The sequence below is a fragment of the Agrilus planipennis genome, unplaced genomic scaffold, assembly GCF_000699045.2.
Source record: "Agrilus planipennis isolate EAB-ADULT unplaced genomic scaffold, Apla_2.0 scaffold23, whole genome shotgun sequence".
Classification (NCBI taxonomy): domain Eukaryota; kingdom Metazoa; phylum Arthropoda; class Insecta; order Coleoptera; family Buprestidae; genus Agrilus; species Agrilus planipennis.
In genome coordinates, this window is record NW_020439044.1 from 1,133,941 (window position 1) to 1,192,197 (window position 58,257).

Sequence of the window (58,257 nt, forward strand, 5' to 3'; positions counted from 1 at the left end):
TTTTTTTTTCCTAGGAGTACATATTTTGAATTTCTTGGAACTATTAAGCAGATTAAAAAAATTAATAAGGAAAATAGTAATTAACAAAAAAACAGAGTGTGTATGTAATCTACACTATGTCTTTACAGTCTATGTATAATAACGCATTAAGGATTTATAAAAAATTATAATGTGAATATATTCTTATTTCTATGTGTCTATGTATAAATATTAATGTAAAATACATGTTTTTTTTTTGTATTTAAATACTCTGGCGTTTTGGTGTTAATCATTTTTTTTTCTATACTTCAGAACTTCTAAGACTAAAAGAACGCTGTTCCTTTCGAAAGAAACGACAGTTTTATTACTTTATAAAAAATACGATGCAATTATTTACAGAAATATTATCTGAACTTTTTTGCGTGTGTGCAAAAACAGTAAGAAATGAAACGTACACTAACTACGGGATTGTTTTGAATATTTGATTGTTACTGTTATAAGAGCAGTATTGAAAACTTTATAAATATTAATATGTAATATAATGTAATAGCTAAGCATAGGGTTTTAGTAGGCCTTTAAAGCAATTCTGTGCATGTATTTGTCGAAAGAAAGATTTTCTCACATCAGTAAAAAATATTCTAACTGAAAATGTTGAAATTAACTGTAAAAAAATTTTTTTGAAGACTCAATTCAAAGAAAAGTGTAACATGATTTTATATACTTAAGATTATCGTTATCAATGTATGAATAATTATAGCATTAGTGTGTAAACGATTAAGTACATTTTTTAGAAATGTTTAAATTAGATATAAATTATAACAATGAGCAAAAAATCATATATCTACGTGTATAAATTTGTGAAGTGTGTTTTTAGAACGTTTGAAGTAAATGCATTTTTTTTTACGTGTACTGTTTGCATAAATAGTAACTTTTGTGCTAAATTAAAAAATAGTGTGTTAATTAATTAATCTGTTACTATCATTGAAATTTATGTGGTTATATTTATCGAATACATTCATATATTTCCGTTTGTCATCTTTCTAATCCTGTAAGTTAATTTTGTTGAATGGCAATTTGAAGTAATTGAATTCGTTTAGTCGAACTATGTACAGGGTAAATAATTAATATTATTACCTATGCTATGCAAAGTCAATGTACAATTATAATTCAGCGTATTTTGTATTACTAAAGTAGTAATAATAGTGTTAGATATTATATTAAGGAAATAATTATCAATACATAGGTACATGTAACCTTACCATTATAATTTAAAGAATAAAATTTTTAATCGTACAACAGCTATATACAAGGAGGGACTTTTTACGATTTAATTTTAAAAATATATCTGTAACATGAAAATAATCGTTTCTGCAGGTACGTCATAGTCATCAAAACGAAACATCAAACAATCCATTTCTTCATTATTTATAATTGACGCCATTAACACCAACAAAAAGTACACAAGAAACTCTGTTCAGCAAATAAATATGCGTACAGGGTGTTTCAAAAACTTGTGGGGAATTCAAAGAAAACTATAATAGTTTTATTAGCTCGAAATGTTACGTAAATTTTTTTTTTGGTTTCATATCTATGTACAGGAAATACTGATACGGTAAAGCTGACGATCAAAGACCTCAATAATTGCGCCAATGTATCAGGGCAAGTAACTGTTCAGTTCAATAAATTGTATGACAAATAGGTTTGTTAAATTTCTAATTTAATATGTAAAATAATTCAACAATAGGTGATAAGATATTCTAGTATATCAAGTTACGGTAATATACCGTCATCTATTGAATTTGCTGCTAACTGAAGCATATCAAATGTTAAACAAGGGCATTAAGGTAGGTATCTACCATACTCGTAAAGTATTTGAGTAGAAGTATTTAAAATACTCTACAGTTAAAGTTCCTTATTCGCGGGGTATACGTTCCATAAATACGCCGCGAATACAGAAACCGTGGATATGGAATGATAATTAGCATGTAATCACAGGGGATACGTTCTAAGGTTCCGAAATGAAACCAATATGTATCAAAATAAAATCAATGTATTGATAAATTCGCAATTAAAATTAATAGTTATAGTCAGCTTTGGGCAAAAATTTAGTGATAAAAACATGCTTATCGGTTCTAGATATCATGAGTTTAATGTTTGGAATAGAGGTTTAAAATTTTGTAGTAAGATAGATAATGCTTTGTTTTAAAGCCTGTCGAAGACAATTTTTTAATTTCTTAATTTCTATTAAAAATACGTGTCTTACAAGAAGCATCAACTTTAAGTACTTTTAAAAGCGTTTAATGACCATATTATTGAAAACTAAAAACGTGCCGAGTTAGTCTTAACCTTTGTTTGTTATCATACATAAAATTAGATATTTATCTCGCAACGTTAAATCACAATATTTAGAATAGAAACACCTATATTTTTGGAAAAATTCACAGTAGGTACGAGCGGTATATTGCGGTCTGTCCCCTTAATAAATGACACCGAACTTTTCTGTTTACCGATTGCATCCGCGAATAATCAAATTTTTAGCCGCGAATACAGGAATTGGATTGCAATTTTTTTTCACCCGCGAATAATGCAAACGCGAATAAGAAAACCGTAAATAAGGAACTTTTACTGTATATATTATGCAAAGTATTTTATTGATATTCTTAAACATAATAAGTCATTCACATCTTTTGTCATGCTCCCTTATCTTTGACCACCACAACCACGTTATTGTTTGTTTGGACAGAGTTTGTTAAAGTAGATTTTTTTGACTAGCTTCGCAGAATCTCTGCTAATTGCTTGAAAATTTCTTTTAATGCGACAAACCGTACCAGCGTAGCAGTTTTCACAACAAAATTTGATTCCCATCACACTATATTCAGGTTTTGGACTGCTTAATGTCTGCTGTTTTAAGACCTTCGTTATTTTAATGGTTAAGCTTTATTTCCGGTTTTTGTTTTTTCATTGTCGTTCNAGTATATACTTGCTTAAAAATATTTATCTAAATGTCGTCTCTTTAGTGTAGCTGGCTGTGTATTTACCAAAAAGAGAAGATTGACTGATGATAATTTTGAAGAAGTTTTATTACCTATATAAATATAACAATAAATTTATACAATCGTATTTTTTTAAATTTATTGTTAATGTACAAATTATTTAAAAGAAAACATTACTATATTTGCGTTTTATACTTGAAAGTTTTCTATTTATATTTTGAAAACCTTATACATGCTTGCATTTGTCTATAAATACTTTTAAACAGTTATTTTTTACAAGTATATACTTGCTTTAAATCATTTTTACGAAAAAAAAACTTAAAAGTATTTGTATTTAAATACCTGTAAAATACCAAGTGTTTGTATTATATATATATGTAAACTCAACTTATAAGAAGAGTATAGGTTTCCGGTTAATGATTTATCGGAACTAACAGACGTAGATGGCAATTTCGATCTTATTACATCTTACCAGTACACCATGACGATAAATTATTGACGAAGAACCTACACTATTCTTATTAATTGGGTTTATGTTCTTGTCAAATTGTGTCGTCGATTCTATGGGAAAAGTAGATACCTTGGTAATGGCCTTGTCTAACATTTGAAATATTTTAGTTAGCAGCAAATGTTTGTACATGGCAATATATTATGGTAACTCGATGGAATATCTCCGGTTTGGTCGGTGCGTGCTAATGAGATCTAATAAGACGGAAACGCAATCCACGTCCGGTTTTGATAAATTATTGACCAAGAATCTATTGATATTGTTCGTATTCTATGTCTACTTTAATATTAAACACTAAAGTGAAATTAACTTTGTACTCTCTATAGATTACCTCAAATTAATGAAAATAGAAAGTTAATTTTACTTTAAAGTTTAATATTGAATATTAACCTTTTTGAGAATATTTCGTACCAATCTATTTTAGGTTGTTTTTTCTGTTCTTTTATGTATGTACTTACTTACAAATACATACATTCTAGTGTTTTTTTTTACGTTTTCGGTTTTGGAGTTAAAATACCTTTGCCTAACATAAAATCAATTGAGTGTAATTGTTTAAGGAGGACTACATTATCTATATAAGAAGGTGATAAACGGTGGTATAAGGATAAAAAGGGGTCTGTCTATACATAAAAGATCATATGACATAACACAGGGATACCAATTTTTTAATTTTGCCCATTATAACTGTCCAGCTCCGACATCAACACAAAACTATGTTATTTTGAGTATCTATTGACTCTGATATCACACAATATGACAAGTTATTTGTAGCACCCTGTACCGAGAAAAGAAACAGACACCCTTTTGTGCACACTTGCTTCCTTTATTAGAAGAACATTAGTTTTTTTTATTGAGCACCACTTTTTATTACTGTAAACTTGCAATACACAAACAAAATAACATTCTACAAAATATGGAACGAGAACAATTAACTTAACTGCAAGATTTTTAACTTTAAAAAACACTTTCTTATGATCTAATAATAGCTATTTAGTTATTATTTAGTAATAGAACCTTATTAGCTAATCTACTTTGATATGTATCAGCAGATCCTACACTATAATTTAGGAGAAGTTGAAAGAAAGGAATTAGTGCAATGTTGTGGTCATCAAAATTGTACCACCTTTATTTATTGCACTACTAGTTATTTATTTACAAAATAATTCTGCTCATTTTTTTTTGTCCAGAGAACGAAATTGACCTTATAAGGGTGCTCTTTATTTACTTGTTGTGGAAGTACTACTTCACATGCCTTTTTAATAATAAAAGTAAGTAATTAAAATTTTTTGATTTTAGTATTCGTGTTTACCATACTTGTATTAGATTTTATAAGGAAGACCTTAAAAATTTAGAAATATTAGAGTAGAAACAGTATTTTAAGGAAAAATAATTATACATTTCTTTTTTAACTTAATAAAGCCCGTGTGAAAATTAAAAATATTTAGAACTGAATGCAGCTTCTATTTATATTTGGATTTAGAATTCAGTGCGAGATAGATACATGTTAAGCTATACTGATGAAATTTGTTTCTTCTATTTGAACTATCGTTTATAAGTCATTATTAGACTGTTAATGTAGTTTGTGTATTGCCGCTAGTTTGTAATTTTCTAAGAAATCTATGAGTAAAATTTAGTTTCAAAGATGTGGCAGTGAAAATATTTTAAGTAACGAAAAAGTATTTTTCGAAATTTTAGGAATTATTAAAAATTGTAAAACGAAATTAAAACGCAACATTTTAAGTTTAAGCAACTGCAACCTTCCAAATGCAGTCAGTTAGCTATTCATTCACAAGTTTGTCTTTTGCAGCATTAAAAAAACTGTATACCTATTGACTATATAGAACATTGTTCGTTCTGCATTTTCCTCAATTTTTTCGTTTATTAAATTTAGTAAGATCTTATTTCCTCAATTAATATAATCATAATAGAAATTTATTAATTATTAAGTAGCTTAAAATGTTACGTTAAGTAAGGTAATTTCTTAACTATTTATTAATTTTCCTTTTTATAAAATGTATTATGTTTATAATAAACTATAACCCATTAGTTTAGAAACTATTAAGTATATACATATCTATTCTACCAATAATTCACCTTGCATATGTATAGTAAAGGTAAATTATCTTGTTCTAATGAACTAACATATAAATCGAACAAAATTTTGCAATTAAGTTATCTTCTGTGTAGAAATTAACGTAGACTAGTTTTTTCTTTTTAATTACAGAAAACCTGTGGTAGTTTAAAAGTTATTCCTTCGAGATAATTAATTATTTAACTATTTTGTTTATTTCGCCTTCGTTTCTAGCCAACTACCTTTTTTTTCTGGCAATTAGTAAACGACCACAGGTTCATTTTAATTATTTTAACTATTACGTTACAATCACAGTTTTTGTATCATTTGACCAGAATTCGTCAGGTCGTACAATCTAAACATCTCACTTTTTTGTCAAACCGTGCATTACTGCCAATGCATGGAATTACGGATAACTGTTTTTTTTTTTTTAAGTTAACAATAACTCAATCGAGAAGAATAGTTTGCTTAAATGTATACAATGTATAATAGTGTTTATTTTGCTTTTTATCCTTTAATCTGGAGAAATTATTAATTGATAAAGGAAGAACAATTTTTGAGTGTATAATACAATCAGACACTAATTGGAGTGTTGATGACTTATTTTAAAAATTATTTAATTTCCTTTGTTGTTATAATTATTAAGAGCTATTTTTTAACGAGCTTAGGTCCACAGCGTTCCAATGATTCGACAGATCTAGAAAACGAATTGCTGATTCCAAATTACTGTTTTCACGTAGAAAATATAGGCAGTTCTCACTCTACGTCAAATAATTATTATTGAATTAATTTGTACAAAAATTACACCTATATTAATATAAGTCGAGCAAGATTAAGTCCTGGGTAAAACTTTTATATCTGATATTGACACACCTGTCAAAAGCGTCGCGGTCAGTTTGAAATTGTCATCATCATCGTCGTCAGTCCTAAAACTGGTTGGACACGCACCTCCACTATTTTCCTATCCTGAGCTAATCTTCGCATTTTCCTAAAACTAGACTTTAAAAAAAAAACTTTTTGGGTGTTTCATTCCCACCAGCCAGAATGCTGGTGGACTGTCAGTCCCTCCGGAAGGTAGGGCGTAAGGCCCTCTTCAGCCTGCTTTCAGGAATCGTGGGAATGGGTGGATGGTGGTTCGGGTGAGAAAGTTGAGACGGATGAAATGAAGACAGAAAAGAATAAAAGATTATCTGTGGAATGTTACTACCTCAGCATTTGCCTAAGTGATCCAAGGAAACCACAGAAATACTTGGACCAAGGCAAACGGACGCGGAATCGAACCGGCGTCCTCCCGAATACTAAGCAATGGTCTAAACCTCTAGGCCATGCCGCTCGGTAAAACTAGAACAACCCTCACCCTTAACTATTTGCGAACAGTAATATAATTTAGATCTACCTCTACCCTCCTAACTTCCGTTTCTGCCTCTAATATGTCTCTGACTAAACCTTCATGCTTGAGAAGGTGTCCTACCAACCTATCTCATCTATCTCTTATTGACTTCCATAGAGTCCCCTGTTCTCCTATTCTTTCTAATATTTCTTCATTTCTAACCTTCTCAATAGTCCAAAAAAGTTTACAAATAGAGGTGAAAAATGACTTGATCACTACAAGGTGTAGGTTTCGCAAACGTCATTAGACAAACCCCAAAACACATTCTAATATTAAATTTAAAATGAAGGCAACGTGGAAGTACAATAACTTAATTATTTAATCCTTTTTTAATAAAAAATAAAAAAAATTTCTCTCCTTTTCATGTTATGCGCCCTTTGAAGGTTAAATTATGGTTGACCAAATTGCCTTAATTTGAAATTTATTTTTATAATGTATTTCGGTGCTTTTCAAAAAGTATTCATCAAATCTATACTTGTTCTACTGGCTTGTAAGCATGGTAAGCGTTGAGAGCCCCTAGTGGAACATAAACCATAAGGAATTACTAAGTTCATTTGCTGTATGATTACATAAAGTTTCTATTTTTTTATTCGTTCAATGATTGGGGCTTATCCTGTTAATGTTTCGAGGCTTTCAAATTAATGTGAAAATTAATTTTTTAATTTAATCACTAAATAAATCACCACAAACTCCCTCAAATTAATAAAGGATTATGAATTCCATGCGTTTTACTAATTCAAAACGAATTAAACTGGCATATTTTTATTGGGCGTGAGTTAGCTTTGCGTGTGGACATCAACAAGTTTATTATTCTCTATTTAATTGGTATTGTTTGGTACAAAACAAAAATGCAGGATAATTATTGAACCATATTTATTTATTACAACTGTATGTGTAAACAGTGAACAGCACTCTTATTAAAAGAATAAGAAAAACAGGTACATACGAAGAATTAACAATTGCAAGTCAAATTAGCGATATACTGAACAAAAGTCCATACACCATTATATACTGAAGATACACAAGAATTCTTTTACAATGGAATGCTTAAAATGCCATTACTACTGTTATCATCATTATCATCAACCCTAAACCATAAAACGAAACATTATTTAATAAGTATAATGAGATTAGTCACGTTAGCATTAAGTAACAATTTATAATTTACGATATAAGGTAGTAAATAATTACAATATTAATTATTTCTTCAATAGAAAATTAATGTGAATCTAATATTTATACAATTACTTATGTACAAATAAACTTTTAAGTACTGATCTAAAACTGAATTTAATAACAACCGCAATAGAATATACTTTACAAAATTTATAAAAGACGTTTATTATATAGTAGGCACTCGAATCTCTAAAGTTATAACTCAGTTCTAAATAGTGGTATTGCAAGGATTCAAAAGAAAAAATCTGCTTCAGATTCAGGCGGAAATTATTCCTATCTCTTTCATACAATCTATCATAGGTACCTACATTATTTTCAACAGCTTGTTTTGAAATTTTTNCTTTTTGTCCAGCAATGAGTTTATATAAACTCATTTATGGAATACACCGAGTATTTTTTCGGTTAAATATTTATTTTACTTTTAATTTTTAATCTAGACATCGAAGACGCGATCAACATCATTACAGATAGTATAACTGTAGAGATAGATATAGAGGGGCAGAAGATTATGCTTAGACTTGCAGATGATATAGAAGTATTAGCATCTAGCACAGAGGAGTTAGAGATAACTTTAAATTAAAAATACTAGTATGCAAGAAAAGAAAAAGTACGGAAAGAGCGAATATATGGATAGAAGACGAAAAATTGGAAGAAGTAAGTAGCTGATTTTAAGTATCTAGGAAGCCAGGATGGAAGGAGCAGTAGGGATATAAAGCAGGGGATAGCGCAGGATCGAGTCGCCTTCAAATAAACAGAAATCACTTCTATGCTAGCGAACGATTAATTTAGAAATTCAAAAAAGATTTAGAAAATACTACAAATGGCGCAGTAAACGCCATCTGTAGGACGATGCTACATTTTAGGATTACGTATGCTTCAACAAGGTCCACTTGTGTGGATATCTACTTGCTGAAAACGAATCCCGGCCTCAACGTGATAGGCACGTTACCTTAATCGAATAAAATAATTCGAAGTGGTCTATATTATGTCGAAACTGCCAGACGCGGATCGCGATTTCGATCTTCTTGGATCTCATCAGCGCGTCGCAGGCAGCTCCGCGTTTTAGATAATACTACAAATGGCGCAGTAAACGCCATCTGTAGGACAGCAGGTAAAAGTTGGCCTGTGTTCTGTTGATCGAAATCGCGATCCGCGTCTGGCAGTTTCGACAGAATATAGACCACTTCGAATTATTTTATTCGAAAAAGATTGTTAAAGTTGTATGTTTGGAGCGCGGCGCTGTAGATTAGATTACTGGTCGCAAATAGTTAAGGTTGTGGGATGTTCTAGTTTTAGGGAAATGCGAAGATTAGCTCAGGATAGGAAGGAGTGGAGGTGCGTGTCCAACTAGTCTTAGGACTGACGAGCTTATGATGATGATGATTTATTTAATTAAAATGTTCCATCAAGAGCCAACAAACAGCTAAATCAATCTCGTTTAATAAAAAAATGTGTTTCGATTTACGTAGTTTCGTTTTACGCCATTCGTTTTTACCGCGACATTACCGCAACAGCGAGGACTGCCTATATTAAAATAAAAATAAGTAATTACTATGCTTTCAGCTAAACTAACTTTCAAAATCTTTTCGAAAAAGAGCATTTCTTGGTCTATATTTAACAATAGATACTTATTAGTTTCTACATAGTCATTTCATACCTGTTATTTTGAGCGATGATGGAATTGACTCCTGGAGATAGTAACTTTTGGTGGACATCCTGAGACAGGCCTGCTTGCTTCTCTCTTTCTGCTCGTTCTCTCTGTAATCTATGATGTGGAAAAAATTAATTAAAAATAAAAACTTTCTGTTTTCAACTACGATATAAAAAGGAAAATGATATGAAAAGTTTACATTATAGTAAATCATGTACTTGCTTAATCAGTGGCGTAGCTTCACAAGGTAAGATTTCCTACTACATTCGATTCCGGCGCCACTTCCGTAAACTTCAAATTTAGACTCCTGCTTATAACGAGATTAAAATTAAATGAATACAATTTTATTAATATTATTTGTAATTTATGTTTTTATTAAATACCCACTTCTGCAATCGCGGAATTTTAAAGCACATAGCTACGCCACTGCTTTTCGGTTTGACGAAAAATTAGTTCTATATTTAAATAAATTTAAATATTGATTTCTTTTTTGTAGAGGTTGAAAAAATGTCACAAAGTCGCCAATTGGTGTGCCAATAAAATTACCAATATATTTTTATAAAATCAAAACTATAATACTCAAAGATAAAGAGAATCTGTCGCTATTGGTGCAAGATCCCCTGAGGGTGGAGTACAAATACTGAATTCACAATTACAATTCCTCTTGAGCTTCGCCGTGGACTCAAATCGACAAGTTGATGTCCTTACGGACCTTGTCGAACATTTATGAATTTTACAAACTATAGCATTCTTCAGATGGTTTTCATTACACTGTTTTAATTCATAAGACGATGTTTAAATGCAGCAGGTAGAGTTAGTCTGTGTTTTGTTGGAATTGTCTACGACGTTCTAGCGAGAACCGATAAGGTCAAAATCACGATCCATGTCAGGCAGTTTTGGCAGAATGCTGTTGTGTTGACTACTATTTGAATTTTTGGTTTTGTTTGGTTACGTGTCAACTACATAGGGGTTTTTACGCAGTGGACTAAGACCTGTCAAACATTACGTCATCGTGTATAACGACGACGAAGGAACCACTGGAATTTCGACGTTATATCCGGAAGTAGTTACAGGCAAAGGTATAGAGATGCAGACACGTGTATACAGTTTTCGTCATTATTCAATTTTCAAACGATTTCCCCCTTTTTTTAACAGTAAATGTGTATGTAAGAGTCATACTTATTCAAAAGATTGCTAAGCAGTTGCTACTCAGAATATCACTTTGTAACTGAACTGTTTTAACGTATAACATCTATAAACAAACGATAAAGGTCATCGTACTTGCTGATCATCTATGTGGATTTAAATAAGAAAGCTCTTTGCGTTTTTGGTGGCTGACTCCGGTCACTATATCTGCATGAGATTAGTAGGGATTTGTTACATACGATTTAACGTCGCTATAGCAAAACGGTCGCTACAACCAAGGTCGTAATAAATGAAATCTACTGTATAGAAAATTATAGATGGTGTTGATTACGCTGTTTGTTGTAATTTATTTTGAGCATGTTTTACACCAAGGGCGAAATGTGATTGACGTTAGCGACTACAAAAATTTATTTACCCCCAATTGGCATTGATTTCCAATGCAATATCTACGATAAAAGGGGAAGAAATGATATTCACGAATAGGTTATGTACCTTTTCCTCAATTTAGTTTAAATCACTAATGAAAGATTATTGAAAAAATAAATCGAATTAATCAAAGTTGTAATTATCATTTTTTACTCTTTATTTACAGTTTTTGGAATGCCAATGAAAAATTATTGACACATTACCAATTATCCTACAAATCAAAAACTGAACACATTGTTTTCAGTATATATAACAGTACACATATATAATAATGTTAACTTACCACAGTCCCTAACTTATCACTCCATACGCTAATTAAGCAGCAAAAAAAGATAAGAAGTATTTTACTATATTGAATATCCTTAATAACAAAAACCAAAATGTTTATACCCACAAAAAATATAATAAGAGATCGAATGCGAAGAACCAAAGTCAATGAGGGTTGAAAAGCCGTTTATTCTTAAAAAACTTACCCTCCAATATTTCGCGTTTAGAGGACTTCATCAAGGCTACAAGTATATTATAAAGTTATGCTAATTTATAATGTATGATAATATTTACATTTGCTGAGTTTTTTGTCGGTAGATTGTGTTACTAAGACGAGTAGATATAAGATGTCTCTAGATAAATGACATTGAAAGAGAGAAAGAGTTGTGTAGATTAAAAACTAGTGAATATAATTAATTAACGAATTAAAAGACATATATTATTTGGAAACAGGTTTTTAATTTATCATATAAATTAGTGTTTTATCTATACGATAGTTTGTGTCCTTTAATGTTATTGCATAATATCAATACGTGTCTACCTGAGGTTCTTATTATCTTACAATTAGTAACATAATGTACTGACCCAAAACCTAATAGGTAAGTATAAATAGCGGCATGTATTACATCATAAATTAATAAAATAACCTTATTCTATTCTTGTAAATATATGCCGAAACGCCGGTTGGTGGTTTTGTAAAAACTTTTCACCGAATATTGGTTTTGTCGTTTCGCATTCGTAGAACAAGAGAAAGAAATGATAATTGTAATAAGAGATCTGTAAATAATATATCATATCTAATCAGACAAAGTAGGGAAAGGCGAATATAAAGATAGGAGACGAAAAATTAGAAGAAGTGTCTGATTTTAAATATCCAGGAAGTCACATAAGTCAGGACGGACCCGAGATAAAAATGTTCAGTCTCTCAGAGTCTCTGAAAGCGAGACTCGAGTCTCTCTGGTGTCGCTGAGAGAGACTATCGAGAGACTGTCAAAAAAAATTTTTAGCGTCTCTGAACGAGACTCGAGTCGCTCATTGAGAGGTCCTCATTTCGTATCCAGTCTCTGAACGAGAGACTCGAGTCTCCCAATTTTTCTGTTTTATTCATTCAGTCTTTCTGCGAGAGACTCGAGTCTCTGAATTAACAATTTTATTGTTCGAGTCTCTCATACAGAGACTGTGAGAAATCCATAAAAACACCTACGCAATAACTGAGAGACTGTGAAAGACTGTGAGAGACGTTCTCAGAGACGCTGAAAGACTCTGAGAGACTGGAGAGAGACTGAAAATTTTTGTCTAGGGGAAGGAGTAGTAGGGATTTAAAGCAGAGGATAGTGCAGGGTCGTGTCGCCTTTAATAAAAAGAAGTAACTTCTATGCTCGCGAACGGTTAATTTATAAATTCGAAAAAAGTTGTTTAAGGTGTATGTTTGGAGTTCAGCACTTTACGGGTGCGAAACATAGACAGTGGGTGCGGCGGAAAAGAAAAGGTTAGAAGCGTTCGAAATGTGGTGTTGTAGGCGAATGATGAGGATAACATGGATAGAGTAGGTAAATGAAGAGGTATTAGAAATAATAGGAGAACAGAGGACTCTACGGAAGTCAACAAAAAATAGGCGAGATAGGTTGGTAGGGTACTTTCTCAGGAATGAAGATCTAGTGAGAGACAGAAACAGGAGTTAGAAGGGGTAGAGGTAGACCTAGATTAGATTATTGTCCGCAAATAGTTAAGGATGTGGGTTGTTCTAGTTTTAGGGAAATGCAAAGATTATCTCAGGATAAGAAAGAGTGGAGGTACGTGTTCAACCAGTCTTAGGACTGACGACCTTATGATGATAATAAATCAGAAACTTACTTATTTTTTGATTGCCTCATAAATTGCTGAATTTTTCTAGCGGCTTGATTTTGACGTCGTTGAGAATAGGTTCTTCTGAAACAAGAAATCGTCGAAGATAATTATGTAACTTAAAACAGATTATGGATTAATAAATTGAGAATGTATTTATGATAAAAACTAAAGTCCGTATCACGTATATTTTGTTATTTGGTCAGTAAGCACATTCCTGTCCTTCTTTTCGCTATGACAACCTCAAAATCATTTAAAACCTTTATTGTTTTTTTGAGTTGTTAAGATATACTATCGACTTACTTTATTCCTGAAGCTGGCGTATTGTCTTTATTCGTTTTCCCCTCGTTCTCTTTGAAATTACGATAATAATTATGAAGACTTTCTTGACTCCTCTTGAACCTCTTGTGCTCGCAATACGACCGAAATCCATTTTGTATTACCATTGCGGCATGTGTCATTTGTTTAAAGTATGCGTATTGCTTGTACCTTCTATAATAGTTTTGTATAATGACAGCAGCCGCTCTCTCTTTGTCCTGTTCTTGTTGTTGTCGTCCTTTGTAAGAACGGTAGGCCTTTTGGATTATTTTGGCCGCTTCGTAAAGTTCTCGCTGTTCTTGATCTGCATAAAAAAGGAAAAGACGTTAGAAGCGTTAGAAGTGGTTTGATTTCATTCTGTTTACAATTAAAAAAAATTCAAAGTGAGATAATGATAAATGTAATTCATTTGGTTACCAGAAAGTGTGAGATTGGAAAAATCCTTTTCGAAGACACTTCCTGACGCTTGTAAAAATTCACAGAAGTCAGCAGTGGTTGGAGGAGGTGACGGTGAATCTAACGTAAATGATCTTGGAGACTGTAAACAGCTTGACGATGCAGGACTTAGACTTGAACAGGGTGTACTAACATCGTAGTACCTATAAATGAATTATTCGATGAACCATCAAACGCAAATCATTATTATTTTAGCATCTGATCTTTGACGATAAATATATCGATGGAGCCATCTTGTTTAGTATCAGACGATGATTTATATTATGATATACGCATGTATAAGCGTCATACAATTACGGCATTTAGTTTAATGATTTTTCTGTAAAATCAGTCTGTATGAGGTATGGATGACTTACGTTCCGTTGATATGTATAAAAAGACTATTTACCTAAATTCCGTGCATTGATATATGCATCTCAAAATGCTGTTAAAAGGGTTTCAAAAGCATTCAAATGTAGAGTAAAACTTAAATATTTGTGCTAAAGCCAGAGAAGTCATTAAGCTCGAGTACTATTCCCGCCGTTGATGCGCTGCCATCTCTACAACTATTGAACTTTAGCTTTGGAACGAATATTTGAGTTTTACTCTACATTCAAATGCATTTTAAACCCATTTAACAGCGTATGCATGCACGGACTTTAGGTAAGGTTTTAAAGTTTCCAAATCTGTTTTAAAAATTAGAATCTGTCCCAAAATAATTGAATTGGTAATCGTTGAAAAACTATAAATCCGATACGATCGAATCTTCATAAAAATGAAAGGCGCTCGGCAGAGCAGCCAAGACCAATATTAAGTCGTCTATAACTTTTTCCCTGAGCAATTTAGGCATATACGAATGATAAAAAAAAGATAGCCCCCGAAATAACACACTCTTTTCTTCTTTTATTCTTTTTTGTACTATGAAAGATCACTTCTCAAAGTTGCCTACTGTTTTTTATATCGTTTTATTGCAAACGTTTTTTTTTTTATTTAATTTTCAATGTATCTACTCATTTTTTATTATAGAACACTTATTATAAATTATTACTAATTTTCCGCCTTGAGGAGTGTATATGTTTGAAATTCCCGCTGTACTCAGTCTTTTGATACATGTAAAAGTATTCAAAATTCTACTTATATTTCGACAATATGGACACATTTAAACACGGGTTCTCAAAATGGAAACTTAGTTTATTTGTTCAGAAAATATGTGCTTCCTATTTTGTAAGGAATGCGTCGGAATTAGGTAGAAATATCTGAAGAAGACATCGATAAAGATATTGACAACGATGTCGATATAGCAATTTAAAGCGTAAATGTTTAAGAATGTTTAAGTGGAAAAGAAAAGTTTAAGGCGTTCGAAATGTGGTGTTACATGCGAATGATGAGGATATCGTGGATATAGGTTAGAAAGGAGGAGATAAGATAATTCGAAGTAGTCTGTATTTTGTCGAGACTGTCAGACGCGGATCGCGATTTCGATCTTTTTGGATCTCATCAGCGCGTCGCAGGCAGCTCCGACAGAATACAGAGCAACTTTTACCTGCTGTCTTAACAGTGCGTTTTAGAAAATACTACAAATGGCGCAGTAAACGCCATCTGTAGCACGATGCTACATTTTTGGATTACGTATGCTCCAACAAGGTCCACTTGTGTGGATATCTACTTGCTGAAAACGAATCCCGGCGNCTATATCTTTTTGTCCAGCAATGAGTTTATATAAACTCATTTATGGAATACACCGAGTATTTTTTCGGTTAAATATTTATTTTACTTTTAATTTTTAATCTAGACATCGAAGACGCGATCAACATCATTACAGATAGTATAACTGTAGAGATAGATATAGAGGGGCAGAAGATTATGCTTAGACTTGCAGATGATATAGAAGTATTAGCATCTAGCACAGAGGAGTTAGAGATAACTTTAAATTAAAAATACTAGTATGCAAGAAAAGAAAAAGTACGGAAAGAGCGAATATATGGATAGAAGACGAAAAATTGGAAGAAGTAAGTAGCTGATTTTAAGTATCTAGGAAGCCAGGATGGAAGGAGCAGTAGGGATATAAAGCAGGGGATAGCGCAGGATCGAGTCGCCTTCAAATAAACAGAAATCACTTCTATGCTAGCGAACGATTAATTTAGAAATTCAAAAAAGATTTAGAAAATACTACAAATGGCGCAGTAAACGCCATCTGTAGCACGATGCTACATTTTTGGATTACGTATGCTCCAACAAGGTCCACTTGTGTGGATATCTACTTGCTGAAAACGAATCCCGGCGTAACCAAACTCAATGTGATATACACGTCAGCTTAATCGAATAAAATAATTCGAAGTGGTCTGTATTCTGATATTAGGAAGATTGAGAGAACTATGGAAGTCAATATGAAGTAGGCTATAAGGGTTGGTATGATAGCTTTTCAAGCATGAACTAAATACATTAGAAGCAGAAACAGGTGTTAAGAGGAGTAGAGGTAGACCTAGATTATATTACAATTCACAAACAGTTAAGGATGTAGGTAGCTCTAGTATTAGAGAAATGCGAAGATTAGCTCAGGAAAAGAAAACTTGGAGGTGCGTTTTCAACCAGTTTTAGGACTTACGATTAAAAAAATGAGTAGATCCATCGAAAATTGAAAAATAAAACATGTTTGCAATAAAACAGGGTAAATTATGATAAGAAGTAGACAACGTTGAATATTGATATGTCGAATAACAAAAGAAAATGTGTTTTTCTTTAAGGGCTATCTTTTCTTTAAACATTTATAAATTGTCCAAAAAAAGAAAACTTATTTTGAAATTTTCTAGTTCGTTTACTGTGATTCGATACTAAACTCATTTTTGATAAAATTAGAGCAAGGCCCTTTAAGGATTTAACCCCACCTTCAGTCGTTCTCATGCTTTTCGATCTTACAATTGGAGAAGCACGAACTTCTTTAAAAAATTCATAAAAATGATGATACTTTTTTTAGTAATAAGTATTTTACAATTTTCTACATGATAATAATAATGCAGAAATTGCTTACCTGTAGTTGTTATCCGAAAATTCAAAATTAAATTCGGTGGATTCAAAATTTGCATTGGACTGCTCAAGTAGGGGCTCCATAAAAACATCTGACAATGTTTCAGAAGTGGGCATTATTTCAGATGGTCCAGGGCTGCTATCTAACATCATTTCTTCACTATCATTCTGTAAAATTGCCTTTTAGAGAAAATTATTTTAATTCAATAGCAATTTACCTTAATGCGATCTGGCATTGCGGCAATAATTTGCTCAGCTAATGTTAATACTCTTGCGTCTTGCTCCCCTAGATTTCAAATACTTTATTACTTTATTCAAATATTCATGTCATTCTAAAATATAACTGTGAATGCCCAAAATTTTGTGTGATAATAGATACATTTGAATCAATAGAGAATTAATATTTGGTACTTACATATCTATTATAATGGTTAATTCTTTGGGAAATTTTAAGATAAACTGTCTTTTATTTTTTTTTCAGATTTTTATTTGATAAGTAATTTTATTGAGTAAATATTTAAAAAACAACTACTATTTTTATCTATTGTCTGTAACAAAATAACAACAGAAAATCATAATTTCTTAAAAAACTTGCAATCGTTTCCTTGTGCAGTTTATGCAAACTTTTTCTGTAATTTTAGTTCGACATTAAGCGGGAAACACGTTTTTGACGAAAAATCAGAAAATATACTATAACTTCTTCGGATGATGATTTACTTGAAGAAGTTACGTAGTAGCAGTAGTAGTGTTAGGAGGGTGCGTTTTTAAGTTCGCGGAATAGGTAGGTATTAGTGAGGATACATATTCGAGTCATTACGAATTAAGCAACACATTATTGGTATAAATACCAAGTTTAATCGTAATTAGGTCAGTAGTCTTTGAATTATCGTTGACGAAACAAATCAGTCGGGAACTAATTGTGCAATATGGAGAAAATCGAGTACCGCGCTGTTATAAAGTTCCTTAGCAAATAAGGAAAATCAGTTCAAACCATACTGGAAGAGAATGTCATCCGTTTACGGGGACTCTTGTCCAGGTAAAACCATGGTTTACAAGTGGCATAACCGCTTTAAGCAAATCAGGGACACATTTGGAAGACGACCACGGCCAAACCGGCCGATCGAGGTGACTACTTCGGAAATCATTCAAAAAGTCGAAAAATAAATACTGGAAGATGCTAAATTAAGAAGAAGCAGCTCGCAGAAATGGTAGGAGTATCAGATACAATCATCTTTAAAAATCTTCACGATCATCTTGGTATGACTAAAGTCAGCTCGAGATAGGTGCCGAGAATGCTCACTTCGCTTCAAAAACAAGAGCGTGTGGACTGTTCTCGAGCGTTTTTAGACCTCTGTAGTGAAGATAAAGATGGAGTATTGACTCGAATTGTTACTGGGGACTAAACTTGGGTTCATTATTAAGAAGCTGAGTCTAAATAGGACAAGTGGCACAAAAGAGGAACACCACCACCCAAGAAGTTTAAGGTGTCACAGTTGGCTGGGAAAATCTTAGAGCGGTTAAAGAAAGCAGTTAAAAAGAAACGAAGAGGAAAATTGGCTCACCCACCCCATATTCCTGACTAGCAATTATTACCTATTCCTAAACTTGAAAAAAGATCTACGTGGGAAGAAATTTTCAAGCGACGAAGAAGTGAAGGCTGCAGTTTCGGCGTATTTTTCAAAGACAAAACATTTTTTTTCGAAGGAATACTCAAGTTAATTGAAAGATCTTGAAAAAGTCGCAGGTGAATCTATTGAAAAGGAAAAATAAAATCGTAATTTATTTCCACTTCTTACCCCCCATTCCTCAAACTTAAAAAAGCCCCTTCGTAGTAAACAATATTCAGGGTAGAAATATAATCATGGCGGCTGAAGTGTAAGTTTAACCGAAAATCTTTTCAAACAAAACCCGTTCCCTATTTTAATACAAAATCGCCTATATTATATATCGATTTGATTTACTATACGGAGTGTTCGAAAATAGAAAAAAGGTTTCGTTTAAATGACAGCCCTGTGAAATACGAGTCCAATCGGAAAATATTATAGAAAAAAGTTGTTCGGAATATCAAAATATGGGACTATAAAAACCCCTTAACATTTTTCCATTAGATCCATATTTCGCAGAGCTACCATTTAATTGAAATTTCTTTTTATTATATCATCAATTTTAAATCAAATTTAGATGCTACAGACGATATTGTATTAAAATGGGGAACAAGCTTTGTTTGAATAAATAATAAATTCAGTAAATTTGAATTGATTTCTAAAATTGTTTTAAAAATGTCTCCATTGATGATATCTATAATTATTTCAGTTATCATAAAATACCCTATTAGGCGAATTGTATAAGCTAAAATAGGTTAGGTAGGTGGTTAATGATTCAATTATTTTTTACATCAATGGAACCTTTAATCCAGTGATTATTCTAATATTTAACTGACCGAAAAACTAAAGGAAAGTATAAATTAAAATTTCTCAAAGAATCCAGTCATTAATTTTTCATTTAAAACTTTTTGAACACTGTGTACAAAAATAGTACATAAGTACTTTGAAATTTATTCTCCAAGCTCAAATTGTTCTAGTGCTAAAGAAACATAACATCTCGACTTTTATTTTGTATTTTACATTACTACATCTTAACGAAAACAACAGAAAAAGCCAACGCTATGAAGACGTGCAATAAATAAAGCAAACAGTTTTGCAACAATACCTAACATGCACAGTTTTAATGTACCTACAAACAAAGATAGCATTATTCTTTTGTAATTTTCTGGGTCATTTTTAAACAGATGAGGAAATATACCTGTGTTTTTTACGCAGAGTATTGAATGGTTAGTCACCATAATATATAGCATGTATCGAATGTTGTTAATAGCCTACACACGCATAAACAGGGCGATTAAAATGTTTTGACGATCTTATGCATGACTGTGAAGAGCATTAATCGGTTAATTCAACAATTTAATTAAATTAAATCGTCTTTTAACTTAAATATGGGATCTTCCTCTACAAAAGGTTAACATTCCTTAAGGGTGTACCCCAGTTGTTTGTAATGTTTTGTAAATAAGCTATTGGACCGATTCGACGGGACTTGAATCTTGATGAAGCTCCTGTACAAACTAGAGTGGGTGGATCGGGTTACGAGTTTCGATGACAGCCGGACCACAGGTTCAACCATAATGGGGAGGGGGGTTAAAAAGAAACCAGACTAAGAGAAGTCACTGAAAGAGGGCAGCAGTTTTTTCAGTACTTATGGTGGCGGAGATCATGAGGATCAGTATGGCACTCTGATGGACAATACTTTTCTTTTTTTAATGTTTTCATGGGAGAGGGGATATCTTCAAAAGACACCCAGCCGTCCGTACGACTGGGTAATGTCGGATTCCCGAGGAAGAGGTCCTCGCACAATACTGCGACGTGGAAGGCAGTGGGAAATAACTACATTATGATATCCTGAGTACAACATTCTTTTACAACTTTACAACTTAAATGATGGCGTCCTCTAGGGCAAGGACTCCGGATGTAAATAAGTCCTCCATTATCGTCGGCTAAGTTTCTACGATTTTTCGCTTCTTTCACTATAAATAAGATACCGTTACAGTCTAATTTAGTCGAAAATTACATAGGCTCGATCGGATTATTAGAATACGACAAATTATGTACACCAGTATTGTCATAGAAAAAGAAGGAGAAGAAGCGACTTTTATATATTTAGCAATATAGTTACAATGTAATTAATAACCCAATAACCTACCTAACAAGATAATTGGGGAACTATCACAGGGTGAGTGAAAACGGGTAAGCCGTCTTACCACCCTGGATCTTCCTGACCTTGAATTCGACTCGTGATTACCGACTCTCGATTCGACTCCACTATTATTATGAGTTCCGCAAAGTAAATGGCCGCTAATTGACTTACTGACACAGTAGGTAGGTAAGTATGTGTTAGCATACAGTTTTAAATAAACAATTTAGATTTGGCAACTTTGTACCAGTGACTTGAATAAGAATTTGTGGATACTATGTAATAGTTTGGAAAACGTCATCAAGATAATATATATATAAGGTAACGAAATGGGTAACCGGGAAGGGTACACACAGCATTCTCTGTAACAATCTGACCCAACTGAATCTAATCCATTAATAAGCTGCCACATGACAATGCAAACAAATTTCCATCTACCAAAGGGTCTTATTGCTGAATTACGTTTACAATTTTACGAATTTCGAGAAATACTTTTGTGTTCGTATTCTCTGGTGTATATGAATTAAAATTGCCTAATAAAAATCTATGCTCGCGAACGGTTAATTAAGAAATTCGAAGAAGATTCTTAAAGGTGGATGTTTGGAGCGCGGCACTGTACGGGTGCGAAATATGGACGGTGGGCGCGACGGAAAAAAAGGTTAGAATCGTTCAAAATGTGGTTTTACAGACGAATGATGAGGATACCGTGGATAGAGAAAAGTAGATATGAAGAGATATTAGAAAGAATAGGAGAAAAGAGGAGTTTATGGAAGTCAACAAGAAATAGACGAGATAGGTTGGTAGAACACCTTTTCAGGCATGAAGGTCTAGTCGGAGACATATTAGAGGCAGAAACAGGAGTTAGGAGGAGTAGAGGTAGATCTAGATTAGATTACTGTTCACAAATAGTTAAGGATGTGGGATGTTCTAGTTTTAAAGAAATGCAAAGATTAGCTCAGGATAGGAAAGAGTGGAGGTGCATGTCCAACCAGTCTTAGGATTGACGACCTTATGACGATGATGAATAAAAATCGATTTTTTAATGTTATGATAAGGGGGCCCTTTAATTTTTAATAATATTTTTGATCTGAATGGTACATCAATACATTCTAGATCGTAATTTTTGACCCTATAAGTCCAATAGTTTATATAGTATATTTTGTTAAAGAATTCTGCGATCATCAATTAAATTATGGTACATTTTAATCACCCTGTACTCATAAAAACATATTTAAGGGTTAGTGGAGTTATAAAGATAATGTAAACAAGAAAACACCAATAATAACATCGACAACAGTTTGAGTAATCAGAGTAGTAGTGGAGCAACACCGACAAACAACAGTTAGATAAGTATTAGTGACAATTAGTTAGACATCACACTGACCTACGGCACTATTTCGGGTGTCCGAGTCATCATCAGACACTGCTTCCACGTCAATTAGGGGACTATTGCTTCGGGGTTCACTACCCGCTTCGCCTGTATCACCATACCAAAAAAATTAAGTCATATGCGCTTACTATTCGTATCGATCTTTTCAAATGTTCAAAAGAAATTTTACACTAGATTTAAGAAATATTATGTGGTATTCATGAAAGCTGTTATAATTAAAAAATATATTTACAGGTTTTTTGTAATTAAATAACTCATTTTGTTATTTAAGCAAGTATCCAATGGGTACAAAAAATTTACACTTGTAATAATTAATACTTAAAAATATATAATATATTTTACGAAATTATTACTTAGAATTGTCATTGTGTTGGATATGTTCAACTTGTTAACTTTCATAAATACCAAAACGCATTTTCTATAGACTCTCATTAAAATTAAATTTAACATTTTACAGATTTTACTGTTTTTTTAACTTACTTTAGTATCCTATCTTTGAAACTTTTAAAAAATTATTATTAAATAATTTATAATGGTGAACAAATTGGTAATGACATACTTGCACCTGGAAGAATATGGAAATTGGCTGTGGTGACCTCATAGTAATGGAAATCAAAATTTGACTTTCAGTAATGAGAAGTTCTCAACATTCTCAATATGTTATTTTATAAATAAATTTACATCTGTTTTATATACGGTGTTACTAAAATATTACTGGAAAAGTAGTTTACTCGATTCTTTGCGATGTTTTGATTCTTTGAATAATTATGGAATAACTAATGTTAAAAATTAAAACAATTAAAAAACCAAACCTATTATTGAAAACGTATGATGCACGTACTGGCACTATTCAAGTAAGTTTCGCTATTTTCTTCTCCTTGCACTAAGAATAAGGCAATCTAACTAGTTAATTAGTTTGCTTAATAATTAATCATAAGTGGTTTTTCAATTTCTGCAAAGAACGGAATAACATACTATTTTGGTACATTTTTGCAACACTGTGTATATATCAAATAAAAAGACAATTCAAAATAAATACATGCATTTAAAATTATTGAAAAAAATAATTATTATGACTAAAACTTCTTTGATCCTACCTGCAATACTTTGAATTTTAAGATAAAGAAAATTTGAAACTTACACAAAGCAAAATCCATTTTACGTGATTTAGAAGTTTCTAGGGTTTCGTTGTCATAAGACCCATCCTGGCTAGATAAAGGTGAACAAATTGGTAATGACATACTTCTATCAAATCTATAATCAACATACACAGTAATTTATTGTACAATTTATACAAATATTATTATTAGTAATAATTTACCTGGTTAACTTTAAACACTCTTTGCTTCTGGTACTTTTTGGTCGAAGTAATGGAGAATTATCGGAAGAAGTCATGTTGATTCCACTATCAATGGAAGGGCGTTTGACTAACCCTCCGCCAATCGAATTTCGGCTTTGAAGGTTCGAGTCAGACATTAGTGAACTTAAAATGAAAGAACATGCATCAATGATTGATTAAATATCCTTCTAACTGAAATGATAATTACCTTGTCATTATTCCAGGTTTCAAAAAGACTCCATCGTGCGATTTACTATTAGAAACTGCAGAAGCTATGGAAGTTATCGAACTGGCAGGAGAAATAGTTGGAGGACTCGGGTTGTCTGCTGATGCGATACTTGAATGCAAAATCAAATTTGCTTTTTCCCTTCTAGCTTCCAATTTTTCTAACTCTTTCACAAGCGCTATATGACGATTTGATTTTGCAACTTCAAGTGGCGTTTGCAATGACGAATTTTTAATATTAAGAGCCGTATGATTCCATCTGTAAAGCATTACAGCTGTTTCCGTGTGACCTTTACTGCATGCCCACATCTGGAAGAAAAGAAAATACAATGGGCATTGAAGTACTTGAACTTTTCGTATAAAATTACGCAGAGCTTAAAAGATCATAAGTATTTACCAGAGGTGTGTTTCCATCTTCGTCCTGACTTAGAGCATCAACTTCTGTTTCTAACAACAATGATGAGTTTTCTGCCCTCCAGTGGAGTAGGGCACAAACGAGCCTAGAATAGCCTAAAGAAGCTGCCAAATGCAGCAACGTCATACCTCGGTGACTTGCGAACCATGAGACACTAAGTTCTTCTCCATATTGCCATACCCGTGAAGTCATCGTTTGGCAGTATGATACTAATCGATCTTCAAAATTAGGCTGCATAAAAAGCACAGTATCTTCAACCTAAATTGGATAAGAAAAATTGGAGTACATGAAAAACTTTTTATAAAATCTTATTTAAGAGCATTACATGGTCAGATCCATCAGTGGGTTCCTGTTTTATGTGAAGTCGATCATCCATTGCCTCTAGTCTCTGTAGTAACGTGAATTTAAGCAAATTGTCGTTCGATTTCTCAACTTTGGGCTCTAACAACGTTACTTGTTCTTCGCGAGATGGTAATTTGTATTCAAATATCACAGAGTTTGATATCACACAGCCATTACAAGCTACCTGGAGCGTTGCTAAACCCACTTCGTGTGCTAAAATTCAGAAAGTTAGTGCAGTGGACGTAGAATAGAAAATGTGTTGGTATTATATAATGCAACAGATTACAGTATGTGTGCATTTAACATCTACCTGAATAATTCAGTCAATGAACCATTAATTCAACAAGCAAATTAGACAGAATTTAACCTTAAAATTGGTACCTAGTTTCTTTCATCCGAAGTGAAATTGCAATAATTCCTATGAATATCACAGGAAGTAAAACAATGATCAAGAATTGTTAATATTTAGTGCTTTTTAAATAATTTTTATATTTTATAATTGAATAAATATTCAAGCGTACCGGGACAATAGCAACGAAGTACTCCATCTTGTACAAGAGTAGTGGGTACGGGAAAATTATCGAAAAGTACTGTGTATGGTCCAGAAGAGTGCCAGGGACCCGTCACCAGTACTTTTACCCCTCCTTCCGGATATGCCCATTCTGGAGAATAATCCGTTATCTTAGCTGAGCTTTCCCCTCGGGAGTTTTGCTGGGATTGAGAGGATTCGTTTTGTTTTGAATGCTCTTGTCTTCCCTCTTCAGGATTATTGACTTCAAATAATCCGTTATGGCCGGAATCTAACGCATCAAACTCTGGAAACTCTCCTAACATATCAAAAGCGTCCAAATTGACAAACACGTCGTCGTCTACCACATGAGTGGGACTTACAACGTCGCAATTATCAATGAAATCCATAGGATTGATATCTGTTGCAAGGGACTGGTCGTGGTGGTGGTGGTGTTGTTGCGATTGCTTGTTGTTGATTCCTCTGTTCCTATTGCTTGAAGTATTGCAGGAGTTTTGATGCGATTCTAGATCGGCTGAACACAGTGGCATATTAGCGGATAACGTTTTCTGTATGTCTTCTTGAGACAGATCAAGGGTTTCATTAAAGAAACCTCCGCTTATGACGGACGAATGCTCGTTTTTGCTGGCCAACGATCCACTGGAATCGGTGTCCAAGAGTACGACGGAATCATCGCAAAAGTTTTGATGCTTAAAATCGATAACTTCTTCGTTGCTTGTATCCATTCGTTTCGATGGAGTGGGCGGAGCTGATACCATGACCATTTCGTTTAAGTGGCCGTCGTGTTGTTTTTGATGTTGATGATTGAACGAGAAATCGTTCACAGTTGATTGTCTGATATCCATTTTGTTTTCTCTTTTATTGTTGGTGGGTGCTACATTTTGATTAGGTTGCTGTAAGTACGCACTGGCCAGTTGGGAATCCATTACTTCCTGTTTAAGAACGAGTGACGGTGTCTTATTCATTCTATCCCTGTTCTGAGCTCGTCCTGCTGTGGTGCTTGAAACGTAGTTTGAAACTGAAACTGGTGCGATGAAAGACTGATGACTGTTATTGGAAGAATTAGTGGCCGAATTGCTATTCAAAATTAGAAGTCCTCCGCCGTTTTGTATTTGCGACAAACTCAAAACTAACGGGGCAGGATTGTTTGAATTTGTTGTGGCATGATTGTTGCCTTGTACGTGATGATTCCTAAGGTCTCTTGGGTATACTCTGTTGGAATGGTTGTTGTTTAAAAGGGTTCCGGTGGTAGAGGACACTTGATTATTATCTGCTCTGCTAGGGGGGCGGGAATTCGAACTAGAAGAAGCTAAAGAACTGGAAACATCGTTCTTCGGTGTTCCAATTCTACGCATGGGGTGTGAGCAGGATTTTCCATCAGCGCATGTGGAATCTGGACAACCACATTCTAGCTGTTTTACTAGAGCTGCTTGACGAGCAACTCTTTGTTTTTCCATCAGTTGACTGACTATAGTTTCTACGGTTTCAGCGGTCTTAAACAATAAAACGTGTATTTAGAAAAAAATAATAATATAAAAATGTAATTCTTTTTAATCTACAAGAGATAAAACTGATGCAAGTAGAAAAAGGCTCTTTTTACCGATATTTCTAGTTCGTTGTTGAGATCGGGTTCTTCTTCGCTGAAAAACATTGGCTTTAGCTGTGAAATAAGTTCTTCTTTTGTCCATTCTTTCTTGTCTGCCCAAAGGGAAAGGCTGGGAGTTATGACGGCCAGTTTGTTATCATCGGGATAGGGAACGTTTAAATAATGCACCAATACAATGTCAGGATTCTATGAAACATAAATAGTATTGTTTTCATTACTTATCCGGTTTCTTGGTGGTATGAAAATTTTGGTTGGAGAAATCTTTGCAAAATCAACTCATTTCTGCCGCATATTTATTTTTACATGAATTCTTTATGGAAAAAAAATCTTATAACAAATTGGACTACTTGGTTGTTACAAAAATATACACAGGTAGTTGAAACTAATTTTAAATTCTTTTTGAAAATTATAATTTTAGAATCCAGCAATGAATAATAAGTAAAACTGAGGCGCGCCATTAAATTAATAAATGGCATTATTTGGAATTTTAATCACACCATTTACTGGCAGTTTCGTATTTGTGGGAAACCTGTGCAGAGAAGTGATCGGTCTTGAGCTTTCACGTATGAAGTAATTCGATTAACCGAGAGCTTATGAAGGATTGAAGTCTTATAATTAATTCAATTAATTTAGAGATTACCTGAAGAAGCCAATAACATCTTCTGTGGAACGTGGGTAGAATTGCCGAATGAACGTAGCATCCATAAATGCACTGGAACAAACATAATAATATTGCATTCCATGTAATAGAAAACGTTGTCATTCGAAATTATAATGTAATTAACGTAATGTAATACAATGAGTGGACCATATCAATGTTCTTGACATTTATTCTGGAAATCGTTCAACTGTGATGTTACCGGAAATGTATGAAATTTAGGAATTGTATTGTTCCTAGGAAATGTATACAATTCCGAGACTATTTAGGAAACCTATAAAATATTGTTTCAAAGATTTTTAATACACACATATCCTCGAAATGTATACATTTCCTAGAAATTGCACTGGGAAATGTATAAAACAAATGTTTTTTGTGAACAACATGAATGAAACACGTTTGTAAACTGAGTTTATTCGCCTGATGTATATGCATTAGTGACGTTATTATTGTATGGTTAACAGGTAGATTTATGACAGACTTTAGTTTCTTTAACGCCGCTGCTGATATGTTAGAATAATATCTTCGAAAAGTATGCTTCATTATGATCTCCGCGCCCAAATGACCAGCATTATCATCTCTATAACATACTTAAAATTCAAGATCATCGTGTTTGCTAAAACAAAGATAATTTCGTCACATTATTCTAATATGTAACATATCAGCAGGGACTTTATAGATACTCCGGTCTTTCATAAATCTCTATAACTAAACAACGACGTCACCCATGGATATGGGTAAATTTCCAAACAACCTGCCGTATTATTGCCTATTTAGTATTACCTGTAATACATTTCCGATTGCTATTTAGGAAATGTATGGATTTCCTAGGAAATGTGTCTAATATAATCTATTTCACACATATCTGGGCGATTTTAGGAATTATACACACATCCTAGGAATTGTATACAATGACGGATTTCATACATTTCCGGTAATATCTATACGTAAATGTGGTAAGTAGGTAAAGTGATTCGGGTTAAGTTGAGTACTTTTATGCTTAATGCATTATAAATTATGAAATAATGCTATTCCATTTCATAAATGAGCTCAGTTTTACATGCAGAATAAGGGTTTATTAAGTTTTAAAAATAAAACTGAAAACCCTCGCATGCTTTAGCTTTCGAATCATACCTACATAATCTGAAAATTCTTCATAAATGCATGTAGGTAACATATAATCATGCATCAATGAAGTATTTGCCTTTTCATGGTTACCATTTGTATCGAAAATTGAAAATGATGGATTAACTTCTTTCTAGAAAAAAATCTACGAGCACACCTCAAATAACTGTAAAGATCTAAATTTCTATAGACATAATATACAGAGTGTTCCACCTACGACGGTTTTGTTCATAACTTTGATAACATACTTTTTTTCATAAAAGTGGTTTGGAATCATATGGTACATATACATAAAATATTTCATACAGAGTGCTCCATTTCTTCTGGACGCTACCTAACATCGTTATTTTAAAAGAAACCTGTGATTTGGACAGTTAGTTTAGCACGAATGACTTTATCTCTTTTGCTATCAGCAAAATGTGTACGTTATTCAGAGCCGGAAATATCGAAACCTACTTTTGACAATTTTATAGACGAATAACTTTTTTGTTAATGGAATGACCTCTATTAAATGATACTGTTTTGCCGCTCTTTAAGTAAAGCTAAGCTCATCTTGATAATCTTGTTTCTACCTTTATAGATCTTTTTCGATGGAGTCGAGTGTTTTTATTAAATAACAAGTTCTTTTCCTTTATCAGTCACTGTGAGCTCCAAACTGTTACTGTTAGCATCATTGCTTCGAGAGGTCAAAATTCACTTTTGCGAACAATTTGTTTAATCACCTTCTTTGTGTTAAAAATTGTTTGAAAAATTAAATTTCAAGGAGTTGTTTGTAAATAGGTACATCGTACACTTTAGCATAAGAAACTGCTGACACCAACTTCCATTTAAGTAATACTACTTTACCCTGTGCCGACAGCACTTATAATTTTTTTTATGTACAATATTTATTTACTTATGTTATTTACTGCGCCTACTGAAATCAATATAAGGAGTGGAATTCGTATCTGTTTTCACAAACGGCGCCGTGTCAGCCAGTTAGTCGGAAAAGTATAGTGTAAACAGTAAAAATCAACTTACATTCGAATTACAACAGAATCCAGACAATCTGAAATCCATTTTACCCGAATGAAGTCACGTAAAATAATTTCTTCGTTTTAACGGAAATAGTTCGACAAATCTTCTGAATAATCCGAAATAAAAAAACGAAGCGTTTTGCATTCTGTCGGTGGTTTCTTAGGCGCGTCTATGCTCATTATTATTAATTTTATTATCTAGGTACATTTTTTCTAAAATTCTCAGATGTGAATTGCTTAAAAAAGTAGCAAGTGGTTTTACTGTGGGATACCTACTGAAGAGTGAAAAAAAATCGCACAAAAAAATTGAAAAGTGGCTCAGCGTTCTGACATCACTGAAGCAGCCATAGAAAATTTTGAAAAAAGACCGAGCGGCATGGCCTAGAGATTTAGACTATTGCTTAGCATTTGGGAGGACGCCGTTCAATTCCAGGCCCGTCTGCCTTGGTTCAAGTTTTCTGTGGTTTCCTTGGATCACTTAGGCAAATGCTGGGGCAGTAATATTCCACAGATAATCTTTCATTCTCTTCTGTCTTCATTTCGTCCGTCTCATCTTTGTTACCCGAACCACTACCCATCCGTTCCCACGATTCCTGAAAGGAGGCTGAAGGGGGCCGTCAGCCCTACGTTCCGGCGTAATCTAGAGAGACTGCCCGCCCACCAACGTTAAATGCTGGTGGGAATTAAATAGTTCTAAATATATATTGCGGATAGATATTAGCTGTATGCTTTTCGTATTCAGAATACAAAAGGTCGATTACTTTGTTTTGCAATAAAAAATTACGTTGCCTACTCCTAAACTTAAATCCTAAAAAAAGTGTAGTAAAGTTGTAAGATTTGAAAATTTAGTCAGTTATCTAATTATTCCTTATAGTTGGAGATTTGTGAAATATTTTCAATAGTATAAGGAAATTGAAAGCGTATCAATCATTTAATAATTGATTGAAAAGTGTTACTGATTGTGCTAAATAACATTCTAAATGTATATTTATTTAATTTATGGAACAACAATAATCAAAACAAATGTTTATACCAAAAAGGTATTTGGTAACGTTTCTATAGCGTAAAAGATGTATAATTAATTTTATCGAATTAAAAGTTAATTATTTCATGAAGGGATTTCTTTTGATGTGATATGGTAGAGAATATAACTTCCTATAATAAAACTGTATATTGGCTGTTTTAGTAGCAATATCTAGATTAAAAGTATTTCAGTTTACTAGATAACTACTGACGATAAGAAAGATTAACGATTCCTAAAATTAGGGCGGCTCTATTTTTATTTATGTACTTTTCGAAACGAAAATCCTCGGCCTACCAAAAATCCATTAAGTATTATAAAGTAATAGTTGAGGTCGACGAACATGACTTTCACTTTTTAACTTTTCCGTCATATTGACGAATGATTTTATGAAATATATAAATAAATAGCACTTTATGACTTTCACAATTTTTAATAAAAGAACTTAATTAATAATATTGTCTCGCTACACTGCGATTTCTTCAGAAATAGAAACAAACTTGTTCTTTTAATAAAAATTACAAAATTCTTTTTATTTGCGCACGATATGTAATGTCATCTTGATGTAAAAGTAGATAAGTAGATAAATTAATTAGCTATTATTTATAAAATGTATTTCATTCTTTGTTTTTTGATACGATAAACAGTATAGGCGAGATAGGTTGGTAGGACACCTTCTCAGACATGGTCTAGAAACAGAAGTTAGGAGGGGTAGAGGTAGACCTAAATTATATTACTGTTCGCAAATAGTTAAGGATGTGGGCTGTTCTAGTTTTAGGGAAATGCGAAGTTTAGCTCAGGATAGGAAAGAGTGTAGGTACGTGTCCAACCAGTTTTAGGACTGATGACCTTATGATGATGATGAAACAATATAGTCTTTTATTTTATTCAGTACATTTAAATTTAAAGTTTCAATGAATAACGTTTTACGTAATCCAAATTTTATATAGATGTACAGGCATTTGTTGTGCTAAATGATGTTATGATATTATGTCAGCTCAATACAGAACAAACCGAAAAATATTATGATTCTTATTTATATTTGAGACAATGAAGTGAAATAAGTCGCTGCATTATCTCGCAGTTCCGGAGACATGAAGATGAAAATTGCAAACGGTACATTCTTAATAAGGGAGCCATGTTGTTGCGATACATTCGCACAGCCTGCAATTTTTAATATTCGTAAAGCACAGTACCTAGCAAGAGCAGCGGCAGCAGTCAGTAATAGTAGAAGTCAGGCCAAAAGAAATGGGATAGAGATGATGAATGAGTTTCATTAAATTCGTTGTTATCGTTAGTATTAGCTTATGCTTTGGAGAATATGTTGCTACTCCCGACGAAGCGAACCGACGCGGTACGGCGCGTTCAGTCGCTCACGGTCGCTAGTAACAGATGCTTTCTTCATTTTCAGGTATCATTTATAATGGACTCCGATTTCGTACGACAAGTGCACAAGGAAAATTATTGGACCCACGGCTGGAAATCGTATGTAAACGCATTCGAAAAATTTGAACCTTGATTACGACAGGCTAACTGTCTACAAGGAAGAAGTATTCGGTAAAAATCGTTATTTTAAAATTACAACAATTATTGATTTAAGATGGTAACTTATAATGTAACTGTCTTATAATTAGAGTTGCCAACTTTATTATTCATATTTTCAGAAGGAAGATATCAGATGTACAAGTATGAAATGTGGATTTCCAACAACAGATGACGCGGCAATGTTGTTGAACAATGGTGACTTCGATGTTTCAGACAACGAACGCCAAAAAAACATGAAGATGTGGAATTGCAAGTACTGTTGGACGAAATACAAAGCAATTGGGCGTCAGTCAACAAGCTGTTTTCAATAGACTACGCGAGCTGGGAAAGATTCAAAAGTCCGGTAGATGGGTACCACAAGTACCACATGAGTTGAACGACAGGCAAATTGGAAAGTGCAGAAACACATGTGAAATTATGCTTGTTTGGCACAAAAAGAAGTCGTTTTTGCATTGGATAGTTATAGGGGATGAAAAGTGGATTTATTTCCCCAGGTGCACCATCCAGATCGACCGCAAGACCAAATCGCTTTGGTAGAAAGACGATGCTCTGTGTTTGGTGGGACCAGAGGGACATGGTCTATTATCAATTGTTAAAGTTTGGGGAAACGGCGAATACTCAACTTTACCATTAAAGATTTGAACCGTTCGCCACTTGAAAAAAGGGAAGCGCTCAGTCCTACCCCATGCGGCTTACTCACCAGACTTGGCTCCTTCAGATTATCACTTGCTTGCATCGATGGATCACTCATTTGCTGAGCAGCGCTTTGATTCGTACAAAGATGTGAAAAAATGGCTCCGTGAATGGTATTCACAAATTGCCCGAAAGATGAAAAATATATATCACAAGCGATGGAGCATACCTTCAATAAAGCAGCTTTATCATTCTTCCGAACTGAACATGTTTTTTAAAACAAAATCCGCATTTCATACTAGTACACCTGGTAAACATGAAAGAAATTGTAGAGACATTGAGGCAATCATGTATTGTCTATTTTAATTCATAAAAAGGAAACTGCAAACAAAATCAAGGACATTTGGAGTCCTCAGTTACAGATTACATTAATCTTGAATGAGAACATTCTATTAAAAGTTTGTTAAAAAGGCTAATGCATATACATATATGTGATCATCATCATAAGGTCGTCAGTCCTAAGACTGGTTGGTCACGCATTTCCACTCTTTCCTATTTTGAGCTAATTTTCGCATTTCCCTAAAACTAGAACATCCCACGTCCTTAACTATTCGTGAACACTAATGTAATCTAGGTCTATCTCTACCCCTCCTAACACCCGTTTCTGCCTCTAGTATGTCTCTGACTAGACCTTCAAGCCTGAGAAGGTGTCCTACTAACCAATCTCGCCTATTTCTTGTTGACTACCATAGCCAATGTTCATTATTTTCTTGTTACATCGTATTCATTTCATAAAAAGTTAATGTAATTTCCTCAAGTGCATATACATATGTCTACTAAAAATTACATTCACATATTTTTTTGTGTATTAACTTTGATAAAAATTTGTAATCTATTTCTTTTTAAAGCTATTCTCTTTTGTGCATTTAGTTCCAATCCATAAAAAAGACAAGAAATCACAAAAAACAGCAAAAGTAAATTTTTATCCTGTTCTAAACCGTAATTTGACTCCTTCTTTGAATATTCCCGTTGAATGGATATAATTTGATTGTTCAATATGTGCTACACTTTTCTGAGATATTCGTCGGGCTTTCAGCGACCCGACTCGACGCTTGTACTGAAGGCGTCGTTGTCAGCGTCGAATCTTTCAATTTCCGTTCGAACGATATTAAAGCGCTGTTACTCTAATGATTATCCGGTCTTAATTCTCGTAAGTTACAAACCCAGCCGAATCGGAGCAAAATAGGGAGGAGAGCCGAAAAAGACAGTGACATCCTGCAAGAAAGAGATTTGCAAGAAGATTTGCATAGATTGACGACAACGGATGACAACTCGAGTTTAAGAAGAATTACAAAATTGAACGAGTTCTTGTAAACTTCTTGCTAAGTTTAATATTGTAACAAAAGCTCCTATTCTACAGAAAACGGAAAAACGAACAAATGTAGATTGTTTGGATTTTTTGGTTTTACTGTGATAAAGCTAATACGTAAATAAATAAAATGACATTAAATTCAGAAAAACTTTTATTAAATAAATACGTGATTGAAATTGAATCAATGATTAATAACTAGGTAGAGAATTTGGTTTTTGTAAAGGCCGGAATATTGAATCGAATTTAGCTAGTTATTCGTGGAAAATCCTGTTTTCTATGGCAAACAATGTGCAAGTAGATAGTATTTACACGGACTTCAGTAAAGCCTTCGATTCAGTCAACCATGTTGCATTAATAATTAAATTAAAATATTTCGGTTTTACTCAGCAAATAGATGGCTCAAAAACTATTTGTCACACACAGTACAATATGCTAGATATAAAAACTTTGTATCTAGAGGAATTGATGTTCTATCGGGTGTTCCACAAGGCTCACATCTAGGCCCTCTTTTGTTTAATATTTTTGATGATCTTTCGTGTGTGATAGATGAGGCCGAGTGTTTGTTATTTGCGGACTATTTAAAAATTTTTAGAACTGTAACTAGTGATCAAGATACCGGAAAATTGCAAGCGTGCTTTGATAAGCTTTTTACTTGGTGCTCAAACAATGACATTTCTCTTAATATAAAAGAAATGTAAAGCTATAACTTTTTCTAGAAATAGAAATCAAATAAATTACACTTACAAACTCAATGATGTGATATTAGACAAAGTAAGTGAAATCAAAAAAAGGTCACCAACTATTCTTAGAATTTTGTATCTATTGTTAGTTAGACCAATTCTGATGTACGCGTCAATGATATGGTATCCCATTGCACAAATTTATATTAAGCAAGTCAGAACCGTTGAATATAAGTTTTTTAGAATATCAGCGCCACGGGTAGGTTCACCTGACCCTTTCATTGATCGCACTTATACAAACCTATCAGAGTTTTTGCATATTCCGTCTCTTGCTTCTCTTAGAGTCCCTTGTGATTTGAAATTTTTGTATAAATTGGTGATCACAGATTGTTCAACGTGACTTTTTACGCCTGACTAAGAAGTACACAGAGAATAGGGCAAAGTTTATGTAAGAACGATTGGATTAGTAGGAAAACGTTGTTCAATTCGACGGTTAGAAGTGTAGCTCTTTATAGGGTAGAAGTATGAAGCTGAAATGAACACAAACAGGTGGAAAACGTTTACAAGAAGTACATAAAGTGGATTTTCAGGGTTGGAGGAGTATACACCGGATTATGTTTTACGGAGGGAATTAATGGAATTATGGAGGAAAAAGATTTTAAAAATTCGAACAAAAAATAAGATATGACAAAAAGGGATGAAGCTTTAAACGGTTTAATGTTGAATCAGGAATAATTGAATGAATGGGGAAGAATGGGAGTATGCGTCGAGGAAATGGTGAAGATAAGACGTAAGAGATGATGATGGGAGAAGAAATATGAAGGCTCTACAATTGCAGAATTGGCAAGGAGACTGCATACCAGATTATTTGAAGGGAATGAATGATGTGGACGTAATAGCAAGGTTTAGAGTTGGAAATGAAAGTAGAAAATGTAAGTATTGGACGAAGGAAGAAGAAAGGATATGTAGGATATATAAAAGGGAAGATAAAACAATGATGCATGTGCTGGGTGGATATGAGGATATTAATAATTTGAATGATTGTAAGGGAACATTAAGTAGGAGGAGCGATGGGCTGATCATGTTAATAAATATAATTAAAAAAAGAAAGTATTCTTGAGAAGATTGATAGAGTTGACCTCTACTATATATATATTTTATAAGTTGATCATAATGATAATGATATTTGGTAAAAAAACACTTTTTGAATACTTTCACTTAATTTTTATTAAATTCTTAACAAGTTTCGACCTACAAGGCCATCTTCAGAAGAAGGATTAATGATTATTAATATATAATAAATTTTCAAAAGGTGTTTTTTTACCAAATATCAAAAAAAGAAAGGCTTTGATTCAAACGATGGATGATGACTAGGATTGCCCCTAAGGAAGGGAGAGGTGTAATTTTTATTATTTTTACCCTTTTTGCTTTTATTTATTTGTTCACAAAATTGCTTTTGTCTTGATTTTTTTTGTTTGTTTTGGTTAAGATTTTCTTGGTAGAATTAATTTTTAGTTACTTTGTTTTCGCCAGTTTAAGCTCCACGTCGAGTGGTACGAGATTTGACTGTAGTTGTTTATATTTTTTGATATGTAGAACTTGTGTATATAGATAAATAAATGCTTAAATAACTGTTTCTAGTTAATTTCTTATGAATTATGCTACTTTCTTCTTTCAAAAATCCTAAAATGAAGCAGAGAAAATGCTGTCATTGAATAAAATTTAGATGTTATCATTTCCCACTTTTAACTTATACGACAATTTTAGAGACTACAGAAGACGGAGAAAAGGACAAAAAGCTTTTATAAACATATATTTTAGGTTATCATTACCATCACGCCACCAATGAAGCCAAAATTGTCAAATTTCGTACTAAATTGGAACGCTCTCTAAACTTCTAACCATAAATCTTTAAAAATGCCTTGAACTTGCCTATCTATGCAAAGTGACGTATTCTTGCTATTTGAATTTTTAAGTTAATTCCGTTTTCTCGTCACCATGAACTAACTCTCCATGATATTATCCAGCACATAGCAGTAAATTTTAATTGCGCATAAATATTTTAGTGCATTTTAAAAAATCCATAAAGACTCTCAATCAACCAGTCTTCTTCAATAATAAAAGCACCTTTATCATCTTGCAATCCTTTATGCATTAGGTATCCATCTATTATGAGTGCAATTTCAAACGAAACCATTGCATGAATTCGGCATTAAAACGTATTTAGATTATATTATTAATCAAAGAGGAAACAAAAGTCTTACCTCTGTTCCTTGAACTTTGAGTTTCATATGATCTTCTCTTGTTGTTTTTCCGTCTTTTCTTTTCTTCCAACAATAACCATCTCGTCGATATCGTACCTTCTTCCGGCTGTATAGAAGCATCGATCCACTTTTGGGCCTACAAGATAATAAATTATATCAACAACGCATAAGTTTAGGTGAATTCATTGCATTTGAATCATTTGCGTATAGTGCCCGAGATAAAAATGTTCAGTCTCTTAGAGTTTTTGAAAGCGAGACTCAAGTCTCCGTCTCTCATTGAGTCTCTCTGGTGTCGCTGAAAGGGACTGTCGAGAGATTGTCAAAAAAACTGTTTAGCGTCTCTGAATGAGAGACTCGAATCTCTGAATTAACAATTTTATCGTTCGAGTCTCTCATACAGAGACTGTGAGAGATCCATAAAAACACCTAGGCAATAACTGAGAGACTGTGAAAGACTGTGAGAGACGCTGAACGACTCTGAGAGATTGGAGAGAGACTGAAAATTTTTGTCTACAGTGGCTGTTAAAATAAATTTATGCAGTTCATATTCACAGATTGATATAGTTTTGGCGAGTTATTCTCAAATAACTTATTTTACTGATGTTTTCATAGTTAATATAATATTATATGGTATTTGTGTACACTATAAATGTAGAGGGTGATTAGTTTTCGTTCCAATGAGCACTTTCGCTCTTAATTTACCAAAAAACAATTCTAATTTTGTGAATAACTTTTGTAGTGTTAAATATTTTTTTTTTCTTTTGGATATAATCATACAACTAAAACTTTTTTTAACTGAAACTACGAAAGATTTTGGTATCAAATTAACCGCCACATTTTTAAACTTTGCAAAATGTCACAGTTTACCAATATCGTTTGCCAGGTTATGTATACAAGGTGGCCCAAAAAGTACCCAATATGCTTATTCTGACCAAACTGAATGTTTAATAGAAAAATGTTTCAAACAAAACTTACTCCCTATTTTAATACACGATCGTTTGTATTATCCAAGTTTGACTTACTATAGATATTGTTTGAAAATAGTTAAAATAAGATGTTCATAATGTAAAAATCGCGTCGATATTCAAATGTTTATTGATTCGGTCAAAGTGACTCAAAAAGGGTTCGCAATTAGATAGATAGACATGGAGGTACAAGGAAATGCAAATTCAGAACTACTTAGTGTTGAAAAAAAATTTACTCTATTTAAGCTGCATATAATTAAATAAAAACAATTCAATGTAAAATTCCCGCAGTCAATAAAAGGTAAAAGTAAATTTTAATATCGCCGTGATTTTTTGCATAGCTCTATATTAGACTCATATTTCATATCCGGTTACCATTTAAACAAAACCTTTTTTTAATTTTCGAACACTCTGTATAGTAGATCAAATTTGAATAATACAGAGGATCTTGTATTTAAATAGGAAGCCTCAGAGAAAGGGAGAAAGGTTGGGAAATATCGTAAACAAAAAATAGCCTCTTTTTTGTTGTTTTATTTTCATTTAAATAAAAAGATCCACTTAAATATAATATACCTAATTCAGATTCCTTCTACATGACAAAACTATTTTGTAGTTACTTCACCTACCCTTCCCTTAATCGAGGTATCCAATAAGTCTTTCATTTATAAAAAAAAATTCATATCTCCTTTTATTGTTCAATACAAGACATTATTAAGTCGTATTTATGTTTGCTACAATTCGCATTCATAATTTGTACCTTTTCTTTACAAGGAAATGCTTCGGATAAATAAAGTAAAAGGTACAGATTAGCCGCTACCGATTTCGATAAACTAGTTGAAAGTTGCATGTGTGTGTTCCACGACAGCAGATTATTTTATTTGTTTAATGATTTATTTGTGCAGTGTTAAAAGTTAACAAATTCAAAATGGTTCGCATAATAACGCAGAAATATTTTCATTTTCTGCAGAGATGGCAATGCTGCTCCACGTGTTTTGGGATACGCGCCAAGAAAGTGGTCCGTCAACCACATGACATTCTCCTCCTCAAATCTAAATAACGTTTTAAACGCTGATTCTTGTGGTGTACGTCTTGGTTTGTAGTATTTTTTTGTACGTAAATGCAACATATCAGTCATAACAAGCACAACACTGGGACCACACAACTAAATATTCCTTATACAAGTCTTTTTAGATAGATTTTACCATAAAAATAGTCGAACAAAATAATTTGAAGTGGTCTGTATTCTGTCGAAACTGCCAGACGCGGATCGCGATTTCGATCTTTTTGGCGTTTACTGCGCCATTTGTAGTACTTTCTAAAATGTCCATAATGTTATGGAAGTATAGGGTTGTTCGGAAAGTCATTTCGTTTTTTTTTGTGGAAATGAAAGACAGTTTTCGTATAATAAACAAATACTTTATTAAATTACATATTGACCGTTCTGGTCCAACACCTTTTGCCATCTTTCTGGTAGTAGTATAATTCCACGCTCATAAAATTTTTGGTCTGGCAAAAAACTGATCGAGGAGGTTTTTGACCATATTTTTAAATGGACCTTGCTGGAGCAAACGGAAACCTAAAATGTAGCATCGTACTACAGATGGCGCTCACCACGTCATTTGTGGTATTTTTTATAAAAACAGTCCTATAAATACATAAATTTTTACGTTACAAGCTGTGTGATGCCTGCACAGCTACTGAAAAGTTGAAAAGAGCGAGAAAAGTTGTTGGAAAAACCTAGACTCTTCTTTTTTTTTAGAAGCAAATCCTTTAGTTTTTGTGCAGATGCTTCTTCTTATAAATACAAATTATATAAAACCTTTTACTTTAAAGCAAACCCTCGAAGCAAAACCTTTTCCTTCGCTTTTTTAATGCACATACCTTGAAGGTATTGCTTCAATTTTTGGAAGTAAAAGTACTTTTGCTTCTACTTATCTTGTTTTAATATTAACGAAATTAATTTCTTCATACGAAACCTTTTGTGACTAAAAGCGAACACCTCTCTTTGTAAAATCTCAAAATTTAAAGGAAATATTTTGCTAGTGTTAGAACATCTTACAAATGGAAACAGAAGGATAAATTTAATTATATTGGAGTTTCGTATGTCGGTTTTAAAAGGATATCATGAACAGTGGAAAAGAAACACAAACAAATATCTTCGGGGTAATGTTTGTAGTTTAACCTTTGTCAGACAACACGAGTAAGAACTTAATGTAAATAGCGCTGTTTTCTGTACCTTGTAATTTTATTACAAAAATCTCTTTATGTACTTTCCCGCATTCAAATCTCCCTGCGAATTAGAGGAGCTTTTGTTGGGCCTGACAAGAGGATAAAACGGGTTACAAAGTCCGTGCCACATGTGGCGCGGTTACTTTTATCCATTATATGGATCCTCCCCATTATTGTATCGCGTTTTCGTGCAAACGTAAGCATTTTCGGTGGTTCACTTTTAAATGGGACAAAAGTCGGATTTTGCGATAAAAGCACAGCGTCGCGTCGTCGGCGTTGTCTCTCGGCGGTGGGTGTCGCATTGTCGTCGTTGTGGCGCTAATTATGTATTCAGTTAACTCCAATATCATGCACCAAGGATTTGCCGTCTGATTTAGGGGACGACGTAGCGATGCTTCTCGCCACGTTACTTCGCCCTTCTTAATGGTCGACTGTAACGAGGGATTGCCTGTTTTCACATTGTCAGAAAAGGGGTAAGTAAAAAATAAACAAAGAGAATGTATATTGAAACAAGTTCTAGAAATATTTAATTCTTTTTCTTTCAGTTCTTTGAAATTTTATAAAAATGATATACTCGGAGGGAAAAGTTTTTATAAGGTAGAAAAGGTTAGGTTATGATAGTTAAAAATTCCCCCTCCTCCTCCCTCATCCTTCTTATCCCCTTCCCCTCCTCCTCCTCCTCTTCCTCATTCTCCTCCCCCTCTTCCTCCTCCTCCTCATCACCCTCACCCCCACTTTCGCCCTCCCCCCCATCCTCCCCCCTCCTCCTCCTCCCCCTCCTCCTCCTCCTCCTCCTCCTCCTGAGAGGTTCAATTTTTTTTATTTGTCTATTTTGTTATTTCACTTATGATGTCAAATTCTAATAACCCAGTGGCAAAAGTTTACACCCTTAAATGACAAAATTAATTAATAGTTCATGATATTGTAATAAAATGGGAAAACTGGAAACGAACCAAACGAATTATTGTTATTGTTTTTCTTTCCACTGTTTGCTAAATCAGTCACACTGACTAATGCTTGGGTGAACGCTGCTCCCCTCAACTTTGTTTCTCAGATTTAAATAAAACCCTCTTCGATTTTAATTGCGATCCACTTGTAATTGAGATTTTAATGCATTGTTGGACGTTCTTTACGGCCCTATACGAATTAATTAAAACTGCTTAACGAAGGCGAAGGCGAAACAAATGCAAATGCATCATCGTATAGACATCGACCCCTTCAGCTTCTTCAACTGTGGCGACAATTTATAGAAAAGAAATGACTGCACGATATATTCTTTAGGAAATTTACTTATGTATAGGGTAAAAAAAATTTTCCAGTCTCGCGTTGATAATGCCCACGTATGAAGTGGGCGAAACACGTGTCCGCTCATATAAAATTTGTGGTAATTAGGGGTGAGTATTCCTTTTAATTTTTAATATGTATAGGGTGAATAATAATTTGAGAATATTTGCAAATTTTCGATATTTATTTTTTTTTCATTCAAAATTTATAGTTTTCGAGTTAGTACTTTTACCTATTCAAAAATGAGACTGAAGTTATACATAAAAAAAAATAAAATTACAATGACACATGCCTACATTCATCAGGATATTTTGTGTAGCTGTTTTGATATACAAAGTGTAACAGAATAAGTGCCGAATATGTCCGAATGCTCACAGTTTTCGAGAAAAACTTAGTTGAATAAAGTACAGGCAAATTCAATTCCGGCCCTGGTAAAGAAATACGACCTGCAACGCTGCGGCCGCAGTAGGTTTGTATCGGTAATTTCTAAAGAAAAGTGGTGCATTGTCTAATTTTTCCATAAGGTGTTTATAGACAAATTTGCTTCACGCGGGAAGGAATTTTGAATTTTCATAATAATCACTATTGGTGCCACGGAAATTCGTATGTCGCAAATCCTCCATTTCAAGAACTGTTTTTGGTAGATGTGTGCGGCGAAATTTTTGGAAACTTATTTTGACTTTTTAGCGTCTTTTGGTGTATATTATTTAAGTACCAAGAAAACACTAATAACAAATAACAATTTATAACAATAACAAACAAAAACACAAGTAACAAGAAGGCACAGGGAAAATGACAAAAAGAACAAAATAACAAAACAGTAACAATAACAAAGACAACAACAAAAATGAAAACAATGTAGCGAATAACGGTAGAATAATAGAAGCACTTACGAATGGTGTAGTAGCGGTAGACGAGAGACTGTCCTGAGATATAAAAAAAAAACTTTTGGGTGTTTCATTCCCACCAGCCAGTAATGCTGGTAGGCGGGCAGTCCCTCCGGACTACGCCGGAAGGCAGGGTGGAAGGCCCTCTTCAGCCTGCTTTCAGGAATCGTGGGAATGGGTGGGTGGTGGTTCAGGTGAGAAAGATGAGACGGACGAAATGAATACAGAAGAGAATGAAAGATTATCTGTGGAATATTACTGCCTCAGCATTTGCCTAAGTGATCCAAGGAAACCACAGAAGAACTTGGATCAAGCCAGACGGACCCGGAATCGAACCGGCGTCCTCCCGAATGCTAGGCAATGGTCTAAACCTCTAGACCATGCCGCTCGGTGTCCTGATATATGAAATTTGGGAGTATTTATAGGATAGGGTTGTTAGTAGATTTGGTAAAATGTTCTAGAAGGAAAAGTAATGAGAGAGAGGCTGAAGACAATAGTTTAGAGGAATATGCAGAATTAGATAGTACAGAATTCAAGAGAAAGCAATTAAGGGTAAAACCAGATATTAGTATGGGAGTGCATGCAGGTATGGTTGAAGTTGGATTTGCAGTTAAAAGTGATCGAAAGAACAATAGAGTTTAGATTGAAAGGAAACCGAAGTATTTATAAGATAAAAAATTGAAAAGAATTGAAATAATATTTGAAGTGAAATAATATTTGAAATGAAATATTATTTGAAATGAAATATTATTTGAAATGGAAAAATTAGAAAAAATATTTACACACAAAAAAAAAACAACAAGGGTTATTTCGCCACAGAACAATAAGCTCCTGAACATGCGTTTCGTTTTCAAGCGTAGACAAGTAAGTTTACCATATGTGTTCAAACCAAAATCGACTAAATTTTGTAGAAAATCCGAAAAAGTAAAAAAATTAATGCTGCTGATTTAATCGCCATCCAGAACCCCTCCACCCCCTATGTCGTCAAAAGAAAGCTAGGCAAAGACCCCCCTGCCCTCTGTACTTCTTATGTAATACTTGAATTGCCCCCAACGAGGGATTGGTCACGCATCATTATTCCTTCCTATCCTAAGTCAATTCTCGCATTTCTCAAAAAGTAGAACATTCCACACCCTTAACTAATATCTATTTACGAACAGTAATCTCATCTGAGGATNAAGACATCCTCACTTATTTAACCGTAAAGAAATATTTAAAATGAAGACAGAAAGCTTTTGGTAATCCGCATGTATCACACCGCACAAAAATATGAAAAATAGTTGTGCAAGCTCTGATGCATATGTAGGTAAATGCCGTTGCCTCTTTCTAAGCTCTAAAAAAATGAAAATTTATTACCTTCCATAAGTTACTATTTCATTTTCACAGAGTATCCTAGAAAGCTAAATTACACTTATTTGAATTTTTGAACTTACATATAAAATTAATTCTGACTTGATCTTTTATTATCAAATATGAAATACAAAATTCATTTTATCAACGAGTATTAATTTAAAATATTTATGGATTAACCAAAAAAATTAAAATAGTACCTACTTTTGAAAAGATGAAATAAGAAAATAATAGAATTCTTAATTTTATGTTTTGGAACAAAATTTACTTGTGATGCTGTAGTAAAAATCTATAGTACGAGGTCTGTTCAAAAAGTATGGTGAATTTTGAATTTTCACAAGTTACGTATATCCGATATTCGATTTTTTTGTGGAATTATGTTGGTACTTATGCTTTGCTTGCGCGTGTTATGGCTCGTCTTTGATTTTCGATTATTCCAAAAAATGGATCAAAGAGTCTGTACCAAATTTTGTGTGAAAAACAAAATTAAGTGCTCAGATGTTGACTGTGACATATGGTGAAGCTACCTTGGACCAAAGCAACGTTTATCGGCGGTAAAAAATGTTTTCAGAGGTGAAGCGAAGAAAATAGTATTGAGCAATCGTCAAATCACCGTTTGAGAAGTTGTTAAGGACCTAAACCTATAGATTGGCTCCTACCATTCGATTTTTACCAATGATTTGGGCATGAGACGGGTTGCCGCGAAATTCGTACCAAAATTACTCGATTTCGACCAAAAACAGCATCGCATTAACATTGCTAAGAAGTTGTTGGACTCTGTCCGTGACGACCCAAATTTGCTCCAGAGGATCATAATTGGTGATAAATCATAGGTTTATTGTTATGTCGTCGAAACCAAAGCTCAATCATCCTAATGGAAGCTGATCGAATGTATAGGTTTTGCTTACAGTTTGTTCGATTGAACAGAAGGTAGAATGGTCATTAGATTGCAGAAACGCCCGTATTTGTGGAAGAACAAAAATTGCCTTTTGCACCTTGATAACGCCCCTGCTCACACATAATTCTTTGTGCACGAATTTTGGCCCAAAACAACATACTAATAATGCCGCAGCCACCGTATTCCCCAGATCTGACCCCTTGTGATTTTGTCTTGTTGCCGAAACTGAAGAGGCCCATGAAAGGACGACGTTACGCTACGACTGAAGAGATAAAGACGGCAGTGGTTTGAAGATTGGGAAAAACGTTGGCACAAGTGTATAATAATAAAAGATTACTTCGAAGGGGACAAAATAGTTTTTGAAAAAAACACAAAATTGCGATACCTTTTGAACAGACAGTATAAAAAAAATGTGTAACATTAAGAACATCTTTTGTAGCCTTCATGAAGTTTTGTACAAGAGAACAAAACGTTGGTCGGATTTTGCATTCAATAAGAGAACATCCACCCCTTATTTGACTGGATTTATCCCCATAAATAAAAAATCAATTCTTGAGCTAATTCCATAACATTTATATGTGAATGCACAATAGATAGACACTTGGAGGTATGGTACCGTTGTCGATGGTGCACAAATATTTAACTTTTAGAAAATCGCCTACGAACGCCAATATTCCACGCTTTTATTTTAATAATTTTCCTATCTTAGGAGTGAAATCGTATATTTGAATGAATTTTGATGTTTTTTACTTTATAATCGGATCATAAATAAGGGAGAAAGTTTTTGCTATCTAGTTCCAGTTTGTGTACGACCTTGCTCGTTACTTGAAGAATAAAGAATATTCTGTTATATTGTCGAAACTTCCCGCTGAGAGCTATCCATTTAGAGGGTACACTTTGACTAAACCACTCAACTGGATACCACGAGCAATAAGCGAAATGAAAAGCTCTAGTCGAGAGTTATTATATCGTTTCAGGTTTTGTTCTTCCTTTATCTTTAGTGCCAACAGAATCCAGTAATGGCTTTCTTGTGTTAACAAACGAATATGGGGCTCCCGTTGTTCTCTAATATAAATGCAAACGGTTTTGTTTATGGGGTACTCCCGAAATGTAAACAACAGAAAAAACTCCGATTTCACAATAACTCTCTGAACAATTTCATTTTTAAAAAAAAAACTTCGATTTCACAACAACGCTCTGAACAATTTCATTCTTAAGTCGCCAAATAAAAGAGCAATTTCCAACGTTATTTTATTATCTCATTCAATAATTCCCTTCAGCTATTAAATACGATAATAAAGTTTTGAACTTCGTTGATTCTATCGATATCTCGGATATCTTTAAATGATAAATGTTATTTATTCCATTCAGTAATATGCATTTTTCTTTTATCTAATTCAGCAAAGGACTTTTCGGTCCCCATACGTTTCCTGTGGATATCAATCATTGCAGTTAGCGAAACGTCGGATATACGACTCCATCGATGTTCTCACCAAAGTAGGTGTTTCAATCGTAAGCTATGACCTTCTGAGACCAAATACTAAAAATTATTAAGTAATGAATCTTATAAAGTTAGATTTACTATTAATAATTGTTGGCATCTCATCGAAAATTACTTTCCGATATCGAAAGAACATTTTTTTGAAGCTAGAGAAACAATTTTAGATGAGTCAAAAAAACTGTACCAAATTTTGTGTGAAAAACAAAATTAAGTGCGTGGACGCATTCCGGATGTTGACTGCAGCATATAGTGAAGTTACCCTGGACCGAAGCAACGTTTATCGATGGTACAAAATGTTCTCAGAGGGCCGAGAAGATGTGAATAACAAAGAGCGAGTCAGACGCCCGAGCACGTCAACAACAGACGAAAACATTGATGAAGTGAAGAAAATAGTATTGGCCAATCGTCAAATCACCGTTAGAGAAGTTGCTGAGGACCTAAACATATCGATTGACTCCTGCCATTCCATTTTTACCATGATTTGGGCATGAGACGGGTCGCCGCGAAATTCGTACCTAAATTGCTCAAACCAAAAACAACATCGCATTAACATTGCTAAGGAGCTGTTGGACTCTGTCCACGACGACCCAAATTTGCTCCAGAGGATCATAACTGGTGACGGATCATGGGTTTATGGTTGTGACGTGGAAATCAAAGCTCAATCATCCCAATGGAAGCTGCCGCATGAGTCAAGATCGAAAAAAGCGCGCCAAGTTAGGTCCAATGTAAACTTGTGCTTACTTTATTTTTCCAAACCCTTTTATTAAACTAACCTTTGGAACTCCTATGGGCAACCCTTTATCACCAATTTTGGTCGATATGATGATGAACGATTTACAATCTTCTTGTCTAAAACCTCTTACATTTTCCCCCCTTTACTTATAAAAGACATACTGATGATACCTTTCTAATTATTTTGAATAATGTAGTTTACATTCTTGATGCTTTTAATAAAGACCCCCCAGATTGCAATTCGCTCATTAATTAGAATATGACAAGAAGTTGAGTTTCCTAGATGTTACAGTACAATAGAGTAACAGTGACAAACTCATTACAAATTGGATTCATAAAAATACCTTTTCAGGTCGGTACCTTAACTGATAGTTCAATTATAAATTTTGTGCTATTAGTAGTTTAGTAGGCAAATCATAAGGGTTATCAGACATCAAACACAATGAAAATAACAAATTAATAAAAAATCTTTTATTTGAAAATGAATATCCTATCAAATTCATCGATAAATATGTTATATAAGCTGTTAACGGTAAATTGCATCCATGAATATTTGCCTACATGATCATATATGCTTCACACTAGTTTCGTATAAAAATATAACTATTTTTGATACAAAGTTACTGATCATTAAAAAATTATTAAAAATTGGACAGTGTAGAAAACCTTCTTCATCTCTCACCATATATTCTTCATTTCACGGAATGCAAGTTTTGTTAAACTGTCTCATTGTCTTTCGGAACAGACTGAAGGATCGAAGAATTCTTTTCATCTGAAGTCAAATATCTTCGGGAGGCTTAGATACATCAACGAACGAACGAACGAACTGTTCTTGGAATTTTAACCTTCATTTAGTTCACTATGACAATGTGATTAGATACACTTCGATAATCGATATTACGTCCTTTTCGCCAATTGTACAGCCTACTATCGGTATTTCAGAACTGTACATCCCTTAGATGACCCCACTACTTGTAAGTTTACCCTCAAAATTAAATTTAAAATTATTTACAATTTAAAAATCTATGCCTCGTTAAGGCACACTTTTCTGAACGTGTGCTTTATTTGAAAGCACAAATAAAATGAGTTAAACTTATATACATATTGCCATCCCATCTCCCGAACTTCCACTTCGCCCTTATCTCGTTAAACTAACAGTGACGTTTAAAAGGGCATCAAGTTATGAAACAAAATTCAGAGGGTGACAAATTTATGGGCGATTTCAAAGTAGAATAACTCTGTGGTTTCTAAACCTATCATATATCAAAGGATACTAACTCAATCAAAATAGTATTATTTTTGATTGTAATTAATAACAGAATGTAAACAGTGGAACGTGGAAGAACAGACCGGAAGGAAATTAAGGAAATGTCTTGGGACCTTATGATGATACCTATAAGGAATCTACGCGACTATGTAAATAAAATTATGTTCCTACAGTCCAAAAGTCATTTTTGAGACCGCCACAAGAGTTTCGAAAATCGTTGGGATTCTAAAACTTTTCATGACCTTGTTCTGTACTAGACAACACAGTTTAAAGATTCTATACAGCAGGTTCACTCCTTTGATCTGCTTAAAATACCGACATTTTTTGCAGGCCATCATAAATTAATTTTAAATGCGCTGAACTGCTTCAGTAGCTTTACCAAAGTGATTAAATACAAAATGTATTTGCACTGTGACTTTACGATGACACCCCGTAGAAGTCAGCCCCTGCTTAGCGAAGAACTCGTAGATGAAGTGTCGGCAGGAGAGGGATGTAGCTGGAAAGTGAACCTACTGCATAGAATCATTATAATATGGTAGATAGTGAGTACATGTTGCGGCTGCTGTAGTTAATGAGAGCGTTCCCTATTTGCGTACTTATTGATAAAATCAAATGTGTCTATTTTAGGCAAATAACGTGAATTCAAGCTTAATTTTAGTGGCTATATTTAAAAAAATTGAATAATTAACGGTGATGTGTCCATTGTAGATATTTTGGGTATTTTGTAGGCGTATATAATATACACTGTTTTTGGTATTATTCAAATAACTGTAATAACATGTCATCAACAAACACGCATGGAAACACCCACTTAGTTCTAAAAATATTATTTAAATATACCGTTCACAATTGACAATGATGACACATGGGGTGCCTGTAAAAGATTATTATGTGTGGCAATCACAATTACTGTCAACTAGCCTTGTTTATAACTCTATCATATCAACGAAAAGATTTAAAACGTTCCTTCAAGACGTGATGTTTGTATATATTTAACAATTACTGCAAACAGTTAAGGGGCATTATTTATCTATCAATTATACACGAATATATATTAAAGAATATTGTTGTTCGATGAATTTGGTTATTAATAAATAAGTATAAGTAACATTATTTTTTTCTTTTCCTTTTTCTGTTTAATGTGATTGAGATATATTTTTTATATCCTTGTTCACACAATTCTCAGTTCAGCAACAAACAATTCGCGTACATGCTCCCTTATTTGCCTTTGGTATCCGTTTTAATTTAATAAACGAGTATGACAGATAATAAGGGAAAGAAATGGAATCCATAGTTTCTTTAATAAGTATAGTTTTTGGAATCGTTTTTTGACAATTTGATTATAACTAAGCATTTACACACTACAATACCTTGCATTTATATATTTGTTAATCAGAAAACAGAGAGTTTAGGATCTAAATAAAATCGTGAAGACGACATCTTTTTATTTCGCAATATATATTTATCATCAAGGATCTAATCCAATTTAACATGTTATCTTCTAATTTTCACGCCTACGTATATCGAATCGATATTGTTTTCCGTGCTGTTTTGCTGTGGTCCATGGAATTTCGTAGTTGGCGACGTTTCGGCATTCTTTACTGAAAGCACCTTCAGTGGTCATTTGGAAGGTGCTGAGTTGTCAGTCAAAACGTTTGGATTTGCGAATTTCCATGGACTACGATGAAACAGGCCAGAAAACAATATCAAATACAGAATATATTTTTTTTATTATCTATTTCCAAGGAGTTTCGGTTCAACTACTAGAAGGCATCCATAGAATTTTTCTTTGTCCCCTTTTGAGTATCTAATACCTTAAATGACCAATGTGGGTAGCTTTTGTTCATTTGTTATAACTTTTGATATGTAATAATAGCACAACGTAACATCAAAAAGTATTTAAATGCATAATAGAAATAGATATTTTTTATTTACATTTTCAATGCATGCAAGTATATCAAATAAATCACATCCTTACCTATACGAACCAATTTACGTATTTTCTCCAATTACTTGAGGTTCTATTTATTATGTTAGTTTTGACTGATAAATTATTTATTTCAATTATTGTCCAAATACGATGCAAAAAAATTATAATTTATTTTCAGTATTTTCGGATGTTGAAGTGGTTTAACGTAACATGTTTGTAATAAACTTACCGTATCTTGACTTCTTTGCTTTGCCATTCTGTGTGCCTGTCGAAGCTGATCAATATGGCAGCGATCTCCTGCAAAAAATGTTTCAATAAGATATTTGATATTAAAAAATGTAAAGAGGTGTGAAATATGGAATCAAGAAGTTATATAGAGTGAATCAAGATTCGGATCACGTCGCCCTGGGAAATGAGATGCGGGTTTCGTCGATCGGAAGAAAGAGGTGACACGTGCTTAACATCAACTCTCCCTCTATTTTCTCTTTTTCGTTACTTTAGTTTTCTTTACTCTTACTTGGCAACCCGATTCAAAATCATTCCACTTTAGCGACATATTTTTGTAATAAATTCCTAAAGATTAACATGTACACATAGGATTCTTTTGGATCCAGTAAGCCAATTTTAAAGATAAATTGCACCGAAAGAATCAAAGAGTAGTTTTTAAAAAAGTTGAAATTTCTCGAACAAAATAATTCGAAATGGTCTGTATTCTGTCGAAACTGCGGATCGCGATTTCGATCTTTATGGATCTCATTAGCGCGTCGCAGGCAGCTCCGACAGAACACAGACCAACTTTTACCTGCTGATGTCTTAACAGCGCGTTTTAGAAAATACCACAAATGGCCTTGTTGGAGCATACGTAATCCTAAAATGTAGCATCGTACTACAGATGGCGTTTACCGAGGATCGAAGAATTCTTTTCATCTGAAGTCAAATATCTTCGGGAGGCTTAGATACATCAACGAACGAACGAACGAACTGTTCTTGGAATTTTAACCTTCATTTAGTTCACTATGACAATGTGATTAGATACACTTCGATAATCGATATTACGTCCTTNATATGGATCTTTTCAATTTTATTGTAAATGATTTTCTTGATAGTTTAATGTAAAATAATAAATGCTTTTAAGTTATTATCTTAGCTTTTAAAAACTTTCAGTAAAGAAATTTCTGCAAAAGAATAAGTATAACAATGTCTTAATTCTAACTTTATAGCGAAGTTTAATTTAAGTATGGTTTATAAAGTATACTACCTAATACCTTGAATTAATGTACACAATACCTACTTAATCTTGTTGTAAAATAAAAGTCCCGTTTGGGGTTTTATCGACGTTTTACCGTAAGCTTTCGACGAAGTAAAGATAAAGCTGCTAATTAAAAATCGCTTAAAAAATTTGTGGGATTAATATGGGTGCCTTTAATGAAAAGAAAAAAGTGCGAGCGTGTATCAGTAAACACCCGTAAGAAGATTGTATATTATAGTTGTACTTTAAAAAAACTATTGCATTAACTAATTACCAAACACCAGAGAAATGCAACTTTATTTTGAGTGGATGAATGCGGAATATTGGTTTAGTTTTGTTAAAAACTTTTACGCTTGCACCGTACAAAATTGTAGAGAGGAATTATAAATCATAACAAACAAAAACGCATATGCAATACATATACAGTACAGTGTAGGCACCATCTTCTGGCAATTTGTCGAAATGGTATTTTTCGGATTATCGGTTATTACAAACAGATTAGCTTTTGAAGCCTGTGAAAGTGACTCCTTTTAGACATATCCACTAGGAGTCATACATGGCGCGTGACGCGTAATGCGTAACGCCTGACGCGCTTTTCGGTTTTATCATCATCTTAAGGTCGACAATTCTAAAACTGGTTGGACACGCACCTCCACTCTTTCCTATCCTCAGCTAATCTTAGCATTTCCCTAAAACTAGAACAACCCACATCCTTAACTATTTGCGAACAGTAATCTAATCTAGGTCTACCTCTACCCCTCCTAACTCCCTTTTCTGCCTCTAATATGTCTTTGATTATACAGACCATCGTGTCTGAAAATGTGTCCAACTAACCTATCTTGCCTATTTCTTATTAAATTCCATAGAGACCTCTGTTCTCCTATTCTTTCTAATATCTCTTCATTTCTAACCTTCTCTATCCACGGTATCCTCATCATTTGGCGGTAACATCCCATTTCTAAGGCTTCTAAATAAAATAGAAAAATTTGTGCTTCGAAGAATTATTTAAAAAAACGTAAGCACCAGATTAAATGAGCAAGACCAAGATCGAGACTATATCAGGAACACCAATACCAAGACCGAAAACATCAGCAAGACCCAGAATAGAAGTATTTGAGCAAGATCAAGACCAAGACCGAATAAGCAAGATTAAGACCAACATCAAGGCTGGGACAATTTGTATTCTTTTTATGTCACAATTTTATAAAAAGAAATAAACTCTTCGTTTCCCAATTGTTAAAAGATAACGACCTTTTCTGAGAACATTATCGGGGAGGTTCATCAATTTTCTTTTCGAACCACAAACATTCATTCGGTATCAATATGTCCGACGCCTTTTCCAATTTTACTTTCATGAAGTCAATTTCTTCGGCCTTTATATAGATATTTGAATATCGCATAAATGAATATGACTTGGGAGTATTTCGGGAGGAGGTAGCGAGAGCGGGCCTTGTGTGACGTTGCGTTAACGCCACGCTGCCGTTGTGGCGTAACAACGAACGAGACCCACGAAACCAAATTCTCCCTACGAATCGAGCGAAACGCTTTTCGCGACTCAGCGAAGCAAGTGGCGTAAAGCCGCGACGACGCCATCAGATTTTTCTTTGTGGCAGAGAAAACTATTTTGATTTCATTGGGTCTAGAATCCCACAAATCTGAGACTCTGTTCGTGAGGTAACCGAGCTAAAATAAAACCTTCCAGGCAGTGGCGGCTCGTACTGTTTCGCATATGAAGTGAATAATTTCAAAATTAGTACCTATAGATATTGATTTATTTTCTGAATGTAGTTGAGACATGGGTCGTTTAAGAACTATTATTGAAATTTTTTCATCATATGTTACCTACGGAAACGTAATGTACACTAAAACAGCAGCTGAATTCATTTTGCGACGCTGTACAATTTGTTCCTAATATGGTGAGCAAACTAGAAGGCTTGCTCAGTTGTTAAGTATCGTGTGGTATTGGAGACATCTGAAACGCATCGTTCCCCACCCTTAATGTAATGCAAAAGGCTAAAAGGATCAATCATCTGTTTTTACTAAGGTTATTTTTAACATTCACACATAGTCGCTGCTTGGTTTATTTTGTTTAATTTAAAGCAGTATTAATAATGGTTCCCTTTTTTCTGAAATTTTTATTAGAAATAGAAGATAATGATGAATATTGAAGAAGAAATATGAAATCGTCTGAATTTATTTTCATATTCACAGAGGGCGTAATAGAATTACTCAACGAAGTTGTCGGATCATCCTGTATTTATGTTTATAAAATGCGTATACCTAGTGTAGTAGCGTTTTGCTTTAATATAAATATGAATGTTTCTAAAATTTCAGATCACCTACCTTTCTTTTTGAAGTGAAACTTCCCTATGCACGGTAGGGTAAGTTCGTTTCTTGCGAGCTGCTATGTAACGAAATCATGCAACGCATTTCCCCCCCTGCCTGTCCCTATGTATGCTTAGATCTTTAAACTAATTTTAATGCGGTTTTTTTTTTAATAGATAGAGTAATTCAAGAGGAAGGTGTATATGTATAACATAGTAAACACTGATAATTTTAGATGTTTGTAATATGACGTAAATAAACACATTTTTTGCGCTTACATTGCAAACGCTGGCTGAACCCTACGAGATAGATCACAATAATATACTACAGTATTGTACACCTTAAAAAGGTCTACAAAAAAGCCCATGATGGTATATGTCTATCTCTTAGGGATAACCCACAATAACCATTTTTTATCCTTTACTTTTTACGAGAAATAATGACTTATTTACGAAGCGATTTTAAGCAATACAGCATTAATCCTTATCCAATTAAGTACTTTTAAATACATTGTGCATTTAATATAGATCAATATGCCCTTTTACAGCATGTAATTTAAACTAACTTAAAGTGCAGGGACATAGCGGTTGCGGCGGTACCGGCCGGTTTGTATTGTCTAATGACATAAAAGCTGTGATTGTTGTATATAAAGACATTCTATAGTATATTTACTATCAGCATTGCACCCGTGCGAAGCATAGTGTACAGATAATACCATTAAACCAATTCCTTAACTCCTATCCCGGTATGTTTGTATGCTTCAAGAAGTTTCACTTCAGTAGCGTGTTGTATAATTACATGTTGTATTTTTTAATCAATTTAGAAGTGTAGCTATAAATATATTCTAGGCTGGTAAAGCTCACTTTATAATTTTAATATAGGAATGAGACCAAAAAACAATAAATGAATAATAACGTTATTAAGTTTTTATTTGTTTAATTTCAATTACAATATATTAAATTCTTCCTCCTCTGCCAACTCATCGAAACTCAAGCCGAAAGATTAGGAGAAAAGTCTCCTTTTTGTCAGATTTTATTTTGTTTGTGTAAATTGTTACAAACATTCGAGCTATGACATTATACGACTGTCTTTCCAGATTTTATGCAAACGAAATGAAATCCCAGAAAAAAGATCAAAGGGATTTTGTTCATCATTTTTACGTAGAATGAACAGCAGTAATTGTGTTTTCCGAATACTGATTTTTGTAAAAAAAGTATGACAATTCTTTTAAAGAAAACTTTATGCCCTTTTAAATGTGAAATATTTTTTACCATGCTTTTCATATGGAAAACTAAAAAAATCCAACAAGTCACCAGTAAATATCAATATTTTGAGTTCTCCTTGGAGCAAAATTCTTATCAAATGTGCTTACAATTTGAAGTCATTTTGAAACAAAAACAAAAATTTGAATCAGCCTAATACATGTAGGTACATGTCACCGTAAAACCTCATGAAAAAACCCGATTTCTGTTAAAACGCCATCTATCTAAAAAAAAACTAGTTTTAACGTTTCCTTTTTAGTTAATTCTGGTTTTAACTACGCAGAATTAGAATTAACAAATATTCTCAGTTAAATCTAATTGAGACCAGACGCATTTTGGTTAAAGCTAGTCTTCACAAGACTATTTAATAATTTGTAGGTTTAACGTAAAGGTTGTGGTTAATACAGATCTGCAGATCAGAAGAGGGCGAAGAGGGCCCTCTGTCCAATTATCCAGTAGTCCAAAGGGACTAGAGCCGATAGAAGGCAAATTAAGAAGAGTGAAGAAGTCATAAAGTATGTGATATTGTAGTGGACGAGTAATCCATTATTATATTGTAAATGCTAAAGAAAGTCTGTCTGTTACGTTTTCATGCTTAAACCGCTGAATCAATTTTGATGAATTTTGGTGTAGAAGTAATTGGGAATCAGGAGAAACATACAGGCTGCTTTTTGTCGCGAAAATAAAATACAAAGAGGGCAAACAGGCCTAAATCTATGTACGCGTCGCACCGGAACCATCAGCGCTGTCTATCATCGTCGTGAATATAAAAAAAAGATATCAGATAGGAATTGCAGAGGACACTATAAAAATGAATAACATTACACCAATTCATGTGTATCAGAAAGAGATGCAGACAATCAGAATTTTAACATTTTGCCAGCATCGGATTTCAACGTTTCAAGTTCAGCATTCTCAGGAATTTAGGAAAGCAAAGACGACTTTTTATAGATATAATTCCAACCAGGTATTTATAAAGCCGACCCTGCTCTCTAGCGTACCTAAGCAACTTCTAACATCTCCACCGCTTAAAATTATTCGGTTATGTATTTTCACTTTGTTGTAGCCAGTACATTAATAATAGTGGTATCAATTAATTATTAAATAGTTAAATAAGTTAGTCAGTAGCGCGAAAGGTGTTTTGATTACGTGACAATATCCAGATGCAGTGCGTATACCATTTATGCGGGGTTATCCTTTACTGATTTCCAATCGTTGTTTCCCGAATGTTTTAGAGTTTTCTTCGATGCGGTAACTCGGTGTAACGAAGGCTTTGAGCAGTTGGTGTAATGTTTCATTTTTACGTGCTTTTTTCCAGTTTCGTTGTTCTTCGAGTATCTTTTATACATTAATTATGGGCTCCAAGTTTAACGGTTTTCTTTATGGTCCTTGTAACAAACTTCACGAAACAAGTTCATATTTTATTCACCCGCTGTGAGATCACAACGACAACTCATTATTATTGAAACTAAAAGATAAAGTTCCCTGTTCCCATATATACTTTTAAACTTTGCATATTATATAAACAATACGTATACATAAGTATATGTACACGTCTATTGCTGTGAGTTATCAACTTGGCAAGTAAAGGACTTGTTCCGGAATAAACTAATTAAAAAGCTCCACGAGCCCTTTTTACCCCCAAGTTGTTCATATAATGTGCAGTATATACATATACACACTTCATTACATTATTCAGTGCTTAGATTGGATTAATATTTGTGAAGCTACAATCACTAAAAAATTAGTTCGAAATTTAGTCTTCACCTCTACGGATATCATGAAAATCTACTGAACTTAATTATTCAAAATTAAGTAGGTTTTTGAAAATGCTTAGATATTTTATATTAATGTAAAATAATCCCTTGTCTAATTAAATAAATCAATCATTTATTTTTAGTCAAATAATTATCAGTAGTGATGCAAAGGAAGTGTCATAACTGAAACAGTAGTAAATAGTAAATTTTTGTGGAAGCGGAAGCGGATGTGAAATTTTAGATGACCCTTTGCATTGTTAATATCAACAAAATAATACCGAATGGAACTTCTTTTTGGCTTTAAAATTCCACTTTTATTTCAAAATTTACACCACTGAGCAAACACTATACAAAATAAATAAACGCTGTAGTATTTTGGAAATGAAATTATTGCGAGAATTGCTAAAGGGAAGGGGAACAGAAAGTCCTAGAAGTTGTTAGATTGAAGTAGGAAACCAATAAGAGAATAAAATTTGGACAACATCAACATACGAAATATTAGGAAATAGATTTAGGTCCTAAACTACAATAAAGTTATTTGCACAAGGACAATATTATTATTAACAAAATTTTGCTGGCTACAACGCTGCATCGACGCTACTACTTCATAAACATAAATGGTTGATTTAATATCTTCACAATGTTACAGAGAGGTCGCCCGACATGAAGCTTTGCAACGAATTTAAATTGTGTTTTGAAAAAGGCCAAGTTCAGCCAACAGATGAAAGTAGTAAATTTTTACGACTTGTTTAATTGTACCGACATATTGATATTTAAAAAGATGAGAAATAAAAATTTTTATTGGATTCCGATAAGTTTCCGTTGAAACCGAGGAACCAGATACAGAAGCGGATGTGAAAAAGTATGCGGAACTTCCGTAATTGCAGAAGCGGAAGCAGAGGTCTGTTGCAACACTAATTATCAGGTCTATTTTTTGTAAAACTTGTTTACACTTTTCCTTGTTTTCCTTTAAATTCATTTAACAACTTTTTTTACAATACTCTTTACGATAATCAGCATCTAAGTATAATGTGTATGTTAATGAAAATGTGTGTAATTCTTCATTGTACACAAATCCTAGGAAATGTATATAATTCCTAAAATCGTCTGGAAATGTGTGAAATAAATTATATTAGACAGATTTCCTAGGAAATCTATGCATTTCTTAAATAGCAATCGGAGATGTATTACATTCCAGATGTCAATGGGTACGCGGAAATAGCGGAGCGAGGAGGGAGGGTATTCTAATTCTCAGCTTAACAACGTCTTTCATTTATTGTATTCACAGATAACTCTGATTTTCAGTTTACTAATGTGTTTTACTCATTTTATTCACAGAAAGCATCAATTTTGTACATTTCCTAGTATAATATCGGAATTTCATACAATTCCTAGGAAATGCATACATTTCCGAGAATGTCTGTATTAAAAAATCTTTGAAACAATATTTTATAGATTTCCTAAATAGTCTCTTAATTGTATAAATTT

At 33.5% G+C, this 58,257-nt stretch overlaps 1 protein-coding gene across 2 annotated transcripts; it reads right to left on the reverse strand.

The window, feature by feature from the left end:
* Positions 1-2,957: 2,957 nt before the first annotated feature.
* Positions 2,958-50,473, reverse strand: LOC108732486 (calmodulin-binding transcription activator 1). Of its 2 annotated transcripts, XM_018463329.2 has the most exons (18): positions 50,406-50,473; positions 37,134-37,269; positions 27,460-27,531; positions 26,814-27,005; positions 25,206-26,706; positions 24,668-24,897; positions 24,325-24,600; positions 23,911-24,236; positions 23,685-23,846; positions 23,505-23,617; positions 22,358-22,450; positions 17,448-17,515; positions 17,234-17,397; positions 14,188-14,369; positions 13,756-14,074; positions 13,462-13,536; positions 9,775-9,882; positions 2,958-6,248 (listed from the first exon to the last, which is right to left on the reverse strand). In XM_018463329.2, the coding sequence occupies exons 2-18, from the start codon at positions 37,251-37,253 to the stop codon at positions 6,200-6,202; spliced, it is 4,050 nt and encodes a 1,349-aa protein (XP_018318831.1). In that variant the 5' UTR covers positions 37,254-37,269; positions 50,406-50,473; the 3' UTR covers positions 2,958-6,199. The 2 variants fall into 2 exon arrangements, with proteins under 2 accessions (XP_018318831.1, XP_018318832.1); XM_018463330.2 differs by lacking the exon at positions 22,358-22,450.
* Between the last annotated feature and the right edge of the window lie 7,784 nt (positions 50,474-58,257).

Coding starts and splice junctions, on each gene's coding strand:
- LOC108732486 (XM_018463329.2), bottom strand. CDS start 37,253: ATGCTTCTATACAGCCGGAAGAAGGTACGATATCGACGAGATGGTTAT. Junction 17,398..17,447: donor CAATGCCAGATCGCATTAAG/GTAAATTGCTAT, acceptor GCAATTTTACAG/AATGATAGTGAAGAAATGAT. Junction 13,537..13,755: donor ACGCCAGCTTCAGGAATAAA/GTAAGTCGATAG, acceptor TTCTTGTTTCAG/AAGAACCTATTCTCAACGAC.